Below are 72,089 nucleotides of genomic sequence, written 5' to 3' on the forward strand. Positions count from 1 at the left end.
GAAGACGTACGACAACATCAACCGCGTTCTAATAACGCTTCCACTTACGGTCTATGAGGGTACATGGACGACACTCTCCCCTCTTGTTGCTATGCATCACCATGATCTTGCGTGTGCGTAGGAATTTTTTTGAAATTACTACGTTCCCCAACAGTGGCGTCCGAGCCAGGTTTATGCGTAGATGTTATATGCACGAGTAGAACACAAGTGAGTTGTGGGCGATACAAGTCATACTGCTTAACAGCATGTCATACTTTGATACGGCGGTATTGTTGGATGAAGCGGCCCGGACCGACATTACGCGTACGCTTACGTGAGACTGGTTCTACCGACGTGCTTTGCACACAGGTGGCTGGCGGGTGTCAGTTTCTCCAACTTTAGTTGAATCGAGTGTGGCTACGCCTGGTCCTTGTGAAGGTTAAAACAACACATACTTGACGAAATATCATTGTGGTGTTGATGCGTAGGTAAGAACGGTTCTTGCTCAGCCCGTAGCAGCCACGTAAAACTTGCAACAACAAAGTAGAGGACGTCTAACTTGTTTTTGCAGGGCATGTTGTCATGTGATATGGTCAAGACATGATGCTAAATTTTATTTTATGAGATGATCATGTTTTGTAACCGAGTTATCGGCAACTGGCAGGAGCCATATGGTTGTCGCTTTATTGTATGAAATGCAATCGCCATGTAATTGCTTTACTTTATCACTAAGCGGTAGCGATAGTCGTAGAAGCAATAGTTGGCGAGACGACAACGATGCTACGATGGAGATCAAGGTGTCGCGCCGGTGACGATGGTGATCATGACGGTGCTTTGGAGATGGAGATCAAAGGCACAAGATGATGATGGCCATATCATATCACTTATATTGATTGCATGTGATGTTTATCTTTTATGCATCTTATTTTGCTTAGATCGACGGTAGCATTATAAGATGATCTCTCACTAAATTTCAAGGTATAAGTGTTCTCCCTGAGTATGCACCGTTGCGAAAGTTCGTCGTGCCGAGACACCACGTGATGATCGGGTGTGATAAGCTCTACGTTCACATACAACGGGTGCAAGCCAGTTTTGCACACGCAGAATACTCGGGTTAAACTTGACGAGCCTAGCATATGCAGATATGGCCTCGGAACACTGAGACCGAAAGGTCGAGCGTGAATCATATAGTAGATATGATCAACATAGTGATGTTCACCATTGAAAACTACTCCATCTCACGTGATGATCGGACATGGTTTAGTTGATATGGATCACGTGATCACTTAGATGATTAGAGGGATGTCTATCTAAGTGGGAGTTCTTAAGTAATTGATTAATTGAACTTTAATTTATCATGAACTTAGTACCTGATAGTATTTTGCATGTCTATGTTGTTGTAGATAGATGGCCCGTGCTGTTGTTCCGTTGAATTTTAATGCGTTCCTTGAGAAAGCAAAGTTGAAAGATGATGGTAGCAATTACACGGACTGGGTCCGTAACTTGAGGATTATCCTCATTGCTGCACAGAAGAATTACGTCCTGGAAGCACCGCTAGGTGCCAAACCCGCTGCAGGAGCAACGCCAGATGTTATGAACGTCTGGCAGAGCAAAGCTGATGACTACTCGATAGTTCAGTGTGCCATGCTTTACGGCTTAGAACCGGGACTTCAACGACGTTTTGAACGTCATGGAGCATATGAGATGTTCCAGGAGTTGAAGTTAATATTTCAAGCAAATGCCCGGATTGAGAGATATGAAGTCTCCAATAAGTTCTACAGCTGCAAGATGGAGGATTATAGTTCTGTCAGTGAGCATATACTCAAAATGTCCGGGTATAACAATCACTTGATTCAACTGGGAGTTAATCTTCTGGATGATAGTGTCATTGACAGAATTCTTCAATCACTGCCACCAAGCTACAAGAGCTTCGTGATGAACTATAATATGCAAGGGATGGATAAGACAATTCCCGAGCTCTTCGCGATGCTAAAGGCTGCGGAGGTAGAAATCAAGAAGGAGCATCAAGTGTTGATGGTCAACAAGACCACCAGTTTCAAGAAAAAGGGTAAAGGGAAGAAGGGGAACTTCAAGAAGAACAGCAAGCAAGTTGCTGCTCAAGTGAAGAAGCCCAAGTCTGGACCTAAGCCTGAGACTGAGTGCTTCTACTACAAAGGGACTGGTCACTGGAAGCGGAACTGCCCCAAGTATTTGGCGGATAAGAAGGATGGCAAGGTGAACAAAGGTATATGTGATATACATGTTATTGATGTGTACCTTACTAATGCTCGCAGTAGCACCTGGGTATTTGATACTGGTTCTGTTGCTAATATTTGCAACTCGAAACAGGGACTACGGATTAAGCGAAGATTGGCTAAGGACGAGGTGACGATGCGCGTGGGAAATGGTTCCAAAGTCGATGTGATCGCGGTCGGCACGCTACCTCTACATCTACCTTCGGGATTAGTTTTAGACCTGAATAATTGTTATTTGGTGCCAGCGTTGAGCATGAACATTATATCTGGATCTTGTTTGATGCGAGACGGTTATTCATTTAAATCTGAGAATAATGGTTGTTCTATTTATATGAGTAATATCTTTTATGGTCATGCACCCTTGAAGAGTGGTCTATTTTTGATGAATCTCGATAGTAGTGATACACATATTCATAATATTGAAGCTAAAAGATGCAGAGTTGATAATGATAGTGCAACTTATTTGTGGCACTGCCGTTTAGGTCATATTGGTGTAAAGCGCATGAAGAAACTCCATTCTGATGGACTTTTGGAATCACTTGATTATGAATCACTTGGTACTTGCGAACCATGCCTCATGGGCAAGATGACTAAAACGCCGTTCTCCGGAACTATGGAGCGAGCAACAGATTTGTTGGAAATCATACATACTGATGTATGTGGTCCGATGAATGTTGAGGCTCGCGGCGGGTATCGTTATTTTCTCACCTTCACAGATGATTTGAGCAGATATGGGTATATCTACTTAATGAAACATAAGTCTGAAACATTTGAAAAGTTCAAAGAATTTCAGAGTGAAGTGGAAAATCATCGTAACAAGAAAATAAAGTTTCTACGATCTGATCGTGGAGGAGAATATTTGAGTTACGAGTTTGGTCTTCATTTGAAACAATGCAGAATAGTTTCGCAACTCACGCCACCCGGAACACCACAGCGTAATGGTGTGTCCGAACGTCGTAATCGTACTTTACTAGATATGGTGCGATCTATGATGTCTCTTACTGATTTACCGCTATCGTTTTGGGGTTATGCTTTAGAGACGGCTGCATTCACGTTAAATAGGGCACCATCTAAATCCGTTGAGACGACGCCTTATGAACTGTGGTTTGGCAAGAAACCCAAGTTGTCGTTTCTTAAAGTTTGGGGCTGCGATGCTTATGTGAAAAAGCTTCAACCTGATAAGCTCGAACCCAAATCGGAGAAATGTGTCTTCATAGGATACCCAAAGGAGACTGTTGGGTACACCTTCTATCACAGATCCGAAGGCAAGACATTCATTGCTAAGAATGGATCCTTTCTAGAGAAGGAGTTTCTCTCGAAAGAAGTGAGTGGGAGGAAAGTAGAACTTGATGAGGTAACTGTACCTGCTCCCTTATTGGAAAGTAGTTCATCACAGAAATCTGTTCCTGTGACTCCTACACCAATTAGTGAGGAAGCTAATGATGATGATCATGTAACTTCAGATCAACTTACTACTGAACCTCGTAGGTCAACCAGAGTAAGATCCGCACCAGAGTGGTACGGTAATCCTGTTCTGGAGGTCATGTTACTTGACCATGACGAACCTACGAACTATGAGGAAGCGATGATGAGCCCAGATTCCGCAAAATGGCTTGAGGCCATGAAATCTGAGATGGGATCCATGTATGAGAACAAAGTGTGGACTTTGGTTGACTTGCCCGATGATCGGCAAGCCATCGAGAATAAATGGATCTTCAAGAAGAAGACTGACGCTGACGGTAATGTTACTGTCTACAAAGCTCGACTTGTTGCGAAAGGTTTTCGACAAGTTCAAGGAGTTGGCTACGATGAGACTTTCTCACCCGTAGCGATGCTTAAGTCCGTCCGAATCATGTTAGCAATTGCCGCATTTTATGATTATGAAATTTGGCAAATGGATGTAAAGACTGCGTTCCTGAATGGATTTCTGGAAGAAGAGTTGTATATGATGCAACCTGAAGGTTTTATCGATCCAAAGGATGCTAACAAAGTGTGCAAGCTCCAGCGATCCATCTATGGACTGGTGCAAGCATCTCGGAGTTGGAATAAACGTTTTGATAGTGTGATCAAAGCATATGGTTTTATACAGACTTTTGGAGAAGCCTGTATTTACAAGAAAGTGAGTGGGAGCTCTGTAGCATTTCTAATATTATATGTGGATGACATATTATTGATTGGAAATGATATAGAATTTCTGGATAGCATAAAAGGATACTTGAATAAGACTTTTCCAATGAAAGACCTCGGTGAAGCGGCTTATATATTGGGCATCAAGATCTATAGAGATAGATCAAGACGCCTAATTGGACTTTCACAAAGCACATACCTTGATAAAGTTCTAAAGAAGTTCAAAATGGATCAAGCAAAGAAAGGGTTCTTGCTTATGTTACAAGGTGTGAAGTTGAGTCAGACTCAATGCCCGACCACTGCAGAAGATAGAGAGAAATGAAAGATGTTCCCTATGCTTCAGCCATAGGCTCTATCATGTATGCAATGCTGTGTACCAGACCTGATGTGTGCCTTGCTATTAGCTTAGCAGGGAGGTACCAAAGTAATCCAGGAGTGGATCACTGGACAGCGGTCAAGAACATCCTGAAATACCTGAAAAGGACTAAGGATATGTTTCTCGTTTATGGAGGTGACAAAGAGCTCGTCGTAAATGGTTACGTCGATGCAAGCTTTGACACTGATCCGGATGACTCTAAGTCACAAACCGGATACGTGTTTATATTGAACGGTGGAGCTGTCAGTTGGTGCAGTTCTAAGCAAAGCGTCGTGGCAGGATCTACGTGTGAAGCGGAGTACATAGCTGCTTCGGAAGCAGCAAATGAAGGAGTCTGGATGAAGGAGTTCATATCCGATCTAGGTGTCATACCTAGTGCATCGGGTCCAATGAAAATCTTTTGTGACAATACTGGTGCAATTGCCTTGGCAAAGGAATCCAGATTTCACAAGAGAACCAAGCACATCAAGAGACGCTTCAATTCCATCCGCGACCAGGTCAAGGAGGGAGACATAGAGATTTGCAAGATACATACGGATCTGAATGTTGCAGACCCGTTGACTAAGCCTCTCTCACGAGCAAAACATGATCAGCACCAAGACTCCATGGGTGTTAGAATCATTACTGTGTAATCTAGATTATTGACTCTAGTGCAAGTGGGAGACTGAAGGAAATATGCCCTAGAGGCAATAATAAAGTTGTTATTTATATTTCCTTATATCATGATAAATGTTTATTATTCATGCTAGAATTGTATTAACCGGAAACTTAGTACATGTGTGAATATATAGACAAACTAAGTGTCACTAGTATGCCTCTACTTGACTAGCTCGTTGAATCAAAGATGGTTAAGTTTCCTAGCCATAGACATGAGTTGTCATTTGATTAACGGGATCACATCATTAGTGAATGATGTGATTGACTTGACCCATTCCGTTAGCTTAGCATTTGATCGTTTAGTGTATTGCTATTGCTTTCTTCATGACTTATACATGTTCCTATGACTATGAGATTATGCAACTCCGGAATACCGGAGGAACACTTTGTGTGCTACCAAACGTCACAACGTAACTGGGTGATTATAAAGGTGCTCTACAGGTGTCTCCGAAGGTACTTGTTGGGTTGGCATAGATCGAGATTAGGATTTGTCACTCCGATTGTCGGAGAGGTATCTCTGGGCCCTCTCGGTAATGCACATCACTATAAGCCTTGCAAGCAATGCAACTAATGAGTTAGTTGCGGGATGATGTATTACGGAACGAGTAAAGAGACTTGCCGGTAACGAGATTGAACTAGGTATTGAGATACCGACGATCGAATCTCGGGCAAGTAACATACCGATGACAAAGAGAACAACGTATGTTGTTATGCGGTTTGACCGATAAAGATTTTCGTAGAATATGTAGGAGCCAATATGAGCATCCAGGTTCCGCTATTGGTTATTGACCAGAAACGAGTCTCGGTCATGTCTACATAGTTCTCGAACCCGTAGGGTCCGCACGCTTAACGTTCGGTGACGATCGATAATATGAGCTTATGTGTTTTGATGTACCTAAGGTAGTTCGGAGTCCCGGATATGATCACGGACATGACGAGGAGTCTCGAAATGGTCGAGACATAAAGATTGATATATTGGAAGCCTATATTTGGACATCGGAATAGTTCCGGGTGAAATCGGGATTTTACCGGAGTGCTGGGGGGGGGGTTACCGGAACCCCCCGGGGGTTAATGGGCCTTGTTGGGCCCTAGTGGAGAGAGAGAGGGGCCGGCCAGGGCAGGTCGCATGCCCCCTCCCCTTGAGTCCGAATAGGACAAGGAAGGGGGGGCGCCCCCCTTGCCTTCCCCCTCTCACACTCCTTCCTTCCCCCTCCTAGTGGGACTAGGAAAGGGGAGTCCTACTCCCACTAGGAGGAGGACTCCTCCTCTTGGCGCGCACTGCAAGGGCCGGCCGGCCTCCCCCTTGCTCCTTTATATACGGGGGCAGGGGCACCCCAAGACACACAAGTTGATCAGTTGATCTTTTAGCCGTGTGCGGTGCCCCCCTCCACCATAATCCACCTCAGTCATATCATAGCGGTGCTGAGGCGAAGCCCTGTGTCGGTAGCATCATCATCACCGTCATCACGCCGTCGTGCTGACGGAAATCTCCCTCGAATCTTTGCTGGATCGGAGTTCGTGGGACGTCACCGAGCTGAACGTGTGCTAAACTCGGAGGTGCCGTGCGTTCGGTACTTGGATCGGTCGGATCGTGAAGACGTACGACTACATCAACCGTGTTCACATAACGCTTCCGTTTACGGTCTACGAGGGTACGTGGACGACACTCTCCCCTCTCTTTGCTATGCATCACCATGATCTTGCGTGTGCGTAGGATTTTTTTTTAATTACTACGTTCCCCAACAGAATCCTTCTCTCTGATTTTTTTCTCCCCGAACGTGAATATATAGAGTTGGAGTTGAGGTCGGTGGAGCACCAGGGGGCCCACGAGGCAGGGGCGCGCCCGAGGGGGGGGGTAGGCGCGCCCCCCACCCTCGTGGACAGGGTGTGGGCCCCCTGGCCTTGATTCTTTCGCCAGTATTTTTTATTAATTCCAAAAATATTCTCCGTGAAGTTTCAGGTCATTCTGAGAACTTTTATTTATGCACAAAAATAACATCATGGCAATTCTGCTAAAAACAACGTCAGTCCGGGTTAGTTCCATTCAAATCATGCAAGTTAGAGTCCAAAACAAGGTCAAAAGTGTTTAGAAAAGTAGATATGATGGAGACGTATCAATTACTAAATATTATAAATAGCGAGTGTGGAATAATGATGGGTCGGTGTGCGGAATTATCCTAGGCGATTGTTAACAAGACCGGTAGTCGTCATTGAAATTTCATATGAGGGGGAGGCATAAGCTAACATACTTTCTCTTCTTGGATCATATGCACTTATGATTGGAACTCTAGCAAGCATCCGCAACTACTAAAGATCACTAAGGTAAAACCCAACCATAGCATTAAAGCATCAAGTCCCCTTTATCCCATACGCAACAACCCCCTTACTCGGGTTTATGCTTCTGTCACTCAAGCAACCCACTATAAGTGAATCATAAATGTATTGCAACACCCTACAGCGGGAATCCCTCACGCTTGTGCGACACGAAGGGCACAATAGGACAGCACCAAAATAAAACATACAACGCATACCAATCTATATCGTCAATCAACCCAAAGACAAAGGATATCTACTCAAAACATCATAGGATGGCAACACATCATTGGATCATAATATGTGGCATAAAGCACCATGTTCAAGTGGGGATTATAGCGGGGTGCGGGAGAGTGGACCGCGTAAAATAGATGAGGATGGTGATGTTGATGAAGGCGATCACCGCGGTGGTGATTCCCCTCCCGATGGCACTCCGGCGCCACCGAGGGAGAGGAGGAGAGGTTCTCCCCCTTGTGCTTACTCCTCCATGGCCTCCCCCCTAGATGGGGAGAGGTTCTCCCTCTGGTCATTGGCCTTCATGGCGATGATGGCCCCTCCAGGATCCTCCTCCATAGCCTCCGGTGATGATGGCCCCCTCCGGCAGGGTGCTGGAGAGGGCCTAGATTGATTTCTCGTGGCTACAGAGGCTTGCGGCGGCGGAACTTCCGATCTAGGTTATTTCCCGAAGGTTTCTGTATTTATAGAGAAGTTGGCGTTGATTTCACGTCAGGGGGGACCCTCGGGGAGTCCACGGGGCAGGGGGGCCCACGAGACTCCCCTCCGGTAGATTTTTGTTCCAGTATTTTTCATATTTTCCAGAAAAAATCTCCGTTGATTTTCAGCCCATTCCGAGAACTTTTATTTCTGCACAAAAACAACACCACGGTAGTTCTGCTGAAAACAATGTCAGTCCGGGTTAGTTCTAATCAAATCATACCAAAATCATATAAAACTATTGTAAACATGGCATGAATACTTCATAAATTATAGATACGTTGGAGACGTATCAGCATCCCCAAGCTTAATTTCTGCTCGTCCTCGAGCAGGTAAATGATAAAAGAAATAATTTATGAAGTGTGAATGCTAGTAAGTGCATAACTTTGATCAATTATAGTTCCAATCACTTTTTCTAGCATCATTATATATCATAACAGTAGCTCAACTCATAAAACTTTTCATGATCAAGTAACAAGCTATTCACATGTTAAAGTATAGATCATAAACTTTCTTGAAAACTAACAAACCGTGCTCTTAGCCATCAAACAATTGCAATTCATCTTATTTTCAGGAAGGGTACATGTCAGAGCATTGATTTAGCAAACTCCACATACTCAACTATCATTTAATCTTTCACAATTGCTAACACTCACGTGATATTTATGGGTTCAAAGTTTTAATCGGACACATAGAAAGATAGGGGCTTATAGATTCGCCTCCCAACCTTTTACCTCAAGGGTAATGTCAACAATAATAGTTCATGATAACTTACATCCAATTGGATATATATATCAGGATCTTTCCAACACAATGTGCTCGCCAAAGGATAAAATGTAAAAAGGAAAGGTGAAGATCACCATGACTCTTGCATAAGGTAGAAGATAAAAGTAAAAGATAGGCCCTTCGCAGAGGGAAGCACAGGTTGTCATGCGATTTTAAGGTTGGATGCACAAAATCTTAATGCAAAAGAACGTCACTTTATATTGCCACTTGTGATAGGGACCTTTATTATGCAGTCCGTCGCTTTTATTGCTTCCATATCACAAGATCGTATAAAGCTTATTTCTCCACACTAATAGATCATACATATTTAGAGAGCAATTTTTATTGCAAGTACCGATGACAACTTACTTGAAGGATCTTACTCAATCCATAGGTAGGTATGGTGGACTCTCATGGCAAAACTCATTTTAAGGGATGTTTAGAAGCACAAGTAGTATTTCTACTTGGTGCAAAGAATTTGGCTAGCATGAGAGGGAAAGGCAAGCTCAACATGTTGGATGATCCATGACAATATACTTTATTTCGGATATAAGGAAACATAACCCATTAAGTTGTCTTCCTTGTCCAACATCAACCTTTTAGCATGTCATATTTTAATGAGTGCTCACAATTACAAAAGATGTCCAAGATAGTATATTTATATGTGAAATCTCTCTTCCTTCAATATTCTTTCATGAATTGTTCAAGTGACCAATTCTATGTTTGCTAACTTTCAATGAGTTTACTACCTATACTTGTTATGTGTGAAGTAATTACTCCCCATGTTATAAGCATATGAAACATATATAAATTCAGATTTATGACATTCAATTCATTCAACCATTTACTCATAGGATATACGTGAAGCACATGAGTAAATGACAAACTACTCCAAAAGATATAAGTGAAGAACACTGAGTAGTCAAATAATTAACTAGCCATGGGAGGATTCTTTTTCATTCAATATTTCAGATCCAATGATTTTATTCAAACAGCAAGTAAAATTGAAAACACGCTCCAAGCAAAACACATATCATGTGACGAATAAAAATATAGCTCCGAGTAAGGTATGCCGATAGTTCTGAAGACGAAAGAGGGGATGCCTTCCGGGGCATCCCCAAGCTTAGGCGCTTGAGTCTTCCTTGAATATTACCTTGGGGTGCCCTGGCATCCCCAAGCTTAGGGTCTTTCCACTCCTTATTCTCCTCATATCGATATCGCACCCAAAGCTTGAAAACTTCAATCACACAAAACTTAACGGAACTTCGTGAGATAGGTTAGTATGATAAAGAGTAAACCATTAAGTTTGGTACTGTCAAAGACAAGGTTCATAATTTTTCTCACACAATGCCTACTGTACCATATCATTTCTACAATTTATATTGAGAAATATAATCCATAGAAACTAGAAAACAAGCAAACTATGCAATGAAAACAGAATCTGTCAGAAACAGAACAGTCTGTAATGATCTGAAAAGCAACCATACTTCTGCTACTCCAAAAATTATGAAATAATTGGTGGACATGAGGAATTTGTCTATTAATCTTCTGCAAAAAGAATCAACTCAAAAGCGCTCTTCTGTAAACAAAATTGTAGCTAATCTCGTGAGCGCAAAGTTTCTGTTTTTTACAGCAAGGTCACATTAACTTTCACCCAAGTCTTCCCAAAGGTCTTACTTGGCACTTTATTGAAACAAAAGCTATAAAACATGATTGCTACAGTATCTTAATCATGTAAACACACAAAAACAGTAAGGGTAAATATTGGGTTGTCTCCCAACAAGCGCTTTTCTTTAATGCCTTTTAGCTAGGCATGATGATTTCAATGATGCTCACATAAAAGATAAGAATTGAAACATAAAGAGAGCATCATGAAGAATATGACTAGCACATTTGAATCTAACCAACTTCCTATGCCTAGGGATTTCGTGAACACATAATTTATAGGAACAAGAATCAACTAGCATAGGAAGGCAAAACAAGTATAAGTTCAAAACTTTAAGCACATAGAGAGGAAACTTGATATTATTGCAACTCCTACAAGCATATATTCCTCCCTCATAATAATTTTCAGTAGCATCATGAATGAATTCAATGATATAACCATCACATAAAGCATTCTTTTTCATGATCTACACACATAGAAATTTCTACTCTCCACATAAGCAAAATTCTTCTCATTCGGAATAGCAGGATCTCTAGTTCCTAAAGTTGACACTCTTCCAAACCCGCTTTAGATGGTAGTATTATTCATACTCCAAAACATATAAGTGAAGTTCATGGAGCATTCTATAAAACCATACTCAAAAGATTTAAGTGAAGCGCAAAGAGCATTCTATAAGGTCATACTCAAAAGATATAAGTGAAGCACATGGATCATTCTATAAATCGATGAAGAGATATCTCATACTAGCATGGTTCTTAAAGAAAAAGGAAAACACAAGGGACACAAATCACGTGAACAAAACAAAAACCGATGTATACCGATAATTGTTGAAGAAGAAAGATGGGATGCCAACCGGGGCATCCCCAAGTTTAGATGCTTGAGTATCCTTGAAATATTTACTTGGGGTGCCTTGGGCATCCCCAAGCTTCAACTCTTGCCTCTCTTTATTCTTCTCACATCGGTAACTCCTCGTTCTTCGAACACTTCATCCACAAAAACTTCACAAAAACTTTGTGAGATCCGTTAGTATACTAAAGCAAGTCACTACCTTTAGGTACTGTTGCAAACTTGTTCTTTATTTATATTGGTGTTAAACCTACTGTATTCCAACTTCTCTATGGTTCATACCCCCCGATACTACCCATAGATTCATCAAAATAAGCGATCAACACATAGAAAACAGAATCTGTCAAAAACAGGACAGTCTGTAGTAATCTGGAAGTTTAGTAAACTTCTGTAACTCCAAAAATTATGAAATAAATTTGACAATTTGAAAAATTTGTACAGAAGTAATGTGCAAAAAGTTTTAGACCCATTTGACCTTCCAGTAAAAAAATGTAAAATCACGCGCTACAGCCAAAGTTTCTGTTTTTGTTATGCACATAGTAAACAAGCAATCTAATCATCCTAAAACCTAAGCTTGGCACAATATTTTTATAATACAATGGATATACACAAGGGGATAATTATTTACAGATAAACTTTCAGGAAAAATTCTACATTGTTTCCGTGAGCATGAACACAAGTGCTCAAGGTCGACCCTCACTTCTTCAATGCATAACTTTCGAATCACTTCTCTTTTTGAAAAACTTTTTAGGCATGAGAGGCAAGTATTTTTTTTGGTATTTTCATTCTTTTTTTTGTATGTTTCACCCACAACTAAACAGAAACAAAACGGAAAAAAATCTACTTAGTGAAGAAAGCAAACAAGCACACACGAGAATATCAACCCCACGCTATTGCTCCCCGGCAACGGCGCCAGAAAAGAGCTTGATAATCCCCAAGTGCAGGGAATCATCGTAGCAATTCCCAAAGATGGAAGTGATAAGTATGGAGTGTCGAACCCACAAGGAGCTAATGGTAAGATCAATATTCTCTCAAGTCCTATCTGCCACTGATACGACTCTACGTACACCGAACGTTTGCTTCCAACTCGAAACGAGAAATAAAACTACGTTGTGGGTATGAAGAGGATAACTTTGCATGATATCGGAGAGCTAAAACATAAAAGTAGGTGCTGTTATCATAAAGTTAGAATATATTACTAAATATTATAAATAGCGAGTGTGGAATAATGATGGGTCGGTGTGCGGAATTATCCTAGGCAATTGTTAATAAGACTGGTAGTCGTCATTGCAATTTCATATGAGGGAGAGGCATAAGCTAACATACTTTCTCTTCTTGGATCATATGCACTTATGATTGGAACTCTAGCAAGCATCCGCAACTACTAAAGATCATTAAGGTAAAACCCAACCATAGCATTAAAGCATCAAGTCCCCTTTATCCCATGCGCAACAACCCCCTTACTCGGGTTTATGCTTTTGTCACTCAAGCAACCCACCCACCAGTAGCCATGTACCTGACACCAGCAAACACTCAAGACCCTCGCGAGGGGCCAAGCCTCGCAAGGCGGATGACACAAGACCTCCTCGGGAGCGGCCTCACCAGGCTGACTCCCGAGGGGCGGAGAGATCAAGGCAAGGGACACCTCGCGAGGTTCCTGTGACGCAAGCCATGACGACTAGAGCCAGGCGGGCGCCAGCGCGCGCAGTGTCCTCGTTTCCTCTTTGGTGCTAAAGGGGCAAGCGCGGACGAGGAGTCCCGAGGCATCAGGCAAAGGTTTCCATACCGGTGCAACGAGACCAAGACCAGCAGGATGGCAGGACAAAGGTCACCGTGGAGCCCAAGACGGCGTCACCCCCAGAGCCTTTAGCAGGCGAAGACCACCTTTAGTCAGGATAACTTGTACTAGTTGTCTCCCTTCGAATTTGGCCGTTGTTGGCTCCCTTCCCGCTCAATATTTGGGGAGAGGACCAGGGCCTCTATAAATAGGACTAGCCACCACAATAGGAGGAAGAACGAATTCAGATCATCCTCACCCACACAAGTTCACCAAGCACAAGAACACCTCTCCTCAGGAGGCATTTCTTCCCCTTGTACTGTTCATCCTCAGCCCAAGAGGAAATCCACCACACCACACTGGAGTAGGGTATTACACCACAACGGTGGCCCGAACCAGTATAAATCTCGTGTCTCTTGTGTTGCGGGTTCGTTGAGCTAGGCCTTGAGATCGCGGTGAGACTATGGGCGTGATTAGGTAGGGAGAGATCTTCGTGCACAGCCTAGTGTTCGAACCTCAAGGGTTTTGCCGGAACCCGAAATCCGACATTTGGCGCGCCAGGTAGGGGTGCGCCGAAGCTTTCCTTCCGTCGATCCACGTCCCATCGCTCCGTCGCATCCATGGCGGACGCTCGTCGAGTCCGCGCTGAGCGTCGGGCCGCCCTCGCCGCCCGCGTCGCTCAGACCGCTCCTATCGGCGGGCCTCCCCGTCGTTCCCCGTCGCCTGCCGCCAACGCCGCCACCGGCCCAGTGGGAAACGAGCATCAAGCATCCTCGCTGCACCCCTCGGTGCGGCGGGACGGCCGCACCGCCACTCCGTCGCTGACCCCGGCCGGCTCGTCGTGCTCCCACGAACGCGCAGGCCGCGCTACTCATGGCACGCGAGCTCCTGCGCTACTGCCCCATCGACGACCTCTACGAGGATTGGTTGGACCGCATCGCCGAGCTTGTCAGCGCCGCAGGGGGCTCCCCTGCGCTATTCATCTCGCTGCCTCGCCCTCCGCCATCTGTGGGCAATGTGGCTCACGGAGCACCTCCACCACCTCTGCACCAAGACGGCGTCCTGGCGCCAAGGCGTGCGGCCCCTCGGCGTGACCCACCGCGCCAAGCGCCCGCGCGAGAAGAAGGACGCTGCCAAGAAGTTCCCCGGCAGCAAGAGAACATTCCCGTGCTCCCAGCACCACTGTGACAAGACCATGCGCCGCCTGCGGTGGCGGTGCGTGGGCATCAAGGGCGGGCTCCGCATCAGCAAAGGGTCCCGGTGGCCACCGCAGGCTACCGCGCCTTCACTCCTGAGTTGCGTAGCGTCGCATGGCTGGGAAAGTTCAAGCCAGACCTGCCTCCTCGCTACGACGGCACCATCGAACCCGCGGAGTTCCTGCAGCTCTACGAGCTGAGCATTGAGGCAGCCAACGGCGACGAAAAAGTCATGGCGAACTGGTTCCCCATGGCTCTCAAGGATGGCGCTCGCTCGTGGCTCCTGAACCTGCCCCCGGGCTCCATCTCCTCCTGGAACGAGATGCGTGACCGCTTCGTCGCCAACTTCCAGGGCACTCACGACCGCCCTCCGGCCGCGGGTGACCTGCGCTGCATCAAGCAGCAGCCAGGAGAGACCCTGCAGAAATACATCCAACGCTTCAACAACGTTCGCCTCAAGATCCCCAAGGTGACGGACGAGGCCATCATCTCCGCGTTTTCTGATGGCGTCCGCGATGTCAAGATGAAGGAGGAGCTCGCCATCCACGACGAGCTGTGGACGACCTTGGAGCTGTTCAAGCTGGCGACCAAGTGCGCAAGTGCTGAGGAAGGGCGCCTTTCCCTCCTCGAGCTACCAGCTGCTGACCCCGAGGAGAAGAAGGCCAAGGCCAAGGATGTGAAGCGCAAGGGAGTAGCCGTGCTCGCGGCGGAGCCAGACACGAAGCGCGGACGGGACCTTCCCGAGTCGTCCAAGAGCAGCCGTCCATTCTGCGCCTTCCACAATCTCCACAGCCACAACACCAATGATTGTCAAGAGCTCAGGGCCATTCGAGACGGACGCCTCGGTCGACGCCCCGAGCGCAACTACCTGGGCTACGGCCGAGGAGGAGGACGTGGCGGAGGACGCTGGGACGACTGCGGCCCCTGCCAGGAGTGGCGCGACCGACCTCGTGAGGACCGCTGGCAGGACCAACCTCGTGAGGGCGCTTGGAGGGGTCAGCCTCACGAGGACCGCCCCCAGGGCAACGCTGGCCTTCCTCCGCCGCCGCCACCACCAATAAGGAACGACGACCACCATCAGGACGAGGGGCTGGGGGCTTCCAAGAGCCGCGCGCTATCGCCTGCATCTTGGGCGGAGCTCAGGCCCCAGCCTCTCAGCGCATCTTCAAGCAGTTTGCTCGCGAGGTGAATGCAGTCCTCCCCAGGCTCGAGGCCACGCACCCGCTCAGGTGGTCCAAGTGCGCAATCACTTTCAGCTCAACAAACCAACTCAAGTGCGCGGCCACCGCTGGCGCCCTCCCGATGCTTTGCTCACCCGTCATCAGCAACGTGCGAGTCACCAAGACCCTCATCGACGGCGGCGCAGGGCTTAACGTCTTGTCTGTCGAGATGTTCGACAACCTTCAAGTGCCATACGATCAGCTTCAGCCTACCAAGCCTTTCTCAGGAGTAACCAACGGCCCCACAACCCCCATAGGGTAGGTCCGCCTCCCTGTCACCTTCGGACAGCACGACAACTACCGCACCGAGCTCATCGACTTCGACGTTGCCCACATCCGTCTGCCGTACAACGCCATCCTCGGGTATCCGGCCCTGGCCAAGTTCATGGCGGTGACACACCACGGCTACAATGTCCTCAAGATGCCAGGGAGCGGCGGGATTTGTTGGAAATATGCCCTAGAGGCAATAATAAATTGGTTATTATTATATTTCCTTGTTTATGATAATCGTTTATTATCCATGCTAGAATTGTATTGATAGGAAACTCACATACATGTGTGGATACATAGACAACACCATGTCCCTAGTAAGCCTCTAGTTGACTAGCTCGTTGATCAATAGATGGTTACGGTTTCCTGACCATGGACATTGGATGTCGTTGATAACGGGATCACATCATTAGGAGAATGATGTGATGGACAAGACCCAATCCTAAGCCTAGCACAAGATCGTGTAGTTCGTTTGCTAAGAGCTTTTCTAATGTCAAGTATCATTTCCTTAGACCATGAGATTGTGCAACTCCCGGATACCGTAGGAATGCTTTGGGTGTACCAAACGTCACAATGTAACTGGGTGGCTATAAAGGTGCACTACAGGTATCTCCGAAAGTGTCTGTTGGGTTGGCACGAATCGAGACTGGGATTTGTCACTCCGTGTAAACGGAGAGGTATCTCTGGGCCCACTCGGTAGGACATCATCATAATGTGCACAATGTGACCAAGGAGTTGATCATGGGATGATGTGTTACGGAACGAGTAAAGAGACTTGCCAGTAACGAGATTGAACAAGGTATCGGGATACCGACGATCGAATCTCGGGCAAGTAACATACCGATTGACAAAGGGAATTGTATACGGGATTGATTGAATCCCCCACATCGTGGTTCATCCGATGAGATCATCGTGGAACATGTGGGACCAACATGGGTATCCAGATCCCGCTGTTGGTTATTGACCGGAGAACGTCTTGGTCATGTCTGCATGGTTCCCGAACCCGTAGGGTCTACACACTTAAGGTTCGATGACGCTAGGGTTATAGGGAATAGATATACGTGGTTACCGAATGTTGTTTGGAGTCCTGGATGAGATCCCGGACGTCACGAGGAGTTCCGGAATGGTCCGGAGGTAAAGATTTATATATGGGAAGTCCCGTTTTGGCCACCGGAAGAGTTTCAGGCGTCACCGGTAATGTACCGGGACCACCGGAGGGTTCCGGGGGTCCACCGGGAGGGGCCACCAGCCCCGGAGGGCCCTATGGGCTGTATGTGGAGAGGGACCATCCCCTTAGTGCGCTGGGCGCCTTCCCTCCCAGGGCCCATGCGCCTGGGGGTGTGGGGAAACCCTAAGGGGAGGCGCCCCCCTTGCCTTGGGGGGCAAGGCAACCCCCCGGCTGCCGCCCCCTCCTCAGATTGGATCTGAGGGGGCCGGCCCCCCTCTCCCTTGCCCCTATATATATGTGGGGGGTGGGAGGGCAGCAGTAACCCAAGTTCTGGCGCAGCCCTCCCTCTCTTCCATGTCTTCCTCCTCTCCTGCGGTGCTTGGCGAAGCCCTGCAAGATTGCCACGCTCCTCCATCACCACCACGCCGCCGTGCTGCTACTGGATGGAGTCTTCCCCAACCTCTCCCTCTCTCCTTGCTGGATCAAGGCGTGAGAGACGTCACCGGGCTGCACGTGTGTTGAACGCGGAGGCGCCGTGGTTCGGCGCTTAGATCGGAATCAACCGCGGTTTGAATCGCTATGAGTACGACTCCTTCATCCGCGTTCTTGCAACGCTTCCGCATCGCGATCTACAAGGGTATGTAGATGCACTCCCCTTCCCCTCGTTGCTAGATTACTCCATAGATTGATCTTGGTGATGCGTAGAAAATTTTGAATTTCCGCTACGTTCCCCAACAGTGGCATCATGAGCTAGGTCTATGCGTAGTTTCTATGCACGAGTAGAACACAAAGTAGTTGTGGGCGTCGATTTTGTCAATTTACTTGCCGTTACTAGTCTTATCTTGATTCGGCGGCATCGTGGGATGAAGCGGCCCGGACCGACCTTACACGTACACTTACGTGAGACAGGTTCCACCGACTGACATGCACTAGTTGCATAAGGTGGCTAGCGGGTGTCTGTCTCTCCCACTTTAGTCGGATCGGATTCGATGAAAAGGGTCCTTATGAAGGGTAAATAGAAATTGGCATATCACGTTGTGGCTTTTGCGTAGGTAAGAAACGTTCTTGCTAGAATCCCATAGCAGCCACGTAAAACATGCAACAACAATTAGAGGACGTCTAACTTGTTTTTGCAGGGTATGCTATGTGATGTGATATGGCCAAAAGGATGTGATGAATGATATATGTGATGTATGAGATTGATCATGTTCTTGTAATAGGAATCACGACTTGCATGTCGATGAGTATGACAACCGGCAGGAGCCATAGGAGTTGTCTTAATTTATTGTATGACCTGCGTGTCAATGAAAACGCCATGTAATTACTTTACTTTATTGCTAACCGTTAGCCATAGTAGTAGAAGTAATAGTTGGCGAGACAACTTCATGAAGACACAATGATGGAGGTCATGGTGTCATGCCGGTGACGAAGGTGATCATGCCGCGCCTCGAAGATGGAGATCAAAGGCGCAGGATGATATTGGCCATATCACGTCACTTTATGATTTGCATGTGATGTTTATCATGTTTACATCTTATTTTCTTAGAACGACGGTAGCATAAATAAGGTGATCCCTCAATAAAATTTCAAGAGACGTGTTCCCCCTAACTCTGCACCGTTGCGAAGGTTCGTTGTTTCAAAGCACCACGTGATGATCGGGTGTGATAGATTCTAACATTCGAATACAGCGGGTGTTGACGAGCCTAGCATGTACAGACATGGCCTCGGAACACATGCGAAACACTTAGGTTGACTTGACGAGCCTAGCATGTACAGACATGGCCTCGGAACACGAGAGATCGAAAGGTCGAACATGAGTCGTATAGTAGATGCGATCAACATGGAGATGTTCACCGATGATGACTAGTCCGTCTCACGTGATGATCGGACACGGCCTAGTTTGACTCGGATCATGTATCACTTAGATGACTAGAGGGATGTCTATCTGAGTGGGAGTTCATTAAATCAGATGAACTTAATTATCATGAACATAGTCAAAAGGTCTTTGCAAATTATGTCATAGCTTACGCTTTAGTTCTACTGTTTAAGATATGTTCCTAGAGAAAATTTAGTTGAAAGTTGATAGTAGCAATTATGCGGACTGGGTCCGTAAACTGAGGATTGTCCTCATTGCTGCACAGAAGGCTTATGTCCTTAATGCACCGCTCGGTGTGCTGAACCTCGAGCGTCGTCTGTAGATGTTGCGAAACATCTGACATACACGTTTTGATGACTACGTGATAGTTCAGTGCGTAATGCTAACGGTTTAGAATTGTGGCACCAAAGACGGTTTTGAAACGTCGCAGAACATATGAGATGTTCCGAAGACTGAAATTGGGATTTCAGACTAGTGCCCATGTCAAGAGGTATGAGACCTCTGACAAGTTTCTTAAGCCTGCAAACTAAGGGAGAAAAGCTCAATCGTTGAGCATGTGCTCAGATTGTCTGAGTACGGCAATCGCTTGAATCGAGTGGGAGTTAATCTTCCAGATGAGATAGTGATGGTTCTCCATAGTCACTGCCACCAAGCTATTAGAGCTTCGTGATGAACTATAACATATCAGGGATAGACATGATGATCCTTGAGCAACTCGCGATGTTTGACACCGCGAAAGTAGAAATCAAGAAGGAGCATCAATTGTTGATGATTAGTAAAACCACTTGTTTCTAGAAGGGCAAGGGCAAAAGGGATACTTCATGAAACAGCAAATCATTTGCTGCTCTAGTGAAGAATCCCAAGGTTGAACCCAAACCCGAGACTAAGTGCTTCTGTAATGAGGGGAACGGTCACTGAAGCAGAACTACCCTAGATACTTGGTAGATGAGAAGGCAGGCAAGGTCGACAGAAGTATATTGGATATACATTATATGAATGTGTACTTTACTAGTACTCCTAGCAGCACCAGGGTATTAGATACCGGTTCGGTTGCTAAGTGTTAGTAACTCGAAATAAAAGCTGCGGAATAAACGGAGACTAGCTAAAGGTGAGATGACGATATGTGTTGGAAGTGTTTCCAAGGTTGATGTGATCAAGCATCGCATGCTCCCTCTACCATCGAGATTGGTGTTAAACCTAAATAATTGTTATTTGGTGTTTGCGTTGAGCATAAACATGATTGGATTATGTTTATCGCAATACGGTTATTCATTTAAGGAGAATAATGGTTACTCTGTTTATTTGAATAATACCTTCAATGGTCTTGCACCTAAAATGAATCTCGATCGCAGTGATACACATGTTCGTGCCAAAAGATATAAAATAGTAATGATAGTACCACATACTTGTGGCACTGCCATTTGAGTCATATTGGTATAGAACGCATGAAGAAGCTCCATGTAGATGGATCTTTGGACTCACTCGTTTTTGAAAAGATTGAGACATGCGAACCATGTCTATTGGTATATATGCATGAAGAAACTCCATGCAGATGGATCGTTTGGACTCACTTGATTTTGAATCACTTGAGACATGCAAATCATACCACATGGGCAAGATGACTGAAAGGCCTCGTTTTCAGTAAGATGGAACAAGAGAGCAACTTGTTGGAAGTAATACATTTGATGTGTGCAGTCTAATGAGTGCTGAGGCACGCAGTGGATATCGATATGTTCTTACTTCACAGATGATTTGACTAGATGCTGAGTGTATTTACTTGATAAAACACAAGTCTGAATTATTGAAAGGTTCAAGTAATTTCAGAGTGAAGTTGAAGATCGTCGTGACAAGAGGATAAAATGTCTATGATATGATCATAGAGATACCTGAGTTATGAGTTTGGCACACAATTAAGAAATTGTGGAAATTGTTTCACGACTAATACCGCTTGGAGCACCATAGTGTGATGGTGTGTCCGAACATCATAACTGCACCCTCTTGGATATGGTGCATACCATGATGTCTCTTATCAAATTACCACTATCGTTTATGGGTTAGGCATTAGAGACAACCGCATTCACTTTAAAAGGGGCACCACGCAATTCCGTTGAGACGACATCGTTTAGAGAAACCTAAGTTGTCGTTTCTTAAAAGTTTGGGGCTGCGACGCTTATGTGAAAGAGGTTTCAGGCTGATAAGCTCGAACCCAAAGCGGATAAATGCATCTTCATAGAATACCCAAAACAGTTGGGTATACCTCCTATTTCAGATCTGGAAGCAAAAGTAATTGCTTCTAGAAACGAGTCCTTTCTCGAGGAAAAGTTTCTCTCGAAAGAATTGAGTGGGAGGATGGTGGAGACTTGATAAGGTTATTGAACCGTCACTTCAACTAGTGTGTAGCAGGGCACAGGAAGTTGTTCCTGTGGCACCTACACCAATTGAAGTGGAAGCTTATGATAGTGATCATGAAACTTCGGATCAAGTCACTACCAAACCTCGTAGGTCGACAAGGATATGTACTACTCCTGAGTGGTACGGTAATCCTGTCTTAGATATCATGTTGTTAGACAATACTGAACCTACGAGCTATGGAGAAGCGATGGTGGGCCCACATTCCGACAAATGGTTAGAAGCCATGAAATCCGAGATAGGATCCATTTATCAGAACAAAGCATGGACTTTGGTGAACTTGCCCGATGATCGGCAAGCCATTGAGATAAATGGATCTTTAAGAAGAAGACGGACGTGGACGGTAATGTTACCGTCTATGAAGCTCGACTTGTGGCAAAGAGTATTTTCACAAGTTTCAAGGAGTTGACTACGATGAGATTTTCTCATCCGTAGCGATGCTTAAGTCCGTCAAAATCATGTGAGCATTAGCTGCATTTGTGAAATCTGGCAGATGGATGTCAAAACAAGTTTCCTTACCAGTTTTCGTAAGGAAAGGTTGTATGTGATACAATCAGAAAGGTTTTGTCGATCCTAAGGATGCTAAAAGGTATGCTAGCTCCAGCGATCCTTCCATGGACTAGAGCAAGCATCTCGGAGTCAGAATATACGCTTTGATGGAGTGATCAAAGTTTTTGGGTTTATACAAAGTTTGTTAGAAACTTGTATTTACAATAAAGTGAGTGGGAGCGTACAACATTTCTGATAAGTATATGTGAATGACATATTGTGATCCGAAATGATGTAAAATTTCTGGAAAGCATAAAGGGTTGTTTGAAAGGAGTTTTTCAAGGGAAGACCTGGATAAAGCTGCTTACATATTGGGCATCAAGATCTATAGAGATAGATCAAGACGCCTGATGATACTTTCAAAGAACGCACACCTTGACATGATTTTGAAAGAGTTCAAAATAGATCAGTCAAAGAAGGAGTTCTTACCTGAGTTATAAGGTGTGAAGTTGAGTAAGACTCAAAGCTTGACCACGGCAGAAGAGAGAGAAAGGACGAAGGTCGTCCCCTATGCTTTAGACGTAGGCTCTACAGTATGCTGTGCTGTGTACCGCACATGAAGTGTGCCTTGCCATGAGTTGGTCAAGGGGTACAATAGTGATCCGAGAATGGATCACATGACAGCGGTCGAACTTATCCTTAGTATCTAGTGGACTAAGGAATTTTCTCGATTATGGAGGTGAACAGGAGTTCGTCGTAAAGGGTTACGTCGATGCGAACTTTGACACTAATCCGGATGACTCTGAGTAGTAAACCGGATTCATATAGTAGAGCAGTTATTTGAAATGGCTCCAAGTAGCGCGTGGTAGCATCCACAAGATGACATAGATATTCGTAAAGCACACACGGATCTGAAAGGTTCAGACCCGTTGACTAATAACCTCTCTCACAAGCATAACATGATCAAACTAGAACTCATTGAGTGTTAATCACATAGTGATGTGAACTAGATTGTTGACTCTAGTAAACTCTTTGGATGTTGGTCACATGGTGATGTGACCTGTGAGTGTTAATCACATGGTGATGTGAACTAGATTATTGACTCTAGTGCAAGTGGGAGACTGTTGGAAATATGCCCTAGAGGCAATAATAAAGTGGTTATTATTATATTTCCTTGTTCATGATAATCGTTTATTATCCATGCTAGAATTGTATTGATAGGAAACTCAGATACATGTGTGGATACATAGACAACACCATGTCCCTAGTAAGCCTCTAGTTGACTAGCTCGTTGATCAATAGATGGTTACGGTTTCCTGACCATGGACATTGGATGTCGTTGATAACGGGATCACATCATTAGGAGAATGATGTGATGGACAAGACCCAATCCTAAGCCTAGCACAAGATCGTGTAGTTCGTTTGCTAAGAGCTTTTCTAATGTCAAGTATCATTTCCTTAGACCATGAGATTGTGCAACTCCCGGATACCGTAGGAATGCTTTGGGTGTACCAAACGTCATAATGTAACTGGGTGGCTATAAAGGTGCACTACAGGTATCTCCGAAAGTTTCTGTTGGGTTGGCACGAATCGAGACTGGGATTTGTCACTCCGTGTAAACGGAGAGGTATCTCTGGGCCCACTCGGTAGGACATCATCATAATGTGCACAATGTGACCAAGGAGTTGATCACGGGATGATGTGTTACGGAACGAGTAAAGAGACTTGCCGGTAACGAGATTGAACAAGGTATCGGGATACCGACGATCGAATCTCGGGCAAGTAACATATCGATCGACAAAGGGAATTGTATACGGGATTGATTGAATCCCCCACATCGTGGTTCATCCGATGAGATCATCGTGGAACATGTGGGAGCCAACATGGGTATCCAGATCCCGCTGTTGGTTATTGACCGGAGAACGTCTCGGTCATGTCTGCATGGTTCCCGAACCCGTAGGGTCTACACACTTAAGGTTCGATGATGCTAGGGTTATAGGGAATAGATATACGTGGTTACCGAATGTTGTTCGGAGTCCCGGATGAGATTCCGGATGTCACGAGGAGTTCCGGAATGGTCCGGAGGTAAAGATTTATATATGGGAAGTCTCGTTTTGGCCACCGAAAGAGTTTCGGGCGTCACCGGTAATGTACCGGGACCACCGGAGGGTTCCGGGGGTCCACCGGGAGGGGCCACCAGCCCCGGAGGGCCCTATGGGCTGTATGTGGAGAGGGACCAGCCCCTTAGTGGGCTGGGCGCCTTCCCTCCCAGGGCACATGCGCCTGGGGGTTTGGGGAAACCCTAAGGGGATGCGCCCCCCTTGCCTTGGGGGGCAAGGCAACCCCCCTGGCCGCCGCCCCCTCCTCAGATTGGATCTGAGGGGGCCGGCCCCCCTCTCCCTTGCCCCTATATATATGTGGGGGGTGGGAGGGCAGCAGTAACCCAAGTTCTGGCGCAGCCCTCCCTCTCTTCCATGTCTTCCTCCTCTCCTGCGGTGCTTGGCGAAGCCCTGCAAGATTGCCACGCTCCTCCATCACCACCACGCCGTCGTGCTGCTGCTGGACGGAGTCTTCCCCAACCTCTCCCTCTCTCCTTGCTGGATCAAGGCGTGGGAGACGTCACCGGGCTGCACGTGTGTTGAACACGGAGGCGCCGTGGTTCGGCGCTTAGATCGGAATCAACCGCGATCTGAATCGCTATGAGTACGACTCCTTCATCCGCGTTCTTGCAACGCTTCCGCATCGCGATCTACAAGGGTATGTAGATGCACTCCCCTTCCCCTCGTTGCTAGATTACTCCATAGATTGATCTTGGTGATGCGTAGAAAATTTTGAATTTCCGCTACGTTCCCCAACAGGATCATCACAGTCCCCTGCGAAGAAAGAGATGCGGTGTGCTCCCTCGAGCGCGCCTTCCAAGCTGCATCAATCGAAGACCCCGACAACAATGCGGCGCAATACCCTCCTGAAGTCGTCCCCAAGAAGAAGAAGCAGCTACTCCGCACAGGACCTCAGGGGAGCGGCGCCTCAAGTGGAGCCACGTCAGGATCGGCGCCTGCGCCTGGGGCACCTCCCTCCCTTGCATAGGAAGGCGCGCCTGGCGCCCTCCTCAGGCAGGGCTCAGGGGCTGTCTTCTGGAGGGCCTCAGACCTAGCCAACATCAGGAGGGAGGCGCTCGGGCACCACATGGAGGCGTGCTTCGCAGAACGTTTCCCTCAGGAGGACACCAGGCGAGGAGCGCCCAACGCTCAGGAGTTCATTGCCAAGACCACTCAGGAACTGCGGGATGCAAGAGCCATGCGCGGCGACCGCCGCTCACCTGACGCGCGGCACCCCATCCAGGCGAGGATGACGGGTTGCGCGTCTGTGTCGACATCCCAGGGCCCAACAGGGCCGCATCTCAGGAGCTTTTTTGGCCTTCGCGCGTGGGATGTTGCGAGGGCCCACCTCACAGCTACGTTCGCATGCCACTTGGCCTGCTGAGCGTGGCGTTCGCCTTCCAGCGCAACCTGCAGAGCATCCTGGCGGCTCAGCAGGCCAGGAATCACGCAGTCCTGACGGAGATGGAGACGGTCCTCAAGGAACCGCCTGGACCCCCAGAGCCTCCCGAGGCTCAGGGTCCCGGTGGCTCGTGAGGAGCAACCCCTTCACCACGCATCTTCAGCCGCCCCAACACCCCTTCAACAACGGAACCAGGTGACATCTTCCGAGTTTATTTAGCTGGGAGCGCCCCTCGGGCTGCATCATTCCCAGGCCGTGTGGGTCTGTCCCTGTGGCATGTATCCTTTTACATCTTTAGCTTACTCTGCTGGGGGCGCCCATCGGGCTGCACCATCCCCAAGCCGCTCGGGTACAGCCCAGTGGTATGTATCGATCTTGCGTTTACCTAATCCCGTTCGCTTTCCATGCATAATCTATCTATGGTTATCACCTGCTTGATTGTCACCTGCCACGGGAGCTACACACTCCGGCACGGCGCCTGTGCTCGGGTCTGTCCCTACAACGTCGACAAATCTAAGCGGTCGAGCTCTGGCTCGCGGCACGCCCGCGCACGTCACCTCACCAGGCCCTCAGTGCCTTCATCTTCTCGCAGAACGACCTGCGGCAGACCGGCAATCATTGTGGTAATCTGTGTTTCTCCTCATGCTGACCTACAGGAACCTCCCGAGAACGACAGCGGGCGGTACTGCGGGCTCCCTCTTCTCCCATGTGATTCACTTGCGCGTTAAAAGGGGGGTCCTGAGCATCGCGACTCAGGAGCTCTTATTGGCTCTCCAGCCCTCACCCCCTGGCCTTGACCACGGCATCGCGACCTGGCATACCAGTGGCAGCTAAGCTCGCTCGAGGGCCAGGACCTGAGGACGCAGAGCACACGGAAGAGCGTGGAGAAGAGGGGGAGGATTGCACGGGCCTAACCTAGCTACCCTACAGCGATCGACGCACGAGTCTGGCGCGACACAAGGAGCCAGCTCAAGAATGCCAAGATAAGTCTCGCGCTTCGATCGACCCAGCGCTACAGCATAAGACCCTCACCTGTGGCAGCCTTGTTGCGGCAACATCGCCGCCCTTTCCTGCCTCTCGGTGGTTGCTTGAGCGCTAAGGGGGAAATCTTGAGCAACGCGCCTCAGGAGCTCTTACTGGACCTCGGGCCACTCACCTCCTCGCCTTGACCACGGCATCGCGACCTGGCATACCAGCAACGGCTGCAGCCTGCCTGGGGACCGGGGCCTGTCGGCGTAGAGCACCAAGCTGTCGTGGGGTTCGAAAGGGGGGACTGAGCCGAAACGAGACATGCACTCGCCAATTTTCATAATAAGGATAATATGAACAAAAGACATTACAGATCCTTTACACATACCCACGGGGTCCGTTTCGATTCCTCGCAGGGAACAAGAGAGGGGAGTTCCTAGGAACCCTATCTACACACGCCAGCGCAGCCGACGCCATCAACAACAGTGGGCCACGGAAGGCCGGCGGCAAGCGCATCCAGATCAGCGACGGCGGCGGCCGGACGCTGCGGCCTTGCTCCGGGCCCGCCGAGAGCTTGGGGGCACATAGCTGTCGTCGCTCATCTCCGGGGTCTCGCAAGGCTCGGGAGAGTCGCTGGACTCCCAGGCGCCACCGCTGCTGCTGGAGGAGCCGCTGGAGAAGCCAACAGTGCGCCCGACGCTGGCCGTTGCACTGTCCGACGACCCCCTCCGGGGCAGCACTCCAAGCGGCAGCCTTCCACGTTGAAGACCTTGAAGAACATCATGGAGGCGCCGTCGTACCTGAAGTGGATGGCGAGGGCGCCTTCCGCGCGGCAGACCCGGGCAACCTCGTCCCAGCCGCGGGTCATGAAGATTTTGCCTGGGGAGACAGTTTCGACCTCCGCTCCAGTCGCCGGGGCGTCGCAGTCGGCGTGTTGCAGCCAAAGCTCCAGGGGTCCCCTCGGTGGCATCTCAACGGAGAAGAACTGCGGGAAGCGGATCCAGTGCGCGGGGGCATCGCTGCCCACATCACGAGTTCGCACGAGGAGTCCGCGGCGTGGACTCCTGGGGCGACAGCATGCGTCACCACGGCGCGGCGACCACGGCCCCGGTGCGAGCGGTGGCGCTCGTCGCCTCCTCTTCCGGAGCCCTCAGCTTGGGCGTACAGAGGCAGCGGGTACCCGGGAGGAGGCCGCTCGTACCAAGGCCTCGACACCTTTGGCCTCACGACCATGTCGCGACGGTGGCTCGGCCTCTTCTTTGGCGGAAGCGGCCCGGGCTCATCGCGGGGGGTTTTCCCTTTCTCTGCAGCCGAGAACCTTCGAATAGGCGCCATGGGGGTCGCTGCTAGCAAGGAGCGAGAAAGGGGATCTAGAGCAAGGCAAAGGAAAGCAATGAAGGCAAGCGTAGCCCGCACCAGCCTTTTGTCAGTCGAGCAGTTGCCGAGGCAGCGTGGGGAAGCGGAGACACCCATGTCCAATCAATCGCCACGCGTCGACCAAGGCCGCAGGCTGTTGGGGCCCGCGGCGCTCCGCACTTGCCCTTTGGCTTCGCCTCGAAGCCAAGTCCGAGCGCGCCTTGGGCCCGGGGTCTACTGTCGGCGTCCTGGGAATGGGGGTCCCCAGACTTGCCTACCTGCGGCCCACGGCGTGGCTCCACCAGCAGCCCTGTACGACCCATCTTCACCAGCAAACACTCAAGACCCTCGCGAGGGGCCAAGCCTCGTGAGGTGGATGACACAAGACCTCCTCAGGAGCGGCCTCACCAGGCTGGCTCGCGAGGGGCGGAGAGATCAAGGCAAGGGACACCTCGCGAGGTTCCTATGACGCAAGCCATGACGACTAGAGCCAGGCGGGCGCCAGCGCGCGCAGTGTCCTTGTTTCCTCTTTGGTCCTAAAGGGGCAAGCGTAGGAGAGGAGTCCCGAGGCATCAGGCAAAGGTTTCCATATCGGTGCAACGAGACCAAGACCAGCAGGACGGTTAGACGAAGGTCACTATGGAGCCCAAGACAGCGTCACCCCCAGAGCCTTTGGCAGGCGAAGACCACCTTTAGTCAGGATAACTTGTACTAGTTGTCTCCCTTCGAATTTGGCCATTGTTGGCTCCCTTCCCGCTCAATATTTGGGGAGAGGACCAGGGCCTCTATAAATAGGACTAGCCACCATAGTTGGAGGAAGAACGGATTCAGATCATCCTCACCCACACAAGTTCACCAAGCACAAGAACACCTCTCCTCAGGAGGTTGTTCTTCCCCTTGTACTGTTCATCCTCAGCCCAAGAGGCAATCCACCGCACCACACTTGAGTAGGGTATTACACCACAACGGTGGCCCGAACCAGTATAAATCTCATGTCTCTTGTGTTGCGGGTTCGTTGAGCTAGGCCTTGAGATCGCGGTGAGGCTGAGGGCGTGATTAGGTAGGGAGAGATCTTCGTGCGCACCCCAGTGTTCGAACCTCAAGGGTTTTGCCGGAACCCGAAATCCGACACAAGCGGAGCATAAGGTGGTAACCACAGGAGCCGGGCAACCCAACTATTGACCAAAGACATGATTCGAAGCCGATGCATATAAAGCGGTATTCGGGATGCCAAAGTGTACTATAGAAGTGTCCAGACTTTATGTTTCTGAAATGTATGTGGCCAAATAAAGCCCCTGGCAATTAATGCCAATGTGTATATGTCAATCAGTCGTGAAGACGGAATATAGATTATGGAGTAGGCCAATACCGAATAAGGTAGGACAAAACTGTTTCCGCTATATTCTGATTGATATATCAAACATGCTCTTTACAGGGAATGCCATAATTATCAAGGCTATTTTACATGCCAAGAATTTGAGAACAAGGGAAAGCTGTATACAGGTCCTAAAAAAGGAAAAGGTGATCTTGAAGATCCTTTGGACACTCTGCCGCACGTCTGCGCCGCTTTTCGCCTTGGTGTATGATCCTTTGAGAGGATCAGCGATCGAGTATACATAAGGAGCCTGGAAAAGGGCCCTTGGTACCATCAAAAAGTGATGTGGGTTATAAAGAACCTGGAAAATAAAAATAAGAAGAAAAAAGGAAGAATATGAGGGTCCGGATAGGGTCGAGTCGTATTGTGGGCTTTTGTTTTTTAGTGTGCCTCTGTCCTCGCCCATGGTATATTTAGTGCATAGTTATGTACGCGCGGTACGTATGCCGCAATCAGGTTGGGGTTTTGGAGGAGGCCAAATTGCTAATCTAGCTCTGGATGAGCCGAACTATCATTCTGCAGGGTAGACCGGACTTGTTTGACAGTGTCCGGGGGCTTGACTGCCGATGTAGTATTCGGCTTTATAAGGCCACCATGTACTTCAGATGCGAGGGCCACAGTATGCTCCTCAGTACGGAGGGAGCGCTCCATGTTTCCATTGACTGTTATAACACCGCGTGGTCCAGGCATCTTGAGCTTTAGATATGCGTAGTGTGGGACTGCATTGAAACGGGCGAAAGTAGTTCGTTCGAGCAGTGCATGGTAACCACTGCGGAAGGGGACGATGTCGAAGATTAAATCTTCGCTTCGGAAGTTATCCAGTGAGCCGAAGACTACCTCTAGCGTTATGGACCGTGTGCAGCAGGCCTCTACACCGGGTAGCACTCCTTTGAAGGTGGTTTTAGTGGGCTTGATTCTTGACGGATATATGCTCGCTTTGTGGACAGTGTCCTGATAAAGTAGGTTAAGACTACTACCGCCGTCCATAAGGACTCGCGTGAGATGGAATCCATCGATAATTGGATCGAGGACCAATGCTGCCGAACCTCCATGACGGATACTGGTCTTATGGGCCCTGCGATCAAAAGTGATCGGACAGGCTGACCATGGGTTGAATTTTGGGGCGACTGGCTCTATGGCATAGACATCCCTTAGTGCACGCTTGCGCTCCCGCTTGGGGATATGAGTGACATATATCATATTCACTATTTTTACCTCGGGGGGGAATTTCTTTTGCCCCCCTATGTTTGATGGGCGAGGCTCGACATCATCCTCGCTAGGCGGCCCTTTCCCCTTGTGTTCGGCGTTTAGCTTTCCGGCCTGTTTAAAGACCCAACAATTTTTGTTGGTATGATTGGCAGGCTTGTCAGGGATGCCATGGATCTTGCAAGGTCAATCGAGTATTCTGTCCAAACTAGATGGACCATCTTTGTTTCCTTTGAATGGCTTCTTCCGCTGACCGAGTTTAGAGCCACTGAATCCGGCATTTACCGCCGTGTCTTCGGCATCTTCATTGTTGCTTCGATGCTTATGTTTGTTGCATCATGGCCTACCATTGCCGTCTCTGGCTTTGGAGGTGCCAGGGTCGCTGGTGCTATTGCTTCTACGAGCTAGCCAGCTATCTTCTCTCGCGCAAAAGCGGGTCATGAGTGTGGTAAGGGCTGCCATGGACTTCGGTTTTTCTTGGCCGAGGTGTCGCTCGAGCCACTCGTCCCAGACGCTATGTTTGAAGGCCGCGAGGGCTTCGGCGTCCGGACAATCAACAATTTGGTTCTTTTTAATTAAGAACCTGGTCCAGAGCTTCCGGGCTGACTCTCCGGGTTGTTGGACTATGTGACTAAGGTCATCGGCGTCTGGAGGCCGAACATAGGTACCTTGGAAGTTGTCTCTAAAGGCATCTTCTAAATCTTCCCAGCTACCGATGGAGTCTTCTGGGAGGCTGTTTGGCCAGTGTCGTGCTGGTCCCTTGAGTTTTAGGGGGAGGTACTTGATGGCCTGGAGATCGTCACCGCGAGCCATGTGGATGTGGAGAAGAAAATCTTCGATCCATATTGCGGGATCTGTCATTCCATCGTATGATTCAATGTTCACGGGTTTAAACCCTTCTGGGAACTGGTGCTCCATTACCTCATCAGTGAAGCATAAGGGGTGTGCGGCGCCTCTGTATCGGGCGACGTCACGACGTAGTTTGGATGAAGTCCGTATGCGGTTTTTGGCCCGGGTGAGGTTGTGCCTATCGCGCCAGGCCTGATGGTCGTCTTCTCGCGCTGGGGCACGCCCCCTTGATCCATAGATTGATTTTGGCTTGGCCTGCTCTATTTTCCAGGTCCTGTCGTAGGTCGTAGGTGTATCCTGGAGCCGCTGTCTCTCTGCCTCTACGGCGAGGTAGTGCGGGTTGGTGTTCTGCATAGGTGGCCGGTTTATCTCGCCCGCGTGGTGGCTGGTCTGGTTCATCAGCACGGTCATGTCTTGACGGTATGGGCTCGAGGGCCTCGTCGTCAAATTGTGGTAGTAGCTGACGCTTCGGACAACTCTCTGCTGGGCGTTCAAGGCCATACTCTTCGGCAGCTAGGACTTGGGTCCATCGGTCGTTGAGTGTATCCTGTTCGGCTTGGAGCTGTTGCTGCTTCTTTTTTAGGCTTCTCGCAGTAGCGATTAGCTGGCGCTTAAAGCACTCCTGCTCGAGTGGTTCCTCTGGCACGATGAAGTCTTTGTCGCCAAGGCTCACATCATCCTCGGAGATTGGTAGATAGTTACTATCCTCCGAGTCCTCGTTCCCGACCGGATCGTCAGGGTTAACTTGCTCTTCCTCCCATTCATCCTGTTCGGATGTTGGCTCGATGGGGGCTTTGGGGTCTTCGGCGTTCTCTGGAGTGTTATTGTCTCCGGTGCCGGTGTTGCTGTCTTTTTCACGGCGCGATTTTGAGCGGCGCCGCTGACGTCGACGCTTTGGAGGTGCCTCAGCAGGCTTGTCCTCAACCGGATCCTTCCTGTCGTCGCCGTCATCCTCTTTGGGTGTGTCCACCATATACACATCATATGTGGAGGTGGCCATCCAACGTCCGGTAAACGGCGGGTCTTGGCCTTGTTCGTCTCCGGCATCGTCGTTCATGCCGTCGATGTCTTCGGAGGCGTCCAGCATGTCGGTTAAATCTTCCAAAGTGGCTATGAAGTGGGTGGTGGGTGGGACGTAAAATTCCCTGCTCTCAGCCCCTAGTCCGGGCTGGGCATAGTTCGGGGGCGATCCCTCGTAATGGCGAGGGACCACATCAAGTCTAGAGCCTCGTTTAAGAGTGAGGTTTCGACGGGGAAGCGAAGGACCGCGGAGCTAGGCAGGGCGGAAGCCTCCTGGCCATGTTTACTTAGCACGGACCTCGAGATTCGGAGCTAGTGCCCGGGGGGAGTCCGGCTTTCCAATGACAGGGGGAGCCCAGTTTGACTCCGGGCTTGCCAGTGACGACGCCCCCTCTGGATCTACGGTAACGAGCTTCATAATTGTAGAGAGTCTGGTGGGTTCCATACTCCCGTCTTCAGACCCGGTAGTTTGCTCCGGATCTAAGGCCAGAGCAGAAGTCGAGGCCACAAACCCTTCGAAGATCAAGTCTCCTCGGATGCCAGCGACATAATTTAGGTTCCCGAAACTGATCTGATGACCAGGGGCGTAGCTGTCGATCTGTTCAAGGTGGCCAATCGAGTTGGCACACAGAACGAAGTCGCTGAATATGAAAATCTGGCCAGGGAGGAAAGTTTCCCCGGAAACGGCATCATCGTTGATGATCGAACGAGCCATCGAACCTTCTGTCGACGGCACAGTGGAACTCTCAATGAAAGCACCAATGTCGGTGTCAAAATCGGCCGATCTCGGGTAGGGGGTCCCGAACTGTGCGTCTGAGGATCGAAGGTAACAGGAGACAAAGGGGACACGATGTTTACCCAGGTTCAGGCCCTCTTGATGGAGGTAATACCCTACTTCTTGCTTGATTGACTTTGATGAGTATAGGGGTTACAAGAGTTGATCTACCTCGAGATCGTTATGGCTAACCCCTAGATGTCTAGCCTGTATGATTATGATGGCCTCTATGGACTAAACCCTCCGGTTTATATAGACACCGGAGGGGCCTAGGGTTATACAAAGTCAGTTTACAGAGAAAGGAAACTACACACCCGGACGCCCAGCTTGCCATCCACGCAAAGGAGAGTCCCATCCGGACACGGGGGAAGGCCTTCTATCTTGTATCTTCACGGCCCATCAGTCCGACCCATATCACATAGCCCGGATGCCCGGGGACCCCATAATCCAGGACTCCCTCACCTGGACAAACTCTTATATAAAGCAAAGCACTCCCGAGGACACATGGGAATTGTTGTCAAGTTAGTTTTCATCATGCTCATATGATTCACATTCGTTACTTTGATCATTTGATATGTGGGTGGACCGGTGCTTGGGTGCTTCCCTTCCTTGGACAAGCCTCCCACTTATGATTAACCCCTCTCGCTAGCATCCGCAACTACGAAAGAAGAATTAAGGTAAACCTAACCATAGCATGAAACATATGGATCAAAATCAGCCCCTTACGAAGCAACGCATAAACTAGGGTTTAAGCTTCTGTCACTCTAGCAACCCATCATCTACTTATTACTTCCCCATGCCTTCCCCTAGGCCCAAATAATGGTGAAGTGTCATGTAGTCGACGTTCACATAACACCACTAGAGGAGAGACAACATACATCTCATCAAAATATCGAACGAATACCAAATTCACATGATTACTTATAACAAGACTTCTCCCATGTCCTCAGGAACAAACGTAACTACTCACAAAGCATATTAATAATCATAATCAGAGGAGTGTTAATTATCATTAAGGATATGAACATATGATCTTCCACCGAATAAACCAACTAGCATCAATGTGACGCCCCCGATTTGACCGTACACTAATCATGCACGCAAATGTGTACGACCAAGATCAGGGACTCACGGGAAGATATCACAACACAACTCTAAAACATAAATAAGTCATACAAGCATCATAATACAAGCCAGGGGCCTCGAGGGCTCGAATACAAGTGCTCGATCACAGACGAGTCAGCGGAAGCAACAATATCTGAGTACAGACATAAGTTAAACAAGTTTGCCTTAAGAAGGCTAGCACAAAAGTAGCAACGATCGAAAAGGCAAGGCCTCCTGCCTGGGACCTCCTAACTACTCCTCGAAGCCTAACTCCATGTAGAATCATCCTCGGGATCTCTAGCTCCTGGACTCCAGCATCTGGTTGCGACAATCCGGTATAGAAAAAGGGAAAGAGGGAGAAAAGCAACCGTGAGTACTCATCCAAAGTACTCGCAAGCAAGGAGCTACACTACATATGCATTGGTATATGTGTAAAGGGGCATATCGGTGGACTGAACTGCAGAATGCCAGAATAAGAGCGGGATAGCTAGTCCTGTCGAAGACTACGCTTCTGGCCATTTCCATCTTGCAGCACGTAGAAGAGAGTAGATTGAAGTCCTCCAAGTAGCATCGCATAGCATAATCCTACCCGGCGATCCCCTCCTCGTCGCCCTGTTAGAGAGCGATCACCGGGTTATATCTGGCACTTGGAAGGGTGTGTTTTATTAAGTATCCGGTTCTAGTTGTCATAAGGTCAAGGTACAACTCCGGGTCGTCCTTTTACCGAGGGACACGGCTATTCGAATAGATAAACTTCCCTGCAGGGGTGCACCACATAACCCAACACGCTCGATCCCATTTGGCCGGACACACTTTTCTGGGTCATGCCCGGCCTCGTAAGATCAACACGTCGCAGCCCCACCTAGGCTCAACAGAGAGGTCAGCACGCCGGTCTAACCCTATGCGCGCAGGGGTCTGGGCCCATCGCCCTATGCACACCTGCATGTTGCGTACGCGGCCGGAAGCAGACCTAGCTCCCTTAATACAAGCGCAAGCTTATGGTCCAATGCGGCGCGCGCCACTTAGTTGCTGACGTCAAAAGAGCTTCGGCTGATACCACGACGTCGGGATACCCATAACTACTCCCACGTAGATGGTTAGTACGTATAGACCAAATGGCCAGACTCAGATCAAATACCAAGATCTCGTTAAGCGTGTTAAGTAACCGCGAACGCCGACCAGGGCCAGGCCCACCTCTCTCCTAGGTGGTCTCAACCTGCCCTGTCGCTCCGCCACAAAGTAACAGTCGGGGGCCGTCAGGAACCCAGGCCCACCTCTACCGGGGTGGAGCCACCTGTCCTTTCAGCCCCCTCATCAGAATCACTTGCGGGTACTCAACGAGCCGACCCGACTTTAGTCACCACATGTGTCATGTATAGAGTATATAAGTATATACCCGTGATCACCTCCCGAAGTGATCACGGCCCAGTAGTATAGCATGGCAGACGGACAAGAATGTAGGGCCTCTGATGGAACACTAGCATCCTATACTAAGCAGTAGGATAGCAGGTAAGGGTAACAACTGTAGCAACAATGACAGGCTATGCATCAGGATAGGATTAACGGAAAGCAGTAACATGCTACACTACTCTAATGCAAGCAGTATAGAGAAGAATAGGCGATATCTGGTGATCAAGGGGGGGGGGCTTGCCTGGTTGCTCTGGCAAGTAGGAGGGGTCGTCAACTCCGTAGTCGAACTGGGCAGCAGCAGTGTCGGTCTCGTAGTCTACCGGAGAGAAGAGGGGGAAGAAACAGTAAATACGGAGCAAACAAAGCATCACAAAACATAAGGAGGCAAAACGCGGTGCTAGGTATGCCCTAACGTGGTAGGAGGTGATACCGGCGAAGGGGGGAAACATCCGGGAAAGTATCCCCGGTGTTTCGCGTTTTCGGACAGATGAACCGGAGGGGGGGGAGTTGCGAGTTCGATAGGTTAGGGATGTGTGGTGGACGAACGGGCTGCGTATTCGGATTCGTCTCGTCGTTCTGAGCAACTTTCATGTAGAAAACATTTTCATCCGAGTTACGGTTTAAAAGATATGAATTTTCAAAGATTATTTGAATTTCTGGAATTATCTGAATTTAGCAAAAATGAATTATGATGTCAGCATGAGGTAACGCTGACGTCAGCAGGCCAACAGGTCGGCTGACCAGTCAAACCAGACAGGTGGGTCCAGTGGGACCCACATGTCAGCCTCTGTTAGTCTAACAGTAATTTAAACTAAACTAACAGTCTAATTAGAGGGGTGGGCCCCATATGTCAGTGAGTGTTTAATCTAACAAATTAATTTTATTTATAAAAACAATTGTTAGACTAATTAACAGAGGGGGGGCCCGCATGTCAGTGACTGGGGGCCACCCAGTCAGCACGTTGACCGCGGTCAACAAGTCAAGGGGGGGCCCTGGGGCCCGTGTTTAGTGGCTGTGAGGTGGGGCCCGGAGGGCCACGTTGGCGGGCGGCGCCGGAGACACGCCGGCGACCATCTCCGCGGCGGAGCATCGTCGGACTTCGCCCGAAAAACGCTACGGGGCACGGGGAGAGGTGCGGCTAGGCGCGTTCGATCGAGCGTCCGACGCCGCATCGATCCACGTCGGTCCCGTGGGCTAACTCGACCGGAGTGGCGCGCTACATCGACGGCGGTGTCGACCGTGGCAGACGTCGGTGTTCTGGTGTCATCGCGAACAACGACAGAGGCTGCGACATGCCCAAAAGAGGGGTCCGACGGGGTCCTAGAGGTGCCCGGAGCACGACTACGAGCTCGGTTGAGCACTTTATCGTCGGTAGCGACGGCGACGAGCACCGCGGCGGAGTAAAGCTCGGGTGAAAATGGAAGTGGCGGCTACGGGCATCTACGAGCAGCGCTGAGAGAGGGGAAAGGAGAGACTACTCACCGGGGAGGCACACGGAGGCCACGGTGGTGGCTTAGGAGCAGCAGGGCGTCGGCAATCGGCGGAGGAGCGCCGGCGACCGTAGGCGCGGAAGAACTCGATTCCGGGGCTGTGGTGGCGCCGAGCTCGAACCCTTGGTCAGAGATGGAGTAGAGGAAGCAGGCGGAGCTGTTGGACTCCTCGGCGAAGCGCGGGGAGCATGGTGGCCGCGTTAATGGCGAACGGCGGCGATGATGGTGTTCGGGCGAGATGGAAAAGCGAGGGAGAGGAGCAGGCGGGGGAGAAAGATCTCGAGGGTTGTCGACGAGGCCTAGGGGACTCGTCCTTATCCCCTCGGCGATGTGGCGGCGTGGGGCGGCGAGCAGGTCAGGCGGGGACGGCGAGGGGCGTGCGCCCTCGGTCGGTTGAACAGAAGAGGAGGGGGAAGACGACAAAGGGAGGGGGGAGGTGCTGGGCCGCTGGACCGATTCGGCCGGCTAAGGCCCAGGGCAGGGGGTGGATCTCTCTCTCTCACCTCTTCTTTTACATTTTTTTAACTTTTCTGTTTTCTTTTATTTTCAGAAAGCAAAATAGTTTTATAAAAACTAATCTTGCACCTAAAATACCAATTTAACTTAGGTCACTGCTATAATTAGCTTGGCACCAAAATAAAGTAGTTTAGTATTTTTACCAATTAGAAAGGCAATTAAATTATCGGCTAGGACATTGTTTTATTTAGTTTAGGGCAGTGAAACACCTTATAAAAATGTTGGTTCACCACCAATAGTAACAAATGATTATTAGCCACATGATGAACATTTTAGATTTCATGTTTGTGAAATTTTGAATTTCACTTAGTAATTGAATTTGAATTTGAATTTTGAATCGGTTTTTTGAACTAACCCGAGATTAAGTAAAGTGATCATGGTGACGTGGCATCGTTAACAGAGGTTTACTGTAGCTTAATTATCCGGGCGTCACAATCAACTAGAAGGAGTAATCAACACTACTAGCAACCCACAGGTACTAATCTGAGGTTTTGGGACCAAGATCGAATACAAGAGATGAACTAGGGTTTGCGAGGAGATGGTGCTGGTGAAGATGTTGATGGAGATTGACCCCCTCTCGAAGAGAGGATCGATGGTGATGACAATGTCGATGATTTCCCCCTCCCGGAGGGATGTTTCCCCGGCAGAACAGCTCCGCCGGAGCCCTAGACTGGTTCTGCCCAGGTTCCCCCTCGAGACGGTGGCGCTTCGTCCCAAAAGCTTCTTCTTGATTTTTTTCCAGGGTGGAAGACGCCATATAGCCAAAGATGGGCACTGGAGGCCTGTCAGGGGGCCCACCAGGTCGGGGGGCGCGCCTAGGGGGTAGGGCGCACCCTCCACCATTGTGGCTGGCTGGTGGCCCCCCTCTGGTACTTTCTTCGCCCAATATTTTTTATACATTCCAAAAACATGCTCTGTGAAGTTTTAGGACTTTTGGAGTTGTGCAGAATAGGTCTCTAATATTTGCTCCTTTTCCAGTCCAGAATTCCAGCTGCCGGCATTCTCCCTCTTCATGTAAACCTTGCAAAATAAGAGAGAATAGGCATAAGTATTGTGATATAATGTGTAATAATAGCCCATAATGCAATAAATATCAATATAAAAGCATGATGCAAAATGGACGTATCAAGTCTCTTGACACGTTTCCCTCGGATCTTTGTTTCCATAACAAAAACCAGAGCAGGTCCTTCTTGCTTCACAACACTGCGAAGCTCTCGAACTACCTCGGGGTTCCCAAGCCCTGGCAGTTCCTGCTTAAGCATATCATTGGGACGGTTAGGGCTGTCAAGCAGCCTCTGCCGAATTGTTAGAATTGGTAGGCATGGGTTTCTTCTTCTTTGGTTCTCTCACTGTACCATCGTCCTCAATGTCCTCTCCATCCTTGGGAATACCCGCAACTATATGCTCCCCCCACCAACATCATTTGCCGCATGATTTGTCAAGAGTGGGACTTCAACTCTGCAGTAGACTTGGTTTGGGGGTCCCCCCTTGCGTTTTGGAGCTGGGTTGCGTTTCACAGGGGAGTTCACCTTGACACCTCCATCGGCTGCATTTCTAGAATTCTTTGTGTCGTTCTTGCTCGATTTGGCTTGTCGAGGCTTCGAGGAGCCCTCAGACGAAGCAACTCTCCTTTTCTCTTCTGGTAGCCGCAAGCCTTTACCGAACGGCAAATCGCCATTCTCATCTCTTGTACCAGGAGTCGGGCAGAGCACCGGAGTGCCCCAACCGGCCACATGAGAAGCAAAAGTGAGGTATAGTTTCATACTGAATATCATACGGGTCTGTAGTACCTCTCCTTGCAGAATTGATCAAAATCCATCTTCGCAGTGGTTTGGCTATGTCCAGAGTGACGCGAGCGCAAAGGTAGCCTCCCCCATGATCGAAGTGGATCGAACTGGCCCCCTTATCAATATGTTTTGCTATTGCCTTACACCATGATTCATCTCGCAGATTGAAAGGAAGGTTACCAACACGAGCCCAGACCTTCAGCTTGTCGAACTTGAGCTCCGACAGGCACATGCAGTCGTCAAATTTAGATAGTATGACCGCGTTCTTGTTTATGTGCCATGGGGATCCGTCCCATACACAATCTCTATCTCGTTTCGTCGTGAACTCCGCAACAAACTTGTTTTCTCCCACTATACGGAAGACTAGACCCTTAGGGTTACCCCATGCAGGTCGGAGGGCGTTCGAGATGGTGTTGATGTGGAGAATATTGCGATGTAAGATCTTCCCTACCACCATCCACTTCTCTGGCGCCCCCTCAACGCGATCATCTAGCACCAGGGGCGTCGCTTCTTCTTCCGTGATGTCAAGCTTCCCGAGTTGCTCCTCCAGGCGCGCCCTAGCAGTCCTCGGCGACAGCGTCTCCGCCGCCGCCCCGCTGCCGCTTCCGGAAGGTGTCGCCATCCTCCGGTGGAACTCCGGTGCGCCCCGCTGATCAGATCTGCAGGCGCTGTCAGGTCCGCCGAACCCTAGTCGCCAGAGACTTAGGGTTTCCGGGAAAGTTCTTCAGATTTTTGGCGATGCTCGTCATTGGAATATACAACTTGGCGATGCTCGTCATTGGAATATACAACTTGGTGATGATGCATCCAACTTGCTTGCTCATTAAGACCTCAAGCATTTGGCGACGCTCGTCATTGGAATATACAAGCCAAGTTCTTTAATGTAATTTCCCCATTAGTATAAATACATGATGCTCATGAAACTGTCCAATCTACAATGCATGAAATGGTGCTACTTTGAAGCACAAATGTACTAAAAAGGATGATGGCGTTGCTCCTTCTCCCATCCTCACTTTTTCTTTCTCTTTTTCTGTGGCACCTCCATGGTGCATCTTTTATTTGGTCTCTCTCTTCTTCTTCTTTTTTGTAGAAGCAGCACTTTACAATGATGAGCGAAACACTTTATAATGACACACTTCAAGTGATGTAAAATTTAAATGGTGCAAGATCTATTTGGAACTGTATATGAATGTCTTGGGTTTTCCATAATAAGTGAAATTTTCAGCTTGAAAGGTTGCTTCAGGAGCTTTGCCTACTTCACAATGCAAAGTATACCGGCACATGTCCAAACGAGGAGTGTGTCCTCTATGTGGCATGGAGGAGGAAGGGACCTTCCATGCCTCGATCACATGCAATCATGATAGAAGTGCTTGGGGTGAACATGCAATTTGGATGGCTATTACCAAGTGATGATCAATTGTTGAATACCGGGAAGGAATGGCTCCTGCATATCCTCATGGGGTGTTCTGATGATGTTCGCGACATGGTTCTTATGCACGTCTGCCGTAGTTGGTAAGTATGTACATACCAAACTCATGACAAGGAAGTACCTCCCATTGATACAACCGTGGAATTCCCTCACAATTACTACATGCCTTTTTTTTGCGAATGTACATGCCTGTTAAGTTGGCGCGTCACTTTTCTTCGAAGGAATTATTACAGGTATAAAATGCCAGCACATAGCGAGATAGTGGCTCCTGAGGAGAAGACCTGTGCGCTTGAACCGCCGTGGTCGCCCTGTCGGCCGGATATGCCGCTCTCTCTGCCGATGGCTCCTTCATGGAGTCAGATGGTTCGTAGGCTGCAAGTATGGTTCTCAGAGATGATGCTGGGAGTGTCATTTGTGCCGCTTATCGCTTTATCTTCCGTTGCAATGATTCTTTGGAGGCAGAAGTTCCTGCTCTCATGCAAGGGATGGCCGAAACTCTCAATCGTTGTCCAGTCGGATTTCTCTGAAGCGCTATCTATATTATCAAGTGATGGACTAAATCGCTCGGCATACGGACACCTCACATTGGAGATTAAAGACTTGATATGAGGAAGGGAGTTTATTCCATAGAAAATTCACCAGTCAAAATAGAGTTAAACATCGATTGACCAACTATAGCCGCATCGACAGTAGTACTGATAAAGTGGTTACACTCAGCACCCCCCCCCCCCCCCCCCCCGCGGTTGTGTGGCGTCTCGACTGTAACACAGTGATCTTATGAAATAAAAATCTCCTTTACCCTGAAGAAAAAAACCGGTGAACAAAAAGGCAGCCAGCAATTATGAAATAAAAATCTCCTTTACCCTGAAGAAAAAAACCGGTGAACAAAAAGGCAGCCAGCAATGCACTACCAGTATGCAGGTGCAACCAAAGTCCTACTTGACAACATTAAAGTATTTTATCCATCCAGCGAGGAAAACACATCTCAGTTGTTTGCTGCTGTCACGGAGAATCCTTTGCAGTATCACAGTCCGGCAATCTCCATTTTCTTTTCTTATGCCTCTCTCGTCTGTGGGTGGTCGTCCGTACCTGCCGATCAAACCTGTAGATAGAGCAGAAAAATATTAGTAGAAGCGAGGAATGATAATCGGAGCACCAAAAAGGTTCACATCAGGTGGGCAAGCTGTCCGTTCGAGTATTCTTCCCGCAACAGAAAGAGTAATAAAACTGCTACTCCGTACGAGCGCAGATCGGCCAATTACAGAAGCCTTCTGCGCGCCCCGTATCGCGCACACAACACAGCAGCGGCACCAACGTGCCCCCCGCATCTCCACTTCGCTCCCGGCCACGCGGGCCACCCAAACTCCAAACCCCACACGTCAGTGACAGCAGCCGCAGATCGCACCCGCCCTCCCTACCCGCCGCCCGAGCCAGCAACCGCCTCCCCCTCGCCGTGCCGGGGACTCCCCGCCGTGAGGTTTATACCAAGTTTGCGAGTCAACTCGCGCCACCGCCACCGCCACCACGCGCGCGGAGACCTCTCCTCCCCAGGGCGGTGCCGACGTGGGGTGGTCTGGTCTCCGCACGGTTCCACTCCGGCGAGGCGGGCCGATTTGGCGGGTCAAGGGATGGGAGATCTGGCGGCGGGCGGGAGATGGTGAGCGCCAGCACTAGCCGGAGCGGCTCGGGTCGCGCCGCTCAGAGGGGCGGCGGCGGCGCCCTGCCCGGGAGCCCGAGGGTGTCCGCGGCGGCGGCGGCGCAGCGCAGGTGGTGGGGGGCCTCGGGCCCGTCGCTGGAGCGAGTCGCCCTCGCCTTCTCCGTCGCCTCCGTGGCGCTCGCGCTCTCCTGCGCGCTCTACCTCTACGTCCTCCGCTACCTGGGGCGGAGCCAGGCCGTGGCCGGGTTCGTCGGGGAGGACCTCGGGGCGTGCGACGTGTTCGACGGCAACTGGGTCCCCGACGCTACCTACCCGCTCTACAACAGCTCTGAGTGCCCCTTCGCGGAGAAGGGGTTCAACTGCCTGGCCAATGGCAGGGAGGACACCGGCTACCTCAAATGGCGGTGGAGGCCGCGCCGCTGCGACGTGCCGAGGTTCACCGCCAGCGCCGCGCTTGAGCGGCTCAGGGGGAAGCGTGTCGTCTTCGTCGGGGATTCCATGAGCCGCACACAGTGGGAGTCCTTCATCTGCATGCTCATGCCCGGGGTGGAGGATCCCAAGACCGTCTACGAGGTGAACGGGAACGAGATCAGCAAGACCATACGGTTCCTGGGTGTGAAGTTTGCGTCCTTCGACCTCACCGTGGAGTTCTTCCGGTCCGTGTTCCTTGTCGAGCAGCGCCCTGCGCCCAGGCATGCGCCCAAGAGGGTCAAATCGACTCTGAGGCTGGACAAGATGGATAATATCAGTCGGAAATGGGTGAACGCCGATGTTCTGATTTTCAACACCGGCCACTGGTGGACTCCCACCAAATTGTTTAATACGTAAGATTTCTTGCTCTGTTTTGCTATGCTCGTTTAGTTCTAATTCTAACCATGATAAATGTGTGTTTTCAGTACTGTAAGTATCTTGTTCATCTTCTCATATTTCATTAAAATCGTATTTAATGCGTGTGTATATGTAATTAGTTGAATTGGGCACAAAAACCAGTATGAATAGGTAATACAAACTCCATTTCAATGATGTTTCCTACTTTAAGTATTTGTATCCCAAGGATCCATTTGCCATCACTGTGGATTATGAATTTGGTTAAGTTTGTTTTAGGTAACTGGGTGTTTGGCTACCTGTTTTTTTCCCTATCAAGTTGCAAACAAATATGTATCTGCATTCCTGAACATATGAGATGAAATTTGAGAGGAAAAACATTTAATTCACTTTTACTTAGCAGATTAATATGATTTTGTACAACTTCTTTCTGATATCAACTTAAAAAAATAAGTACAGCGAGAAACACAACAACTGCAAGCTTGAGCCTAACTCAGCTCTTGCTTCTATGCACCTCAAATCAAATGTATACATGGAAATGAGAGGAAAATGACAATGTCACGGTTATACTCATATCCTGTTCTAACAGTAAGACACCAATTATTTTCATATTCTAGCAATGCCATGGTTCTAAAATCATGGAAACGAGAGGAAAATAGCAATACCATGGTTACTCATATTCTATTCTAACAGCAAGATGCCGCTTAGGTGCGAATATGAACAGCAAATTTGGTACTGGGATGGGATGAGTTGTGCTAATAAGTCAGAGGGAACATAATGTGTTAATGGAAGAACCAATCAAGAGATAGTAAGACAGGGAAAAATTTACGATTAGACATCCCTTCATGCATATCACATTACCCTCCCCAGTTGATCTACCTCATAAAGGTCCTCTTACAAACCTTAGCGCTAGTTCCACTAGCCGTGATCCACCCCCTCACCCTTCTTCAGTTTCCCAACATTTTTACCTTATTATTGTCCTTCACTAAGCTTCTTTTATGCCAACCTGAGCATAAAGCTGCAAAACAGTGTCGTGCCCCTAGCCTATCTTCCTGCTCATCACAGGCATGGGCGTGACATTGGTTAAGCAGGGGCTAATGGTAATGGCATTGCTAATTGACAATATGAACAGGTGATGACTTAGCAGATGCTGTTTGCTGGATGTTATGTGTCTTCCATTCAGCATGCTTTTCTTTTTCAAGTTAGTGGTTAGCTAGTCTCTGGTGATTGTGGGTACATTACATAGTTTTTGTGATATTTGGCCAAAAACTAGCACACAATTACCCAAGTTAGTATTTCCTTGTTCTTACATCAACTCATTGACTACTAGCACAACCTTTTTTTCCCTCTCTTAATCATATTCATCATTATTTACATATGTGAATTAAATCAAACTTAAGAGTATCCTAGTTTGTTCGACGTCCGAGTTTGATCTGACTTGTTCTTCCCAACAGGGGTTGCTATTTTCAGGCTGGACGTGCTCTCAAACTAGGTACAACCATTGATGCTGCTTTCAGGATGGCACTGCAGACTTGGGCTTCTTGGGTGGAAAAAAGAGTTGATCTAAACCGAACACATGTGTTCTTCCGCACATATGAGCCATCTCATTGGAGGTGTGTTTTATTATAGACATACAGAGAGAGTTCTTCTCTTGCGTACAGCCTTTACTTTCTGTTTCGTCAGTATAATTTGAAGTTATATTTAGATTTAGTATACTGTGCAGGCAGTTTAATCATAAGAAACTTTGTGAAAAATGTTTTGATTTATTTTTGTAATTGTTAGAAAAGGATACAAATCATTTATGATTGTCTGATATATGATAGTGAACAGAAATATCTTTACATTATATATAGAATTTAGGTGTTGACGATCTTTATCTGCGTCCAAACACCACAAGGTCCAAAATATCTAAGTAAGACACCTGTCTAAACTAAAATCCTATTAGTTGATATTACCTAACTTGAATAGTAGGGAGGTAGATAATTGCACCGGTTTAATTAGTATGGTATCAAATACTTATGTGGCTGATATCTCTGTCAATTTAACCAAAAAATGCATTCCATATGTCATCTGTCCAATTTTGAATTTACACTCTGTTATACATTGTCGATACAGACGTGGCTCTTTGAACTCCACCGAGGCATATATAGCAACTTGATTTCACCGAATCCCAACTCTGTGTATAAGGAATAGCCTTTTCTTCTTTTATTTAATGTTTGAGGGAACATGTAAGATTAGCAACGGATATTAGGCTACAGATGTCCCTGACTCAAAATTATTTCATACACTTCATTATATCAATTGAAGAAACTCGTTGTTATGATAGTATGTTTTATTCTGGAGCAAGAGGGGACATCACGTGTCTGCACAGTTTCACTGAGAATCTTGTGTTTGAATATTCCTTAAGGTTCCAGGATCAAATTGTGATTCTATTGCATTGGGTCCACCATCTGGTTACACCACTTCAAGTAGTTGAATACTGTTTGCAGAATACTATCTTCATTTCTCCTGTTCTCATAATTCTTTCCTTGCTATGCTGTATCTTTTCTCTAAGAACTAACAAAAACTTGTCCCATGTTACAGTGACTTGAACCAAACGATATGTGAAGTTACAGAAAAGCCTTCACCTGAGGCAAAAGGAAATGACAAGAGTGAGCTTGGGGATATACTTGGTGATGTTGTGGCGAGCATGAATGTTCCAATTACTGTTCTAAATGTAACTTTGATGGGTGCCTTCAGAACAGATGCTCATGTTGGCGCTTGGAGTTATCCTCCCACTATACTTGATTGCAGTCACTGGTGTCTCCCTGGAGTTCCAGATGCTTGGAATGAACTAGTATTTTCATACCTTTTTACAAATGGTGAGTTTGCATTTATGCCAATGTGTATCTTCATTTCTTTGACTACTAGAAGCAAAATGGTGTATATTGCTAGAGAGAGAAAAATCCATATCACAGGTTGCTCTCTCATAATGACAGTGTTCAGTTTATCCCTTTTCCATCCACTGCATCTGCAGTGATATAAAATTTCCGAGACTTCATATACAACGAATAAACATTTGTCAATTATACACAACCACAATGGGTCACATGACCAAAGAATTCACACTCATACTCAAAGCAGATGGTGTAGAATATTATAGTTAACCCCATGATAACCTAGTGAAGGAAGTCAGATGACCAAGTGACTCTTATCCACTGTACCTTTGGTAGTGCTTCAGAAAATGTCAAATGACCAAGTGACTCTTATCGACTGTATCTTTGGTAGTGCTTCAGAAAATTTTACTCCAAGAGTATAAAGCTTGATCATTAAATTGTACCGATGCAGTTGAACATGTTCATTGTTATTGGATGATGAGTTGACCTTTCTTCATGTCTGAAATCTACAGGTTGGCGAAAGATGGCAGGGTGACTGACTCTTTTTTCGTCTTTTGCCCCGTACGTACATTCCCATCTTCGGTTTTGTCAGCTATAGAAGAGCAACACATGCCCTGGAAATAGCTCAGTATGATAGTTGGTTTAACTGGACCTCTGCATTCTTTTCTCTCTTGTACAAGGTGATGCATTCATTCCGAGGTGTAGATTTTGTATCGGTCCTTCAGACTGTCGATGAAAAGAAAGCATCACATTTTGTGCATGCTTCTTTCGATTCAATTTATACGTTGTGAAAACATGTGCTTCAGTCTGTATGTACTAACAGCTCACATCACACGTTGTATAAATATATATATATATGTTCTTTGTCATGACGAGCGCAAAAAGTTTGTACCTACGTATGTTTTTTTTCCCACTGACCTGTACATAGTTAAATTCTGGACACGGTATAACGATCAGTTGGTGCCCAGGGATATGATTTGCTCCAAACTACCAAGTTAAATTTCTGGGTATGGAATTCAGTTGATGCGCAGGAATATGTCAAACATGTTGATATATTTTTGTATGGACTTGGGCAAACTTAAAGAAGTTTGAGTTAGAACAAAATTAGAACTTCAATAATTTGGAACGGGAGAGAGTACCACTGCCATTAGCTTTCCTTGTCGTGAAAAAACATTCCGTGTTCTTAGTAAGAGAATTTACATACACAGATAACTTATTAGCTAAACCAACCCAAAAGAATTGTTGGCCACCACCAAGGCTGCCAGATGAGAGCTGCAGCCAGGAGGACGGCAACAGAGGAGGGTTTGTATTTGTGTGGGGAAGGCCCTAAGCATAGCTACCTATACAAGCTGCTGCTATGCAGGTACGGTGCTATACATATGATGAAGCTTTTCTTCTGTATAAATATCTCGGGCTATCTACACAGCTCACGAACTTGACAAGCTCATCGTCGCAGGCGTCGCCGGCGCGGGGATGCTCTTCGTCTGGTTCTTCGCCTCGCCCCAGTGCCACAGCATGCTCTCCCAGAAGCAAAACTTCTCGAAGCAGGTCTTGAGCCTCGGATCGGTGATGTTCCGCCGCCAATGCCCATCCTCCAGGTTCGCCTTCTCCGCCTGCCTCCGGTCCCACTCCAGCCCAGCCTTCTGCCTTGTCCTCAGAAGGCAGTAGGACTGGAGCTTCCGGGGCATCTTGTCGTGCGTCTTCCACCACCGGCTGTGCGCGACGTCGCTTGCGAACTCGCGCATCATGAAGTTGTTCCAGTTGCAGTCGTAGTCCCTGAAGCACAGCCATGGCTTCAGGCCCAGGTAGTGAAGCACGTAGAGGTTCGGCGGGTCGGCGCCAAACAGCTGGGTCTTCTTCGCCTTGGCCTCCTCGCTGTCGCCCTCCCAGAAGTGCTTCAGGAAGTTCATGTGCTTCGGGATGCGGTGCCACCATGTGAATATCTCATTCAGGTACCCCTGGTCACCGCCGTTGTACGACGTGATCTCATTGATGTGCTCCATCAGCAGCTGGAACGTGCAGTTTGAGGGCTCGATGACCATGACGCCGGAGTTGAAGAGGGTCGCGTTGTTGCCGGTCGCGGTGATCTCTGGCATTGCAAACAGGAAGTCCACATTCCTCAGGATGAGGAGGTCAGCATCTATGAATATGATCTTGTCGTAGTCCGTCAGCTGCCATAACCTGAACTTGCTGTAGTTCCATTCATTGTAGGCATCACGCTCGGCTTTTGGGTTCCTGATCCTTTCAATTATTCTGACCTTCCAGCCTGCAGCTTCCAAGCCTCTCCGGTGGTGGTCACTTATGGTGTTATCAACAAGGATAACCAAGTCCCTAGTTGATCCTGCTTGCCGGATGCTCTGAGCTGCTGTGATAGCACCACATACATATTCACTTGCTGAATGCAGTATAGTCGCATATGCTTCTCTTCTTCGGTCTACCGAGAAAAGTCTTGCTGCACCAGTAAGAATAGATGTTATCTACTGAATTCTAATCTTATGCTGAAAACATGTAAAATCTAACAGGGCCCATTCTACTGAATTTTAATCTTAATATAACAAGGACCACTCTATATGCATTCCTAGAGAATAGACCTTAGTAAAAGTATCCAAAAAAATTTAACGTGTTGAACTTCTCTGACAACATTAGATGCTATTTCTGCTGAAATTAGTTCTACTGGGTATCATCTTTCTAGAGCATTACTATACTAGGTCACTTGATATGCATATCTTAATTGGTTTTAAAGAAGAACAGGTGCACGGAAATGAGAAACGTAGACTAAACATTGACTAAAAAGCAACAAACCTTTTGCTTTAAGTGGAATAGCAAGCTCGCATGATCCAACAGGAAGCCTAAGCTTCTCCCTTACTGCTTTCAAATCAGGCCTATACAACCAAGCATTGCCTTCATGCTTCACAAGGTTCTTGCAGGGGAAGAGGTTGGGGATGGGGAAGCAGTCCGTCACAAAGAGCACATGGACCTTCCGGTTGCCTCTTGAAGAGGTCACGGCCAGTTTTGCCGCAGAGAGCTGCAAATGAAGCCTTGCAACATCTCTTGACCAACCAGCCACCCTTGTACAGGGAAGTTTCACAGCAATAACATCAAACCACGCGCCTCTTCGGACATTAGGCTCTGGAAATGATGGACAGGAAGGTATCTCAGATTCTTCCTCCTCATCTATCCATTCAGGATATAGTTTAGGCCAAGTAATGCTGTCCTTGGCATGCTCAAGTCTTATAATCGAAACATGGCTTTCGGGGAGTATGCGCGACCAAGAGCCATACTCGGTGCTGTTAAAATTCAGGAGTCCAATTTTGAGCTCTTGGTTACCAGCACTAAGATCTTCTATAGCTGTATATACATCGGCCCACTGAACATCAGCGGATGATACATATCGTGGATCAGCACTTGTTTTGTCCCATATCCAGTCAACATCAACATACCTGCAAAGCATACATGAACTTGCGTGAGATAATAGTTATAGTTTACATCAGTGGCGGGCAAAAGAATTGAATTTTTCCTTATCTAAACCCTGCATAGTAAAATTTCTTCATTGTTTTGCCTAGGGGGGGCACGCCCCCCTCAGACTTGTGCTAAGCTCCGCCACTGGAATACATCATCGTATGTCATCTTTTAACGTGTCGCAAATAGTTTGCTGAGATTTGTTTGAATGATTTATACTCACCGAGAACTTGATTGTAGCTGGCGCTCGTACAGCGTCGGAGTCAGGAGGGTAAGAAATGTCGCAGAAACAATAGCTATAAGCAAGTAGCGCAAGGATTTGAACTTGCAACCGCAGTTCTTCTCAAGGACAAGAACTTCATAGTTCTCGACATCTTTGAAACTTTTGCTTTTGGTGGTCCTTCTCTTAGTTGTGTCATCACTGCATAAGGTAGTAATAAGATCAGTGAGTAACTGCTATCACAAAAAAATTCTGACACGAAAGAACTATGCTTGTCCAAAATAGGAAAAAGCACAGAAGAAAAATATTCTTAGGTTGGAGTACCATTGAAAATAATTGATTAGTTCTTGTTTGACATGACAGGTTATGATGTTCCTAAGTATATGTCATTTTCTTGCTTTTCACTTTTATTTTCAATCATAATCTTTTGACGAAAAGATTTTCATCATAATCTTGGGCCGGTTAACTAGGATTTGTAGGGCACAGGTGGCGAGCTCTCGAAGGGAAAGCAGTTATGCTTTAACTAAAAAGGCAAGAAGCACAAACGCAAGCTGCATCAGCGTCGCAAATCTCTCATAGATGTCTGTAGAAACAACCGCAAGGATACAACAGGTACACCAGGAGAAAACAACATTTTCTGGCTCCTGCTTTCTTCTTAATAATCAGTAGAGGAGGCGATCCTTTTATATACAGGTAGTGCTACCACATCATCCTTTAAGCTTTGCTAGAAATCAAAATAAGTGGAATGCTGATAGGCCTGGCCCCCCTTTATGGGCCAAAAAATACACATAACTGTCCCCATTGGAGCGTCCAAAAGTGTGCCCTTTTTAAAGGGATGAAAATGCAGTATATCCGATCGCTGGATGCGAAAGGGAGCCGCACCAAAAAATGTTTGCCAATCCGCAGAGAGGCCCAAAGAAACTAGTGTCACCAGCACCAAGGAAAACTCCAAAGTTTTGTGTGTGCCGACTCGTATTTTGCGGTTCTCCAGCCCTATCTTTCAGGGATTGAAAGCGTCGCCATAGTTTATTGCCGATCACATGGGTGGCTTTGTACCTAACAGCTGACAAATCTTTGATCGGATCAAATTCAGGGAAGCATGGTTGGCTGCTTGGTACGCAGTTGCGAAGCACAACTTGGAACCTTCATTCATGAGCCTTGCACACTAGTGTTCGTTTAAAAATGAAGTTCAGAGTTCAGACCGACAGGAGATGAGCCAAAGGATGCTGAAATCAGCGGCCGGCAACGGCATCCCCCTTACACGCCGGCGGCAGTGCCAGGAGCTAAAAGGAAGCTGATGCGTCCATGGATGAATTCATGGAGCAGCCTCCAAGTCCACGGGGGTCAACGCGGCAGGGGCTCAGGGAGGGGAAGAGCACCGCCAATGCGAGAAACATCGGGCAACTAACTCTTAATGCGAGATTACGAGGCGCGCAGCTACCAACCACTACACCACCGCCGGCCGGCAGCAATAAAAGGGGAAGCAACACGTCGCGGTCGGGTCCGCTGGGGTCGATCTAATGCAGCATGCGGTGGCGCCGTCGGCGGGCAGTCGAAGCGCGAGAGCAGCGCGGCCATGGAACGAGAAAAGGGAAAGAGCTCTGGATTAATTGATTAAAACGGGGCGGGCGGGGTCGCAGGGAATCTTACGCGGCCGCGGCCGGTCGGTGGCGCTGCTCCATTGGGCCTGGGCTGGGCCCCGCTCGGTCCTTGCTCTTCTCCCGCCTCTCCTCCGCTCGGAGCGAGGAGCGAAGAGGATCACGCCGCCGCCGCCGCCGCCGCCGGTGCGCTCCTTCTCATCTGCAATCACAGCAACAGAACAGGGGTCAATGTCATGTCAGACGCGCGGGCCACCGGCATGAAACAAGACCCAAAGGCGCGCAACAAAATGGAGGGGAAGAGAGAGAGAGAGTAGTAATGGCATGGCATCGATCAACACACACACACCATGGACGGACAGGGAGGAGAGGGAGGGAACCGAGAGGGCCGAGTGTTAACGAGGGCTGTGGAAGCAAAAAAAAAACTTTAAAATAAAATAGAAGGCAGAGCAGAGTAGCAGAGGGTTGGGGTTGGAGACCCGATGCATGGAAACATGGCTGTGACACGACCCGGCCTAGAAAATCAGGGAAACAATAAAGAAAACGATCCGCTGTTTTCTTCTTCTTTTCTGTTCTGCTCGGGAAGAGGAGAAACAACAATCAGACTGCCGCTGATCAGCACGAAAAACGTAATCGCCACTGACAAAAAAAAAGGAAAAAAAAGAAAGAAAGAGAGCAACGACGGACGAATCGAATCAAGCAAATGCTGGGCGCCACCAACGGCGCGAACAACTCTCGAAAACGAGAAGAGCAAACAAATGACCGCCATGGCCAGCACCAACGAAGCTACCACAGCGGAAGGCACCTCCCTCCAGAACCGAACGATAAGAGCCAAGAAGAACGCGGAGGGGTCGCCATGGATGACCCCAAGAGCAACTCCGCCAGAGCCTAGAATCCAGAACCAAATGAAAGGAGCCAAGAAGAAGAGCAAGAGAGGAGTCGCCATGGACGAGCAGTGGTACTGTACCCGCGACGCAGGTGAGCCGGCGAAGGGCAGGTGGGCGGCGAGAAACGGGCTGCTCCCCTCTCCTCTTCTCTCTCCACACGCACTCACGCAAAAGAAGAGCTCGAGTCGAGTGGTGGTGAATCGGAGCTCTCAGGAGGAGGGGAGAAGGACGAGGCAAAGCTCCTTTATATACACCATGGAATCGCGACTCCGTAATGTAGTAATACCACGTAGGCCGGGCAGCGGGGAAGAGCGCGGTGACGCGGATGCACTGCACAGTGGCGACGCGCAACCATGGCGACTGATCACTTGTTTCCTCTCTTATTCCCGGTTAATTGGTGGACGGACGTACCACGGCCGGCGGGTCAAGCCCCCAAATCTTCCAGGGGTACTGTGCGCGAGGGGAGGGGAGAGGGTGGCTAATCGGTCGGCGAGCGCACGTTTCAACTTGCCGCCGAGATCTTAGCGGGAGAGGGGGGAAAAGGTGCCACTGCTCGTAACCTTTTGTTTAAAAGCCGCGGGAAAATAGTAACCATCGCCATGTATCTAAAACAGAGAGGAGCTTCGATTGATTGATTGATGGGATTTGGTACCAAGAAACCGATGACCCAAAATTTGACAATGCGTGCGGCCGTTGGCCCCGCTGGACTTCCTGCCGAATCAGGTATTGCTTCTCAGATCTTTGGTGAAGTTTGTTAACGAAGAATGCCATCTGCATCGCATCAAACAGCGGCCCCGAGTTATTACTATACGTTCGAAATTAATTTTCAGCTTGGCGTTCGCAACATCAGAGAGACAGGGATATATCTGGCGGACTTGAATAAGCATCGAGATTCCCGCGGGACCCACGCATTTTTCCGGAAATTGACAAGCGATCCGACGGACGCTGCGGCACGCCTCGGCTGTCAGACGCGAGATCACGGCATGCCGGAAATGCGAAATCACAGAGCGGTGGAGGCGGAAAGGGAGGCCGACAGGCCAACTCCACCGCGCGCGAGCCTAAATGGACGTTCATTTTATTCGGATTCTGTCCGTTTGGGTAGAGATTTGGGGTCGTGTCCGGGCGTGTCCTGGGATGCGGTGGCCGTGCGCCAGCGCGCGGCTGCATCCGTTTGCCCTATCAGGGCCAAAAATGTCCATATTCTCATCAAAACTAGTTTGCACGTCCAAATATTTGTCTGAAAATTAAAATAGTTTTACAACCAAATTAAAATTGTCCTTAATAAATAGTTTTACAACCAAATTGAAATTGTCTTGACTGAACATAAAATGAACCAATACATCTATTGGTTGCCAATGTGATCCCACACGTGCTCAACCAAATTATTTTGAAGATTCAAATGACTGTGCCAATCACGCATCTCACGGTGGAATTGCACAAATTGTTCAAATGTGGCCGGGTCTTGGTGCAGGGGCTCAATATTTTCCCCTTGATAATCAAATCCTTGGTCGAAGATACTCTCATCACGCTCGTCCTCGACGATCATGTTGTGCATGATCACACAAGCAGTCATCGCCTCCAAAGCTTCCTTTCATCCCATGACAGTGCAGGGTTTCGAACGATACCCCACCGGGATTGAAACACACCGAAAGCACGTTCTACATCCTTTCTAGCACTCTCTTGCATTTGGGCAAATCTCTTTCTCTTCTCACCTTGGGGTTTCGAGATTGTCTTTACAAAAGTTGACCACTGAGGATATATACCATCAGCTAGATAGTATCCCTTGTTGTACTGGTGGCCGTTGATCTCAAAGTTGACAGGTGGGGAGTGGCCTTCTGCAAGCCTTGCGAAGACTGGAGAACGCTGCAGCACGTTGATATCATTGTGAGAACCTACCATGTCGAAGAAAGAACGCCATATCCAAAGATCCTGCGAAGCCACCGCTTCTAATATGACAGTGCACGCGTTGACATGCCCCTTGTACTGGCCCTGCCAAGCAAATGGACAGTTCTTCCACTCCCAGTGCATACAATCTATGCTGCCTAGCATGCCTGGAAAACCTCTAGCTGCGTTGGTCGCCAACAGTCTCTCTGTATTAGCGGCAGTTGGCTGCCTCAAGCACTCTGGGCCAAACACCTCGATCACAGCCTGGCAAAACTTGTACATTGACATCAGACATGTCGTCTCACTCATACGCACATACTCATCCACCAGATCGCCTGGAATTCCATATGCAAGCATGCGGATGGCCGCGGCGCATTTCTGGTAAGAGGAGAATCCAAGCTTGCCAAGGGCATCTGTCTTGCACTCGAAGTATAGGTCATGAGCAATCACTCCCTCTCGGATACGATTGAACACATGCCTTGCCATACGAAAACGGCGATGAAATTTATCCGGCTTGAAGAGCGGGGTGTTGGCAAAGTAATCAGCATAGAGCAGGGCGTGGCCTCTCTCCCTGTTGCGGTTCAGGTTGGGAGCACGGCCAGGGAGTGACCCCCTGTACCGACGAAGCTGCCGTTGAATATGGTCGTGAACGACCAGTGCATCCATCACAAGATCTTCATCATCCGACGACGAATCGTCCGATGAACAAAGGAAATGATGGAAGAAAAACTCGTCTCCACTGTCCATACCTTTGTTGGCAAAATGTCGAACACCTTTGCGGTCGTGGTGGCGAAGAGGCCGCGATGATCACCTCGACGCAATAGGGGTGGTTGCCGGCCGGCTACTGGCCGCTCTGGAGCTCTTGTCGGAATCTGCCTCGGTCGCCGTGGTACGTCGCTGGCAGTCGTGTCCCCTCTGCCAGCGGCAAAGACAGCGACGGCCAAACCTCCTCCGATCGATGGCCAAAACTACGGCGAAAGCGCGGGCGTGGTGGCGGCCATGTCGAGACGTGGTTTGGTATGGACGGCCGGGGGCTGCGCGGTGAGGAGGCGGCCGGAGAATAGCGGCAGCGCCGGCGGCGGGGCGGGGCGGGGAGAGAGGGTGAAGCGTTGGGAGCGGAGGGACTGATAGTGTCCCCGACAGGCGGGCCACGGGGGGAGAGGGGCAAGGGCGTGCGTCGAGGCCGTCTGCGCGCGTCCGTTTCACCCCAAACCGAGCGCAAGTTTAGGTCAGGGATGGGCCAAAAATGACGGAATCCGGACATTTATCCGTTTGAGGCCGCGCGTCGGACCGTGCTATTCGTCCGTTTTACTCCAAACGGACGTAATCGGACAAGATAGGGTTGGTGGAGTTGGCATCAGGTGCGCCACTGCGAGTTGATGAGGGCCCCTTCGCTGGCCCGCCATCACACATCGCTGGCTGCCCTGCGACGCCGTGGGCCTCTTTGCCCAAGCTTGTCGCCGTTGGGTAAATTTTCTGCTTCTCTCTCCTCCTCTGCGTCAGATGGTGTCAGAAAAACTGACGTGGCGTCGCTGTTCTTTTCTTCTTTTTACCGCCCGTGCCCGTCCTTGAGCTGGGCTTGGCTTGGCTTTACTTTGGGGAGCAGTCTTAAAAAGAGAGACATTATTATTGTTATTGAAACGCAGGTGATCCGGGTTTAGATCGTTTCTTGGACCCGTTTGAAACATAGGAAAAGTGTATAGAAAAACTCCCACCGTTTCTTTTTATTAATCCGCGTATAAAATCTGTGTCAAATCAAACTTTACATAGTTTGATCAAGTTTATATTGAACAATATCAATACAATGCTAAATATATATAATATGAAACTGCATTCCACGACGAATCTAATGATATTGATGCTGTTTGCAACTATTTATATTAAATAAAATCTTTGCTGCTATTTGCAACAATGGAATCACCATCACTATCTTGTATAGGTATTCGGGGAACCCTATATACCTTATCTCTGTGCCTACAATTTATGTGCTTACCCTCCATGACATTCAAACGACATTTTTAAAGTTTTCTCGTGGTTTCGTTCCTGTAGGAATCTACGGTACATCCATACACGACAACTCAATTCCTATGTTTTTCCAAGTCATGCATTTTGATTTCCTGCGTTTCAAGCATGCCTTGCTTTTTTGAAGGAGTTATCTTTTCACTGCTAGGTAGCATATACTTTGGCATACAATACAAAAAGATTCTAACAGAAGATGTCTTGACATGCTTGGTATGCAAGCAACGTTGCAAGAGCCATCTAATGTGAAGCTGCGCCCATGAGATCAGACCGCCATGGGGCAAAATTGACCCATCCACATTGATGTTTATATGGGGTTATTAATGTTAATTTTAGCTCTCAAACCAGATAAAACGTCTCTGATTTAGAATTTACCATCCTTCGCCTCTCACTGCAAATCGTATATCTTAATAACTTCCAAAAAATCATGGAAAAAATTCAAATATTTGATAAACTTTCGGAAAATCTGGAAAAGCTTCAAAAAGAACTAGCCATTGGAATGATGTCATTTATTTCAGCCACTTCAGCTTATAAACTATCACCCGTGTCCTCTAGGGGTGGATCTTTGCTGATATTTTCCGAATTGAAGATACACATTCTACAAAAATGAAGACAATCTTCTAGAACACACGCCACACTGACATATAGAAAAAGAACTTCCAGTTGTATGAAAGGCATCACGAGAAATCTGGATTTCAAACTGACATCTTTTCTTGGATCATAACCGTATGCAAGTGCACTCGAAGAGAACCAAGCATTGGTTGTCAAGACAATGTGTGTGTATAAGGACTTGGATGCCACACCAAAGCAAAAGCTCATATCAAGCGAAAATTTACGCAAGACATGTCGATCTCGAGAAGCACTATTGTTTATGCCAGTTTTAGATTCGATGTAGATTAATTTGCCCACCACAAATCCTCTAAAAGAATCATGTACTTTTCTCTAAATCGAGCCCTATAAGTAGTCCTTTATTTTGCGAATGAGCCCTATAAGTAGTCCTTTATTGTGCGAATGAGCCCTATAAGTAGTCCTTGAGACGAAAAAGATTAGAGGGCAAGACATGAGGCGCTTTACGCATCTCGGGGGCCTTGAACTTGGGTACACCCGGTATACATCGTGCTTGATCTCGTCGAAGTTATTCAACGGGTTCTCTCATTGCGTACTCATCCCCTTATCATCGTCAACAATTGTTGAGCATATTTTGTTTCCACATTCTACCTTGCAAACTCATACCATCATTGGGTGATCATTGATAGCTAATGTGTTTAGTTTCTAAATCTAAGTTAAGATTTCTATTTCCAGGTGTGGTTGCAGCCACAAGTCATTGCTGCTCATCTCCACACATTTTTTGTGTACTCTCCTCAAATGTGGTGAATTTAAAGCCTTAACTTGCAATGAACCTTATCATGTCCACCTGATCTAGGCAGTCGACGATCCAACGGGCATGGTGCCGTGGACGGCAGCCCCATCAACCATCATCCACACCACCCGATTGACATGCCGAGCGCCCCATAGATACGAACCCATTGATTAGATTCCTGTACGTTTGAATGCAATCATCTGGAGTTTGTGGTACGTACGAGTAAATTGATTTGATGTTTGTGAAAGACGCTGGCTCGAAAGAGAGCAGGCAGTCCAATGTACTCGCCTATCGCCAGCGTACACAGCGCAGCAAGAGCAGCTCGCACTCGGAGATGGCATGTGCATGCGTACCCCTTTTTTCTACCCTGTAGTAAATTGTAAATGTACTCATTTGTGTCAGCCGGGCTCCACTCCAGCCAGGAAAGCCAGATATTCGCATGCCACAGTCATAATCTCTGTGTTCTGACTGCTGCGGCCGTCATTTCCTTGCTGGAATAGTGTACCCTAGTACTACTACCATGGAACTCTATTCGGATGCAACTTACAGTAGTTGTTTTTGACTGCGAGTGAGAAACCAGGTATATTGATGATACTGAATAATGATACCCTATCATGTACTCCCTCTGTAATTAAGAAATATAAGAGCGTTAGTGATTTAAGCGCTGTTATATTTGGAGGGAGCAGTAGACTGACTGTGCATGCATGGCACTTGTAAATCTGCGTTTCGTTTCCTTGCGGTCGAGACGAAACGGAGAGGCCTCGCGACATTGGCCTTTTCAGATGGACGGCTACGACACCCGATATTCTGGTCTAAGGATAGGCGTGCCAACTCCGAACAACCGAATCTGCACACCGTGGCATCGACAGAGATGCCCCAAAAACTTAGACGAAACTTCTCCGCGCTACAACGAACCAACTTAAATAGCACTCCATGCACCAGCCATGTCTCACGCCCATATAGATATATATGCACACATAAATATTCCCTGGAAGAATCAAGATGGTGCACGTCGCCGGACGCGGGAGGAGGAGGGTGGGCCGTTCCATCCCTGACATGAATGAACGCTAACTACTAAGCACGGCCGCGCACTGTTGGGAAATTGCTAATCTGATAGCGGAGTCGGGAATTCCATCCATCGACCGGTCCTTTCCCTCATAAAATCTGCCAATCTGCTGTCTATCTATGCGGGACTACAAGTAGGATACTACATCACATCCCAGAATCCAGTGCTTTTAAATTTCCTTCTTCTTCCTCCCTCCTCCTGAGTGGTCAGTGCATGCATTGTAGACCTACAGTCCCAAGCTAACAGATCACTGTCGTAGTTATCACGCGCTACTGGTGCGTGCGTACTGGTGGCGGTTGGAGGGTGAGGAAAGCATGGGGCTCAAGCATGCCGAGAGGGTTGCAACGCCTTGCCGTTTAGAAATTAGAAAAAGCTCAGCTCCAGCACACGAGCCTAGGAACTTTGGAAGATTGTTACTACATGTAATAGACTACGTGTCGGGCTGCTGACAACGAAGCCAGGCTCAAACTCTGAGCCGCACGTACAAAACATAGACATCACCGGAGATTTAAAAAATGCTCGCAACTCCGGTTCTTGTTTGGTACGTGCGGGCATGCTGGCGGCAGAAGCTACTGTGTGTGCGTGCATGCGTATCTTATCTTGGTGTGGCTGGCCGCGCCTCTTTAGCGGCCACGACCTGCTGCCTGGCCATGGATTTTCTTCTAGACGTCCGTCCGTCCGTCCGTCCATGCCCGTGTCCCACAGCTGTGCGCCTCTCCACTCCGCTGTGTCATCCGTGCATGCCTTTCTTTTTTCGGTGCGCCTCACTGCCCCCGCACGAGACGCCTACCATAAACCGGCGAAATATAATTGGTCTTGCAGGAGTCGCAAGCTAGCAGACCCTGGTACGGGCACCGTATTTACGCTGATGCCGGTGGGGGTTGATGGATGCAGCCGTTCCAAGCTCGACCGCGACGTCTTCAAATTTTCATTTTCATTTTTACGTTCACTTTGTCGGTCGTAATTTAACCTGGGACGTGTATATGGGTAGATGAGAGTTTCTTTATACGTACAAGGATGGTAGGAGAAACAGTGCTTCACAGTTCGAGAGGCTCACTCAATCCAGCCAAGAATTACGGGAGAAGGCCCTGTCACATCACCCACTGATCACTTGCAATGCGGAGTGGTGGTGCGTGACCCTGCCCTCACTCGCACACTAGCAACCGCTGCTACTACTACCAGCAAAGTAGCGATAGATTCCTCCGTCCGATCGGTCGATCGATCGAGTAGCCAAAGATCTGGTGATGCGGATGGATGAGGCGCCGGGGAGTCGTGGGCGCAGGGGCCATGTGGGATGGGCGCCACGAAGGCCTAAAGACAAAACGCGAGAGGTTTGCGGTGCTGTGCTACTTCGCCAGGTCTGCCTTTTGGTTTAGGCAGAATCGGCAACCGGAGCCCAGGTGAGTCACTGCTCAGACATGAGGTGGTGGCGCCCTCGTTCCTGGAAAGAACAAGATGGCCATGATTGATCCATGTTATTTCTCCTGTCTTAACTTGGCTCAGTTGCTCCTGCAGTTTCTTAACCAATTGTCTCTCGTGAAAAGATGGCGTTTTGGAGGCCGGTTTTTGAAAAAAGAAACAAAATTTAAATCTACAGGTATATGGGGATGGGATGTGTATGTGTGTAACATTTCAGGATGAAATACGTTGAAACGCGAGTTGTGCAAACAAAATAAATCATGGACTTTCAGGATGAAAAGCGCATGTGTTAAAAAGCCTCATGTTTGTTTTTTGTTGTGTAGCTCTCAAGACATTTCATCCTTTTTTTCTCTCGAATATGCACGAGTGTGCACATCATATTTTATAGAAGGAGGGGTAAAAGAATCCAAATTCCACAATTTGTGTTACATAGAAGCTGGGGCGTAGCTCCAACTCCCACATACAAGCTCCTAGTACAGACTACTCACGCCTCACCCATCTTAGAAGCTCCGCAGCAATCGTACTCCAATCTCCTTTAAGTAATTCCGCTTGATGCCAAGCATTTCCCTTAAGCACGATCCTCCTTATTGCGCCGTCCAACGAGGGTGAGCCTCCATAAAAAAACAATAGCTTTTCGATGTTTCCACAGTTCCCACAGTACCATGATCATCATGGCCCGTATGCTCTTAGGTTTTGCGTCGCACCAGCTGTTCAGAGAGTCATTCGCCTGTGGTGTCCATTGCGGCTTACCGATTACCATGCATATCGTCCTCCACACCGTCCTAGCGAACACACTGAAGAAAATATGCCCTAGAGGCAATAATAAAGTTGTTATTTATATTTTTTTATACCATGATAAATGTTTACTATTCATGCTAGAATTGTATTAACCGGAAACTTAGTACATGTGTGAATACATAGACAAACAGAGTGTCCCTAGTATGCCTCTACTTGACTAGCTCGTTAATCAAAGATGGTTAAGTTTCCTAGCCATAGACAAGTGTTGTCATTTGATGAACGAGATCACATCATTAGAGAATGATGTGATGGACAAGACCCATCCGTTAGCTTAGCATTATGATCGTTTAGTTTTATTGCTATTGCTTTCTTCATGACTTATACATGTTCCTCTGACTATGAGATTATGCAACTCCCGAATACCGAAGGAACACCTTGTGTGCTATCAAACGTCACAACGTAACTGGGTGATTATAAAGATCCTCTACAGGTGTCTCCGATGGTGTTTGTTGAGTTGGCATAGATCGAGATTAGGATTTGTCACTCCGTGTATCGGAGAGGTATCTCTGGGCCCTCTCGGTAATGCACATCACTATAAGCCTTGCAAGCAATGTGACTAATGAGTTAGTTGCGGGAAGATGCATTACGGAACGAGTAAAGAGACTTGCCGGTAACGAGATTAAACTAGGTATGAGGATACCGACGATCGAATCTCGGGCAAGTAACATACCGGTGACAAAGGGAACAACGTATGTTGTTATGCGGTTTGACCGATAAAGATCTTCGTAGAATATGTAGGAGCCAATACGAGCATCCAGGTTCCGCTATTAGTTATTGTCCGGAGATGTGTCTCGGTCATGTCCACATAGTTCTCGAACCTGTAGGGTCCGCACGCTTAACGTTCGATGACGATTTGTATTATGAGTTATGTGATTTGATGACCGAAGTTTGTTCGGAGTCCCGGATAAGATCACGGACATGACGAGGAGTCTCGAAATGGTCGAGAGGTAAAGATTTATATATTGGAAGGTTATATTGGGACACCGGAATGGTTTCGGGAAGTTTCGGAGAACCGGGGGTTACCGGAACCCCCCCGGGAAGTTAATGGGCCTTAGTGGAGAAAAGAGAGGGCCGGCCAGGAGGTGGCGCGCGCCCCCCTTGCCAATCCGAATTGGATAAGGGGTGGGGGCGGCGCCCCCCTTTCCCTCTCCTACTCCTTCTCTCTTTCCCTCTTTGCTTCTCCGGAAAAGGAAAAAGGAGAGGGAATCCTACTTGGACTAGGGAGTCCTAGTAGGACTCCCCACACCTGGCGCGCCTCCTTGGGCCGGCCACCTCCTCCCCTTCCTTTATATACCTGGGTGGGGGGCACCCCAAAGGGACACCAAGTCTTTTCTTCGCCGTGTGCGGTGCCTCCCTCCACAGTTACACACCTCGGTCATATCGTCATAGCGCTTAGGCGAAGCCCTGCGCTGGTAACTTCATCATCACCGTCGCCACGCCGTCGTGCTGACGGAACTCTCGCTCAGCCTCAACTGGATCAAGAGCTCGAGGGACGTCATCCTGCTGAACGTGTGCTGAACACGGAGGTGCCGTACGTTCCATGCTTGAATCGGTTGGATCGTGAAGACGTTCGACTACATCAACCGCGTTACTAAACGCTTCCGCTTTCGGTCTACGAGGGTACGTGGACACACTCTCCCCGCTCGTTGCTATGCTTCTCCTAGATAGATCTTGCGTGATCGTAGGATTTTATTTGAAATACTACGTTCCCCAACAGTGGCATCCGAGCCAGGTCTATGCGTAGAGGTTATATGCACGAGTAGGACACAAAGAGTTGTGGGCGATAATAGTCATACTGCTTACCACCAACGGCTTACTTTGATTCGGTGGTATTGTTGGATGAAGCGGCCTGGACCGACATTACATGACCGCGTTCATGAGACTGGTTCTACCGACGTGCTTTGCACACAGGTGGCTAGCGGGTGTCAGTTTCTCCAACTTTAGTTGAATCGAGTTTGACTACGGCTGGTCCTTGTTGAAGGTTAAAACAACACACTTGGCGAACAATCGTTGTGGTTTTGATGCGTAGGTAAAAACGGTTCTTGCTAGAAGCCCGTAGCAGCCACGTAAAACTTGCGACAACAAAGTAGAGGACATCTAACTTGTTTTTGCAGGGCATGTTGTGATGTGATATGGTCAAGACGTGATGAGATATAAATTGTTTATGAGATGATCATGTTTTGTAACCGTTATCGGCAACTGGCAGGAGCCATATAGTCGTCACTTTATTGTATGAAATGCAATCGCCATGTAATTGCTTTACTTTATCACTAAGCGGTAGCGATAGTCGTAGAAGCAATAGTCGGTGAGACGACAACGATGCTACGATGGAGATCAAGGTGTCAAGCCGGTGACGATGGAGATCATGACGGTGCTTTGGAGATGGAGATCAAAGGCACAAGATGATGATGGCCATATCATGTCACATATTTTGATTGCATGTGATGTTTATCCTTTATGCATCTTATTTTGCTTAGTACGGTGGTAGCATTATAAGATGATCCCTCACTAAATTTCAAGGTATAAGTGTTCTCCCTGAGTATGCACCGTTGCTACAGTTTGTCGTGCCGAGACACCACGTGATGATCGGGTGTGATAAGCTCTATGTTCACATACAACGGGTGCAAGCCAGTTTTGCACACGCAGAATACTCGGGTTAAACTTGAGGAGCCTAGCATATGCAGATATGGCCTCGGAACACTGAGATCGAAATATCGAACATGAATCATATAGTTGATATGATCAACATAGTGATGTTCACCATTGAAAACTACTCAAAATAATCTAAGTGAAGCATGAGAGATCAATAGTTTCTATAAAACAAATCCACCACCGTGCTCTAAAAGATATAAGTGAAGTATTAGAGCAAAACTATATAACTCAAAAGATATAAGCGAAGCACATAGAGTATTCTAACAAATTCCAAATCATGTATGGCTCTCTCAAAAGGTGTGTACATCAAGGATGATTGTGGTAAACTAAAAAGCAAAGACTCAAATCATACAAGACGCTCCAAGCAAAACACATATCATATGGTGAATAAAAATATAGCTCCAAGTAAAGTTACCGATGGAAGTAGACGAAAGAGGGGATGCCTTCCGGGGCATCCCCAAGCTTTGGCTTTTTGGTGTCCTTAGATTATCTTGGGGGTGCCATGGGCATCCCCAAGCTTAGGCTCTTGCCACTCCTTGTTCCATAATCCATCAAAATCTTTCACCCAAAACTTGAAAACTTCACAACACAAAACTCAACAGAAATCTCGTGAGCTCCGTTAGCGAAAGAAAACAAAAGACCACTTCAAGGTACTGTAATGAACTCATTCTTTATTTATATTGGTGTTAAAACTACTGTATTCCAACTTCTCTATGGTTTATAAACTATTTTACTAGCCATAGATTCATCAAAATAAGCAAACAGCACACGAAAAACAGAATCTGTCAAAAACAGAACAGTCTGTAGTAATCTGTAACTAACGCAAACTTCTGGAACTCCAAAACATCATCCAAAATAGGAAGACCTAGACAATTTGTTTATCGATCAGCAGCAATTGGAATCAGTATTTTATCACGTTCTGGTGATTTTTAACAATTATTTTCGTGAACAGAAAGTTTCTGGAAATTACAGCAAGATCAAATAACTATCAGCCAAGAAGATCCTATAGGTTTAACTTGGCACAAACACTAATTAAAACATAAAAACACATCTAACCAGAGGCTAGATCAAATATTTATTCAACGACAGAAAGGAAATATATTGTGTTGTGTCCCAACAAGCGCTTTTCTTTAAAGCCTTTTAGCTAGGCATTGATAATTTTAATGATGCTCGCATAAAAGACAAGAATTGAAGCGCGAAGAGAGCATCATGAAATACGTGACAAACACATCTAAGTCTAACATACTTTCTATGCATATGCATCTTGTAGAAAAACAAATTATCATAGCAAGCAAAAACTAGCATATGCAAGGAAGCGGAAAGGAACAATAGCAATCTCAACATAACGAGAGGTACTTTAGTAACATGAAAATTTCTATAACAATATTTTCCTCTCTCATAATAATTACATGTAGGATCATTATCAAATTCAATAATATAACTATCACACACAATATTCTCAACATGATCCACATGCATGCAAAGTTGACACTCTTCCGAAATAGTGGGATTAACATTAACTAAAGTCATGACCTCTCCAAACCCACTTTTATCAAAAATTTCATAAGATTGAATATTCTCCAAATATGTGGGATCTAAAGTTGACACCCTTCCAAACCCACTTTCAATATTATTGCAAACAATATTATCAATCTCATATTCATCATGGGGCTTAAATAAATTTTTCAAGATCATAAGAAGAATCACCCCAATCATGATCATTGCAACAAGTAGTAGACATAGCAAAACTAGCATCCCCAAGCTTAGGGTTTTGCATATTATTAGCACAATTGACATCAAGAGAATTTATAGTAAAATCATTGTAATCTTGCTTTTTATTCGAGGAGCTATCATGAATCTCTTCATAAAGTACTTCATCACAATTTTCAGATTCACAAATTTCAAGCAAAACTTCATAAAGATAATCTAGTGCACAAAACTCACTAGCAATTGGTTCATCATAATTGGATCTCTTAAAAAGATTGGCGAGCGGATGAGTATCCATAGATCTTAGCTTCTCTGTTTAGGAATAAATACTCAACTATTTCAACCAAACGAGCAAACGAGCCATGTAAGACATCAAGGCAAACGAAAAGATGAACGGAAAAAGGGCGAATAAAACGGCAAGGATGAAGTGGGGGAGAGGAAAACGAAAGGCAAATGGCAAATAATGTAGTGCGGTAGATAAGGGATTGTGATGGGTACTTGGTATGTTGACTTTTGCGTAGACTTCCCCGGCAACGGCGTCAGAAATCCTTCTTGCTACCTCTTAAGCACTGCATTGGTTTTCCCTTGAAGAGGAAAGGGTGATGCAGCAAAGTAGCGTAAGTATTTCCCTCGGTTTTTGAGAACCAAGGTATCAATCCAGTAGGAGGCTACGCGCGAGTCCCTCGTAACTACACAGAACAAATAACTCCTCGCAACCAACGCGATAAGGGGTTGTCAATCCCTTCACGGTCACTTACGAGAGTGAGATCTGATAGATATGATAGGATAATATTTTTGGTATTTTTGTGATAAAGATGCAAAGTAAAATAAAAGCAAAGTAAAAAGCAAAGTAAAAAAGCAAAGGAAATAACTAAGTGTTGGAAGATTAATATGATGAAGATAGACCCGGGGGCCATAGGTTTCACTAGTGGCTTCTCTCAAGAGCATAGGTATTTTACGGTGGGTGAACGAATTACTGTTGAGCAATTGACAGAATTGAGCATAGTTATGAGCATATCTAGGTATGATCATGTATATAGGTATCACGTCCGAGACAAGTAGACCGACTTCTGCCTGCATCTACTACTATTACTCCACTCATCGACCGCTATCCAGTATGCATCTAGAGTATTAAGTTCATGGAAACAGAGTAACGCCTTAAGCAAGATGACATGATGTAGAGGGATAAATTCATGCAATATGATAAAAACCCCATCTTGTTATCCTCGATGGCAACAATACAATACGTGCCTTGCTGCCCCTGCTGTCACTGGGAAAGGACATCGCAAGATTGAACCCAAAGCTAAGCACTTCTCCCATTGCAAGAAAGATAGATCTAGTAGGCCAAACCAAACTGATAATTCGAAGAGACTTGCAAAGATAACCAATCATACATAAAAGAATTCAGAGAAGATTCAAATATTGTTCATAGATAATCTTGATCATAAACCCACAATTCATCGGTCTCAACAAACACACCGCAAAAAGAAGATTACATCGAATAGATCTCCACGAGAGAGGGGGAGAACATTGTATTGAGATCCAAAAAGAGAGAAGAAGCCATCTAGCTACTAACTATGGACCCGAAGGTCTGAGGTAAACTACTCACACTTCATCGGAGAGGCTATGGTGTTGATGTAGAAGCCCTCCGTGATGGGTGCCCCCTCCGGCGGAGCTCCGGAACAGGCCCCAAGATGGGATCTCGTGGGTACAGAAGGTTGCGGCGATGGAATTAGGTTTTTGGCTCCGTATCTGATCGTTTGGGGGTACGTAGGTATATATAGGAGGAAGGAGTACGTCGATGGAGCAACAGGGGGCCCACGAGGGTGGAGGGCGCGCCCTGGGGGGGTGGACGCGCCCCCTACCTCGTGGCCTTCTCTTTTGTTTCTTGACGTAGGGTCCAAGTCTCCTGGATCATGTTCTTCCTAAAAATCACGTTCCCGAAGGTTTCATTCCGTTTGGACTCCGTTTGATATTCCTTTTCTGCGAAACTCTGAAATAGGAGAAATGTGTCTTCATCGGATACCCAAAGGATACTGTTGGGTACACCTTCTATCACAGATCCGAAGGCAGGATATTCGTTGCTAAGAATGGATCCCTTCTAGAGAAGGTGTTTCTCTCGAAAGAAGTGAGTAGGAGGAAAGTAGAACTTGATGAGGTAACTGTACCTGCTCCCGAATTGGAAAGTAGTTCATCACAGAAATCAGTTCCTGTGATTCCTATACCAATTAATGAGGAAGCTAATGATGATGATCATGAAACTTCAGATCAAGTTACTATCGAACCTCGTAGGTCAACCAGAGTAAGGTCCGCACCAGAGTGGTACGGTAATCCTGCTCTGGAGGTCATGTTACTCGACCATGACGAACCTACGAACTATGAGGAAGCGATGATGAGCCCAGATTCCGCGAAATGGCTTGAGGCCATGAAATCTGAGATGGGATCCATGTATGAGAACAAAGTGTGGACTTTGGTTGACTTGCCCGATGATCGGCAAGCCATAGAGAATAAATGGATCTTCAAGAAGAAGACTGACGCTGACGGTAATGTTACTGTCTATAAAGCTCGACTTGTTGCGAAAGGTTTTCGACAAGTTCAAGGAGTTGACTACGATGAGACCTTCTCACCCGTAGCGATGCTTAAGTCTGTCTGAATCATGTTAGCAATTGCCGCATTTTATGATTATGAAATTTGGCAAATGGATGTAAAAACTGCATTCCTTAATGGATATCTTAAAGAAGAGTTGTATATGATGCAACCAGAAGATTTTGTCGATCCTAAAGGTGCTAACAAAGTGTGCAAGCTCCAACGATCCACTTATGGACAGGTGCAAGCCTCTCGGAGTTGGAATATACGATTTGATAGTGTGATCAAAGCATATGGTTTTATACAGACTTTTGGAGAAGTCTGTATTTACAAGAAAGTGAGTGGGAGCTCTGTAGCATTTCTGATGTTATATGTGGATGACATATTGTTGATCGGAAATGATACGGAATTTCTGGATAGCATAAAAGGATACTTGAATAAGAATTTTTCAATGAAAGACATTGGTGAAGCTGCTTATATATTGGGCATCAAGATCTATAGAGATAGATCAAGACGCTTAATTGGACTTTCACAAAGCACATACCTTGATAAAGTTTTGAAGAAGTTCAAAATGGATCAGTCAAAGAAAGGGTTCTTGCCTCTGTTACAAGGTGTGAAGTTGAGTCAGACTCAATGCCCGACCACTGCAGAAGGTAGAGAGAAAATGAAAGTCATTCCCTATGCCTCAGCCATAGGTTCTATCATGTATGCAATGCTGTGTACCAGACCTGATGTGTGCCTTGCTATTAGTTTGGCAGGGAGGTACCAAAATAATCTAGGAGTGGATCACTGAACAGCGGTTAAGAACATCCTAAAATACCTGAAAAGGACTGAGGATATGTTTCTCGTGTATGGAGGTTACAAAGAGCTCGTCGTAAATGGTTACATCGATGGAAGCTTCGACACTGATCCGGATGACTCTAAGTCACAAACCGGATACATATTTATATTGAATGGTGGAGGTGTCAGTTGGTGCAGTTCCAAGCAAAGAGTCGTGGCGGGATCTACGTGTGAAGCGGAGTACATAGTTGCTTCGGAAGTAGCAAATGAAGGAGTCTGGATGAAGGAGTTCATATGCGATCTAGGTGTAATACCTAGTACATCGGGTCCAATGAAAATCTTTTGTGACAATACTGGAGCAATAGCCTTGGCAAAGGAATCCAGATTTCACAAGAGAACCAAACACATCAAGAGACGCTTCAATTCCATCCGCGATCAAGTCAAGGAGGGAGACATAGAGATTTGCAAAATACATACGGATCTGAATGTTGCAGACCCGTTGACTAAGCCTCTCTCACGAGCAAAACATGATCAGCACCAAGACTCCATGGGTGTTAGAATCATTACTATGTAATCTAGATTATTGACTCTAGTGCAAGTGGGAGACTGAAGGAAATATGCTCTAGAGGCAATAATAAAGTTGTTATTTATATTTCCTTATATCATGATAAATGTTTATTATTCATGCTAGAATTGTATTAACCGGAAACTTAGTACGTGTGTAAATACATAGACAAACAGAGTGTCCCTAGTATGCCTCTACTTGACTAGCTCGTTAATCAAAGATGGTTAAGTTTCCTAGCCATCGACATGTGTTGTCATTTTATGAACGAGATCACATCATTAGAGAATGATGTGATGGACAAGACCCATCCGTTAGGTTAGCATTATGATCGTTTAGTTTTATTGATATTGTTGTCTTCATGACTTATACATGCTCCTCTAACTATGAGATTATGCAACTCCCGAATACCGGAGGAACACCTTGTGTGCTATCAAACGTCACAACATGACTGGGTGATTATAAAGATCCTCTACAGGTGTCTCCGATGGTGTTTGTTGAGTTGGCATAGATCGAGATTGGGATTTGTCACTCCGTGTACCAGAGAGGTATCTCTGGGCCCTCTCGGTAATGCACATCACTATAAGCCTTGCAAGCAATGTGACTAATGAGTTAGTTATGGGATGATGCATTACGGAACGAGTAAAGAAACTTGTCGGTAACAAGATTAAACTAGGTATGAGGATGCCGACGATCGAATCTCGGGCAAGTAACATACCGATGACAAAGGGAACAACGTATGTTGTTATGCGGTTTGACCGATAAAGATCTTCGTAGCATATGTAGGAGCCAATATAAGCATCCAAGTTCCGCTATTGGTTATTGACCGGAGATGTGTCTCTATCATGTCTACATAGTTCTCAAACCCGTAGGGTCCGCACGCTTAACGTTCGATGACGATTTGTATTATGAGTTATGTGATTTGATGACCGAAGTTTGTTCGGAGTCCCGGATGAGATCACGGACATGACGAGGAGTCTCAAAATGGTCGAGAGGTAAAGAATCATATATTGGAAGGTTATATTCAGACACCGGAATGGTTTCGGGAAGTTTCGGAGAACCGGGGGTTACCGGAACCCCCCCGGGAAGTTAATGGGCCATCATGGGCCTTAGTGGAGAAAGAGAGGGCCAGCTAGGAGGTTGCACTCCCCCCCCCCGTGCCAATCCTAATTGGACAACGGGTGGGGGCGGCGCCCCCTTTCCCTCTCCTACTCCTTCTCTCTTTCCCTCTTTGCTTCTCCGGAAAAGGAAAAAGGAGAGGGAATCTTACTTGGACTAGGGAGTCCTAGTAGGACACCCCACACCTGGCGTGCCCCCCTTGGGCCGGCCACCTCCTCCCCCCTCCTTTATATAGGTGGGAGGGGGGCACCCCAAAGGGACACCAAGTCTTCTCTTAGCCGTGTGCGGTGCCCCCTCCACAATTACACACCTCGGTCATATCGTTGTAGCGCTTAGGTGAAGCCCTGCGCCGGTAACTTCATCATCACCGTCGCCAAGCCGTCGTGTTGACGGAACTCTCCCTCGGCCTCAACTGGATCAAGAGCTCGAGGGACGTCATCGTGCTGAACGTGTGCTGAACACGGAGGTGCCGAACGTTCGGTGCTTGGATCGGTTGGATCATGAAGATGTTCGACTACATCGACCGCGTTACTAAACACTTTCGCTTTTGGTCTATGAGGGTACGTGGACACACTCTCCTCGCTCGTTGCTATGCTTCTCCTAAATATATCTTGTGTGATCGTAGGATTTTTTTTTTTGAAATACTACGTTCCCCAACACACACATGTGAGCTCATTGTGGTTTAGCGTCTCCTCCTCTTGATCGCAGAACGGGCAGGTGTCATTGCACGACAGGCCTCTGCGTGCTAGTCGATCCGCTGTCCAATAATGATTCCTCATGGCCAACCACACGAAGAACCGACAACGCAAAGGAGCCTTAGACTTCCAAGTGAATTGTGCCGTCGGCGCCACTTCTTTGGCCGCAAACAAAGCGGCATAAGCCCAAGATAAGACATTTCATCCTGAAAATTTACACACATGTGCACATGTTTGTAAGTATATGTGTATTTTTTAAAATAAATTAAAACATAAAATATGAATTTGTTTTTTTAATTCGGCCTCCATTTTACATTTCAATAGTTTCTCATCTACTCTACCCCCTCAAGAGGATAAGGAAGAGGCTTTGTCCCCTATGTCCACTGTTGGTGTTGTGCCCATGGGTTCCCTCCTCCTCCGCCCGCCTCTTCAGCAATGTGAGGGGTGCCTGGTGCGTCAATGTCAGCATGTAAATAACTTACGTCATTTCTAACCGATCCCTGAAAAATAGCGGAGTATCCAGCCTAGTAAACCTTAGTGGAGTATTTATACTCCACCAAATTTTGGTCGATTCTAGCCGATACCCTAAACCCTAAACCCTTCTTGCCGATACCCTAAACTTAGCGGAGTAAACGTAAATTTGCGTACATTCAATCTAATTTCAACCAAAATTTGCATGCAATTAATGATAAGTTCAACATAGATAGTCTTCACAACGAAACATTAAACATAAATTTAAACTTAAACTAAACTACACTAAAAACTACTTAAATTCAATTGCCGAAGTGGAGGTCGAGCCAATCCTTGCTCGTCAGCCCCCACTGGGCGAGAGCTGGGTCGAGGCCGGTGCCGTCGTCGTCGTCGGAGAAGACGCTCCGCCACTCCTCAACGTTGATCCTCCTCCTCGCCACCCTTCTCTTCGCCCTCCTCGCGGCCTTCCATCTCAGATGATGATGACTTCCCTGCCATTGACGGCTATCGCCCGGTGCGCCTCCACAAGCTCCGGGTGCTGCCAGCGGAGGTCCTCCAT

General features: G+C 47.5%; 2 protein-coding genes across 3 annotated transcripts; one reads left to right on the top strand and one right to left on the bottom strand.

The window, feature by feature from the left end:
- The first annotated feature begins 42,155 nt into the window (after positions 1-42,155).
- LOC123182098 (protein trichome berefringence-like 7) lies at positions 42,156-47,117 on the top strand. Its single transcript, XM_044594562.1, has 4 exons — positions 42,156-43,371; positions 44,827-44,985; positions 45,956-46,233; positions 46,761-47,117. The coding sequence occupies exons 1-4, from the start codon at positions 42,545-42,547 to the stop codon at positions 46,781-46,783; spliced, it is 1,287 nt and encodes a 428-aa protein (XP_044450497.1). The 5' UTR covers positions 42,156-42,544; the 3' UTR covers positions 46,784-47,117.
- A 288-nt stretch (positions 47,118-47,405) lies between these two features.
- LOC123182097 (UDP-glucuronate:xylan alpha-glucuronosyltransferase 1) lies at positions 47,406-52,852 on the bottom strand. Of its 2 annotated transcripts, none has more exons than XM_044594560.1 (5): positions 52,493-52,852; positions 51,578-51,727; positions 49,931-50,128; positions 49,051-49,688; positions 47,406-48,700 (listed from the first exon to the last, which is right to left on the bottom strand). In XM_044594560.1, exons 2-5 carry the CDS (start codon positions 51,607-51,609, stop codon positions 47,676-47,678), a joined length of 1,893 nt encoding a protein of 630 aa, XP_044450495.1. In that variant the 5' UTR covers positions 51,610-51,727; positions 52,493-52,852; the 3' UTR covers positions 47,406-47,675. The 2 variants fall into 2 exon arrangements, with proteins under 2 accessions (XP_044450495.1, XP_044450496.1); XM_044594561.1 differs by lacking the exons at positions 51,578-51,727; positions 52,493-52,852 and adding exons at positions 51,875-51,930; positions 52,331-52,471.
- Between the last annotated feature and the right edge of the window lie 19,237 nt (positions 52,853-72,089).

Source organism: Triticum aestivum, chromosome 1D, assembly GCF_018294505.1.
Source record: "Triticum aestivum cultivar Chinese Spring chromosome 1D, IWGSC CS RefSeq v2.1, whole genome shotgun sequence".
NCBI classification, from domain to species: Eukaryota; Viridiplantae; Streptophyta; class Magnoliopsida; order Poales; family Poaceae; genus Triticum; species Triticum aestivum.

Bases quoted from the DNA above. Each gene is read 5' to 3' on its own strand.
- LOC123182098 (XM_044594562.1), top strand. From the start codon at position 42,545: ATGGTGAGCGCCAGCACTAGCCGGAGCGGCTCGGGTCGCGCCGCTCAG. The intron at 43,372-44,826 runs GTAAGATTTCTT...TCTTCCCAACAG, and splicing joins CCCACCAAATTGTTTAATAC to GGGTTGCTATTTTCAGGCTG. The intron at 44,986-45,955 runs GTGTGTTTTATT...CCCATGTTACAG, and splicing joins TATGAGCCATCTCATTGGAG to TGACTTGAACCAAACGATAT.
- LOC123182097 (XM_044594561.1), bottom strand. From the start codon at position 52,471: ATGGCGACTCCTCTCTTGCTCTTCTTCTTGGCTCCTTTCATTTGGTTC. The intron at 49,689-49,930 runs GTGAGTATAAAT...TATGCTTTGCAG, and splicing joins CAGCTACAATCAAGTTCTCG to GTATGTTGATGTTGACTGGA. The intron at 48,701-49,050 runs GTTTGTTGCTTT...TTACTGGTGCAG, and splicing joins TATTCCACTTAAAGCAAAAG to CAAGACTTTTCTCGGTAGAC.